This window comes from Carassius auratus, chromosome 45 (genome assembly GCF_003368295.1).
Source record: "Carassius auratus strain Wakin chromosome 45, ASM336829v1, whole genome shotgun sequence".
NCBI lineage: Eukaryota > Metazoa > Chordata > Actinopteri > Cypriniformes > Cyprinidae > Carassius > Carassius auratus.
Window position 1 is genome coordinate 19,615,955 of NC_039287.1, and position 61,017 is coordinate 19,676,971.

At 36.7% G+C, this 61,017-nt stretch overlaps 3 protein-coding genes across 5 annotated transcripts; 1 reads left to right on the top strand and 2 right to left on the bottom strand.

The window, feature by feature from the left end:
- The first annotated feature begins 219 nt into the window (after positions 1-219).
- On the top strand, positions 220-19,812 carry LOC113063509 (dermatan-sulfate epimerase-like). Of its 3 annotated transcripts, XM_026233962.1 has the most exons (7): positions 220-347; positions 2,132-2,590; positions 6,788-7,041; positions 13,351-13,590; positions 16,344-16,551; positions 17,527-19,052; positions 19,241-19,812. In XM_026233962.1, exons 2-7 carry the CDS (start codon positions 2,178-2,180, stop codon positions 19,264-19,266), a joined length of 2,667 nt encoding a protein of 888 aa, XP_026089747.1. In that variant the 5' UTR covers positions 220-347; positions 2,132-2,177; the 3' UTR covers positions 19,267-19,812. The 3 variants fall into 3 exon arrangements, with proteins under 3 accessions (XP_026089747.1, XP_026089745.1, XP_026089746.1); XM_026233960.1 differs by having other exon boundaries at positions 17,527-19,812; XM_026233961.1 differs by having other exon boundaries at positions 220-330; positions 17,527-19,812.
- A 21,347-nt stretch (positions 19,813-41,159) lies between these two features.
- LOC113063510 (probable G-protein coupled receptor 63) lies at positions 41,160-51,913 on the bottom strand. The gene is made up of 2 exons (XM_026233963.1): positions 51,127-51,913; positions 41,160-43,016 (listed from the first exon to the last, which is right to left on the bottom strand). The coding sequence occupies exon 2, from the start codon at positions 42,930-42,932 to the stop codon at positions 41,697-41,699; it is 1,236 nt and encodes a 411-aa protein (XP_026089748.1). The 5' UTR covers positions 42,933-43,016; positions 51,127-51,913; the 3' UTR covers positions 41,160-41,696.
- A 314-nt stretch (positions 51,914-52,227) lies between these two features.
- LOC113063511 (NADH dehydrogenase [ubiquinone] 1 alpha subcomplex assembly factor 4-like) lies at positions 52,228-57,426 on the bottom strand. The gene is made up of 3 exons (XM_026233964.1): positions 57,210-57,426; positions 55,597-55,691; positions 52,228-52,882 (listed from the first exon to the last, which is right to left on the bottom strand). The coding sequence occupies exons 1-3, from the start codon at positions 57,370-57,372 to the stop codon at positions 52,559-52,561; spliced, it is 582 nt and encodes a 193-aa protein (XP_026089749.1). The 5' UTR covers positions 57,373-57,426; the 3' UTR covers positions 52,228-52,558.
- Positions 57,427-61,017: the final 3,591 nt, after the last annotated feature.

Here is a 61,017-nt window from a genome sequence, read left to right on the forward strand (position 1 = left end):
GTAAGTAGCCAACTGCAACGATACCTGTTTATATTTATGGCAAACCAATGCCATAAATATAAATAAAGTTTATAAATAAAGTTGAATAAAGTTTTATAAGTACTTATTATACGTTACAGGTCACACTGAAAGTGTCACTGAAGAGACAGAAAAGACCCACGAGGGGTTTCTCCACCCTCTCCTTCAGACCGCTCCTCCTCCAGCAGATGTGACGTTGGTTTAGTGACTTTCTGCACATCTCTTGACGACATACACTTTCAGGCTCACGGATGCTACTGCAGATGACTTCCATCAGGCATGAAACCCGTGATTTCGCCTTTAATTGGGAAGGTCAGTGGATCTGAGAGGTAACAGAACTCATTGTAACTTCTCACGATCGATAGAACTTTTGATGTCTTGAACTTGAACTTCAAAGAGTGTTTTGAAATCTTGATTCTGAGAGTCAGTGAATCCTAACGTGAAGTTAAAAAAGTGCTTTGTGTTTGTTTTCCTTGTTAGCTATTATACTATATACATTTGATATATAGCTTTTTTAATCATGTTTAGTTTTTTTATGTTTTCGTAGATCTTTCACATGGAATATTTGTGATCCGTGACATTTGAAATTTTATTATTTTTTATAAAAAACAGACACACACAAACACACATACTGTAGATATCTATATGATCTATATAATTTATTTTATCAAAATAGAAAAAAACTTAGAATTGAAGTGATCTAAAGAACATAGGCTAATTAGATATCTCCCTGACAGTATGTGCTTTTTTCTATATCATAGATTTAAAGAAGGGCATTAGAAATTACACACAAAGTATCTTTCTTTGTTAAGAGACAAACTGGTTTAAAGCAAGTCTGTTCTCTACATCTTTGAGTGTGTGTGCTCATATCCTTCACACACAGCTAATGCAAGCATTAGTTGTTTGACCATGTGTTTCATAGCTGGAATGCCGAGGTTGAGGGGTCAAGGGCCACTGCTGTGACTTGACCTCTTTGGTTTCACCTTCCATAAAGAGCTATGTGGAATCCAGTGAGTGCAGTACTAACTGGAAGGAAATGATGAATTAAAGATACAGTTTAAGTTGTGATTAGATCTCTCTTATATTAAGCAAAAGGAAGGGAGGATCATATTTGAAGTAAAGGCTGGTGTGTTTACATGTTTGTCTATCCTGGTGGGGGGACCTAAAGTGACTTGCATCACCTTGGGGACCTAAATTGAGGTCCCTATGGGGAAACAAGCTTATAAATCATACAGGAGTTTTTTTTTTTTTTTTTTTTTTTTTAGAATGTAAAAATGCAGCAAGTTTTCTTTGAGGGGTATGTTTAGGTGTGGGGTTGGTGGAGGGGTGATGGAATATATTGTTTGCACAATTTAAAAACCATTACACCTATGAAAAGTCCCCACAAGGATAGTGTGTGTGTTTTAAGTCAGGGGTAATAGATACTGGCTGCACTGGACACGTCTAGACACCCCATAAATCTGGACCAGCTAATTTTCCATTTGACCAGCGGCGTGTTAGTCAGTCTGGAGGAGGAGCAGAGAGCTCACATTCCTGCTCTTGGAAAGACATGTGGTTTACTGAATATTAGCAAGTTCTGGCTGTTCTCAGACACAACAGGCTTAAATGCAGCTGATCAAAACAAATCAAATAGTAAGCATCCTCTGTGTCTGGACAGCTGATCACTTATTCAAGGTGAATGTTTACTTTTACCATTCTTAGCTTGTATGGCAGATATAAGCAAGCTATACATAGGTTGACCTCCTGAAAACTGGGGCTTTGTTTGTTCAAACCAAGGAGGTCTGTGATTCCTGGAGAAAGCTATAGCCTACATATACATCTCAATGCTAATTTCTAGGCTAATGAATGACCCCATTGGATATGTTATGGCATGTGACTCATTATTTTTTGAACAACAGGAAAATGTTATGATATATATACATATAGTTTCAGGCATGAGGTGTATCCTGTGAACCTGATGAAGAAAAGTGGCATAATTAACTTTTGTCTCCATTTCATATACGTATAAAAACCCAGCGAGATCAGCCCTACAGCTGGCTCTAATTAATGCAGGCATTCGAACCTAGTAGTGTAACGCAAGGAAAATAACGTCTCTCTCTTTCTGTCTCCTCAGCTGGGAGGGAGCAAGGTGATGTAGTCTCTCCCTCTCTGATGCCAGAATGAGAACTTACACCCGTGGGTCACCAACAGTGTTCTTTATAGGTGCACTAGTGACCCTAGCTCTGGCTGAAGTGGACCCCAGCGGAGGCATTCCATTCCTCGGAGGGAACTACGAGGGAACTCACCCCATGTTGTACTTCGGCCAGGCAGAGGTTGAGGAGCTGCAGCGGGTGGCAGTGGGGACACACAAGGCTTTGGCCCGACAGATCCGCGAGGCCGGTGAGGCCATACTGGAGCGGCCGGAGGAGTATCTGCCCCCTTGGAACCCTGCTGAGTTTAGTGCCCGCTGGAACGAAGTCTATGGGAACAACTTAGGCCTGCTCTCTATGTTCTGCCTGCTGTACCCGCACCGCGCTGGTGCACTGGAAGTAGCCAAGGAATACATGGAGCGCATGGCTGTGCAGCCCGACTGGTAAAGTAGTGTCTTTGTTTGTTTCTGAGCTCATGTATTTGATGTGCTACTTAGCCGTGAAAGAAGTTATGCCTGCCTGCATCATCTTATAAGAGCTGTACATGTAAATAACTGATGGTAGTGGTTGCAGTCTTTAGCGTTCCTGTGCAAGTTGACCCACTCAGAACAGTGTGAGTAGGACCAGTTACACTGGTGCCATGACCTGGATTAGTGTGGTTTAGGCAGGGGAGTATTGTGGAGGCCGGCTTGTAAGAGCTGTGCAGGTGAACCTCAAGAGTCACACTTGAAATTAGCGCTAATGGTTGCAATCTGAAGCATTCTTTTTTTGTGTGCCCACGTTCCACATTCCTTCTAATTTTACTCTGACCAGTGTGAGTAGGACCAGTTACACCTGCAAGGTGATTTGTTAGAAAAGTGTCCTGTTATTGAGCAATAACATTCATTAGACCTTTGTAATATAGGCTAAGTAGTAAAATGATCCTAGACAACAACTGATGGTTTTGTAAGCTTTGTCCTCTCATTGGCATCTACAAAACAACCCTTTACATAAAATGAGTTTGCTGAAATTTCGCTATTGTAACTGCACAGTTCCAATTAGTTATCACATAAATTTTGTGTTTCTAAGCTGGAATAATTCTCTTTTCAGAAACATGTGGTTTGAGTTTACATGAAAATATTTTTAAAAATTTGCACACAGGTTTTATGCACTTTTTATGTACTTTAATGTTCAGTCACTTGAATTTTAACAGTCTACAGCTTGATCATTTTGATAATACTTTTTGCAGAAACCTGCTTTTTCAGTCATATTGCTTCCTGTTCAATATCTCTAAAATCTTAACACAGCCAAACCTGCCTCTGACACTACAACCACAAAAGCCTCCAATGCAGTGAGTGACAGTTAGTCTCACCTCTGATATGTCTAAACTTCTATCTGATGCCTGATCCCTTGTCTCTATTGCTTTCTCTGTGTTACTGCTAAAGTTTATGAAGACCAGTCTGTTACTATGTGGTTGCCACAAATTAACTGCATATTTTGACCAGTACAAAAATGTGGAAAAGAAAAATATCTGAAATGCTTTTAAAAGGACAGTTCACCCCAAAATTACCTAATGAGTTTCTCTGTTGTTAAACATTAAAGAAGACATTTGTGACCCTGGACCACAAAACCAGTCCTAAGTGTAAATTATTCAAAATTGAGATTTATACATCACATGAAATCTGAATAAATAATATTTCCATTGATGTATGGTTTGTTAGGATCAGACAATATTTGACTAAGATATTTGAATATCTGGATTCTGAGGGTGCAAAACAATTTAAATATTGAGAAAATCACCTTTGAAGCGGTTCAAATGAATTCTTAGCAATGCATATTACTAAACAAAAATTAAGATTTGATTTATTTACAGTATGAAATCTACAAAATATCTTCATGGAACATGATCTTTACTTAATATGCTAATGATTTTTGGCATAAAAAAAAAAAATCAATAATTTTGACCCATACAATATTTTTTTGGCTATTGCTAAAAAATATACCCCAGCGACTTTCATACAGTTGCTGATCCCCATAGACTTCCGAAGTATGGGGGGGGGGGGGGGTACTCCAGGAACAGTTTGATTAGCCACATTCTTTAAACTGTCCTTTTAAAGACAGTTCTAAGTTTTGACTTAAAAGTGAAATAAATTAAAATGCTTGGCCTCAGGGCCTTAGAAGTTTTTGAAGCCCTTGAGATGATAACCCTCTAAAAGCTTAGACGTGTAGCCCATCAAAATTATCAAAGACTTAATTGCTGTCTCCAAAATATCTGGTTTCCATGTCTTCAGTTATCAAAACAAACATTTAGCTGATGGATTTATCTTGTTCACTGAACCGTGAATCACTTTGACCTAGATTCCACTGTCATCATTTCATTACGACATATTGGTTCTTATTCGGAAAGAGTGTGAACTGAATTTTAAGATGACTTAAAAGGGTTAGTTCACCCAAAAAGTGAAGTAAGTAAAACTGTTTTAACCACCCCTGAGGCAGTATGTGTATATGACTTTCTTCTTTCAGATGAATCGTGTCAGAGTTATACTAAATTTGTATATCTTTGTTCTTTCAAGCTGTTTAATGCTACTCAGCAGGATGCATGCATCAGTTCAAAAGAAGTGAAATAAGCACCCATTCATAAAAAAAAAGTGTCTCACGTGGCCCCGGGATGTGAACAAAGGTCTCCTGTAGCGAATTGATGCATATTTGTAAGAAAAATATCCATATTCAAAACGTAATAATCACTTTAATGTAGCTTACTCTCACTGTTGTAAACAAAGCAGTTCCAGGGGAATGACGTATGAGGTCAGCTTTGCACGTGCGCCACTCAGAAGTGATGCACATGGAAACTAATTGGAAGTACAAAACAGGGATTTGTAAAGAAGAATGAGAGAATTTCGCCAAGAGGAGACTGGTTTTCCTTTGCTAAAGTAAGGAAACTTTGCTTCCTTTGATCTTGTACACAAATGTTGGTTTCCATGAGACTCACAGGAGCATGCTTAACGCTTACCTCATATGTCATCCTCCCGGAGCTGCTTCCATGTGCAACTGTTGGTGCAAGCTACATTCAAGTGATTATTATGTTTTGAATATGGATATTTTTCTTACAAAAATGCATCGATTTGCTACAGGAAGCCTTTATTCACCCCCGGAGCCATGGGTGGAATGGGAGCTTTTTATTTAAGTTCTTTTGGACTGATGCATGCAACCACTGAGTGGCATTAAACAGTTTAAAAGATCAAAAACAACTTTTAATATAAGTCATATACACCTAGGATGCCTCTGGGGTGAGTAAAACAGCCTCATTTTCATGTTTGGGTAACTAACCCTTTAAGATGCATCTTCAGCTGTCTTATACACTTGTGAACAGTAGTGGATGGCATTTATTCTTCATTATTCAAGTTAGTTCCTGTCCTTGAATAGGTGGGGGCAAGTTACTTAGACTCATGGCAATTATTTTATCATTCATTCGTCTGATTTATTCAGAAACATAAGTATTTGTGTCTGTTAATTGGGATGATGCTGTGGAATGATTAACTTTTGGGCAGATTCGCTGTTTCTGGAATATTTGAAGTTTGTTTTCAGAAATGTAGACTTATATGTGTGCATAGCTCTTAAAACTATTTTTAAGTCCTAAATATATTCATAGTGCAAGTTTTTCCTTACCTACTCCTGTGTGTTCAGATGTGACCCTCATGCTGTGCCTCAGAATGAGCGCGGAGTTTCTCTTTAATATATATGGATGGTTGGTTTAACTGCTGTGGTTCTGCACTCTCATTTACACTGCCGCCAGCATGTAGCGGCCAACCAAGACTAGCCTAACGCAAACCTCCAACTTCTGGGACTCATAACATTGTTGTCATCATTCCTCACACTCCAGATTGTACAGTAGGTATAGCTGTGGGACTGATTCAGCTCTACAGAATCTATGACTTAAATATGAGCATTTATATTACAGCAATTTTACAAGCATTCACTTTCTTCCCAAGTTAACTTACAAATAGTAGTTTGCAAATTGCTTTGATGTAAACACATGAAACTTGCAGGTTCTGCAAGCTTTTAATAACAGTATATACTTTTTTCTTAATTTCTCTCTGAGATACTGAAGCTGTCCAATGAATTGCACTTCACTTGTCTCTTAAATCCTTAGTTGAATGCATGTAGAAACGTACTGTAGTGAGGACATTCATTTTTATGGGCATTGTATATCTATCAATTCATCTGAATAAGCTCTCTCTAAAATCATTAGAGGATTTTATAAGTTATTGCAATGCTAATGATAAAAAAAAAAAAAAAACCTATATAATTTTTTTGTTTTGTTTATAACATTACTTAATATTACTTATAATTACTTGTCAATTATACATTGCTAAAATTTGATAACTGATATTTACTAATAGATATCAAGATCTTTTTATGGGTCACCTCACATGACAAGAATGTGGCCATCTCTATAAAAACCTCTACTGTCAATACAAATATCTGTTTAGATTGCAGACTACAGCAGCTTTCCTTTCAAAAGTCATCATATTTTTTTCAAAAGGCTCACATATAGTAGCTCTTCAACTGCTGTTTTTTCTAATCTCTCTCTCAGACAAACACTGCTTGGTTGCTGTGCGAGTATGTGGTTCAGAGATTTAAAGGTGGCTGTTTTGTTTCAGGATGGTAAAAGACGCTCCGTGGGATGAGGTTCCCATAGCTCACTCTCTGGTTGGCTTTGCTACAGCCTATGACTTCCTGTATGAATACCTCAGTAAAGTTCAGCAGGAGCGTTTCCTGCAGGTGATTGGGAATGCTTCACGCTACATGTATGAGAAGTCATACCACCGCGGCTGGGGATTCCAGTACCTCCACAACCACCAACCCACCAACTGTGTTGCTCTTCTGACTGGCAGCCTCGTGGTCATGAACCAAGGTGAGGCTAACATGTCTTTAGAGTGTTATAAAATATATTCAGACAGTATGAAAGCATCTGTATGTGTGACACTCCATCAAGGTGCTTTCAAAGCACGTCACATCACATCATACACATCTCCACAAACTCCTATCTACTGACTGGGCAAGGACTGTTTGTCAAAATTACATTTCAAATAAAAAATAATCAGTCTGATAGCAGTAGTATCATGACTTCTGCTGAAGTCTTGTTAAAAACTATATTTTCCGGGCTGGTCCAGTTATTGCACATGCAATGTTTATAGTAAATGATTATTATAGTAAAAGTGTTTGACTTTCAGAGCTGAAAGATTCGATTTCTGTTCTTATAAGCACTATGTTTAATTTAACCTATGATTGGTACCCTTTATATAACCTCTGGCTCTATGGACAAGCTGTTTAAAGCAATGCACTTGGAGTTGGAATTCTATTGGGCAAAAACATTTAAGTCTTAAAACAGAAGTTGCAACAGACTTTATTACCATATTGTGACATATCTCAGACTAAAATGGCTATCGAAAAAACACAAGGTGTTGATTGGATTGTGAAAAATGAGCTTTGTATTCAGGAATGGACACACATCTAATTGCCTTGCATGCATAATGGACATCAAGTGGGTCATTTCAAAGGAAGATATTTCTGACATTTTAATTAAAGATTAAAAGGAAGTTTAAAAAAATATATATAAAAGAATACTCATTCACAAACAGAACAGTAACTACAAAACTAATGTGATAAATCACTTTCCAATCTTTTCTGTGCACAAGTCCAACAAAATATGAACTCGTAACATTGTCATAAAACTGGAAAACCTATAAATTTTCACACATCGTATACAGAATGAGTGAAAAAGGACAAAACTTAATCTGTAAAGTATATAAGGAGTAAACTCTGCCCACAGGACTTTCATCTGTTTAGCACAACCAGAAGTTTAAAATAACTTGAAATCGCATTTTAAATGTAGCAAAAAAAAAAAAAGATTTTGAATTTCTAATCATGATTACAATTACAGATGCCACAATTATGCAATCGTTCAAAAGAGCAATTACAATAAAAGTCCACTTACATTATTCACGTGCTTAAGATGTGTGTTTATTTTCTTTCTACAGGTTATCTTGAGGGTTTTCTTTCCCCCATTGTTTTAATAATAGTTTTAGAATAATATTATAATGGCATGCATATTTTTACTTTTTACTTTTTTTTATTATTTAATGAAGAAACCAAACCAATGTGTACATGACATTTTAGGGCTTTAAGTTATCATGAAGAGTGTTTTGAGTGTTCATATAAAATATGGCATGCAGTTGTTTCAAACAATGGTATAAAGCTGTTCAAAACATTTAATGTAAACTGTGATAATCGTTATTAACTATGGCAATTACAATTTCATGGAAATAAACAACAATTATGATTTTTGTCATAATTGTGCAGCCCTACTCTAAAACATATTTTATTAATAAACTTTTTTTCTTTTTCTTTTTTGTAAGCATTGGTAACATGATTTAAATGACCTTTTATTAAACCCAGAAAATACTTAGAACAGCATGTCTTTAATCAGATTATTTTGTTTTAATTCCATAGAAACTGAAATTCTCAGTTTCAGAACTATTCCTCTCTGAATCTGTGGACAATCTGTTATTCCCACTTAAACTGACATATGTTTTTTGGAGAAAGTTCAGTGTACTGGCACACACACACACGTTTTGAAAGATGAAGGGTCTGCCCCCTCGCTCAGCATTCCTGCCTGGAATTTAAGGCTGCTCAGGGTCAATCTGCAGTGCTGAACTTAAGCCTCCATAATTATTTCTCCACTCTACTTCAGTATTTCAGAACAGAGATTCTCGTCTCTCTCTCTCTCTCTCTCTCCCTCTCTATCTGTCTCTCTCTCTCTCTCTCTTTTGTGTTTCTCTCTGTCTGTATTCCTCCCCTGCAGCTATTCATAACACAAGCTGTAGTTTTTGGCACTGAAAGTATGTCCTGCTGCTCTTTTTGCTTTTTTGTCGTCTTCTCTCGTATCTGTCCAAATATCTTGGAGGATCTTTTTACCACTCTTCCCAGCATTCCCAGCTCAGTTTCATAGCAGATGATTCTGTTGAAAATAACACTGATATAGAGTAAACACCGTGGGTTTGAGGAGATCAGCCTGGATGAAGGAAACCCCACTAAAAATTAAAATTCTATCATCTTTCACTCACCCTCATGTTGTTCCAAACCCATACGACTTCCTTTCATTAATTGAAAGTCAATGCAACCAAAACTTTGACGCATCAAAAAGCACAAGCAGACATTGTTGCAGTGGTGGCCTTTCAGAAAATGGAGGGGAAGGCTAGGGTATGGCGACTTTACAATACCGGGCATACAGAAGTGACGTCCCTGCATTGGTTTAAAAGAAAAACATGGATTACTTTTACCAATGTCTTTTTGTATTTTTTGATGCATCAAAGTTTTGGTTGGAATGATTTTCATTGGATAGACAAAAATAATGTGAGAATGTTTAAAATGTCTTTATATGTTTTCTGATGATGTGTTTCAAAAAACATGAGGGTGAATAAATGTTTACAGAATTTTCATTTTTTGGTGAACTAACCCTTTGAGCACAACCTTGTGAAAGCTCTTAGTAATCCCAACTAACCCATCAGTTCTACATCTTGCCAGTCGTGACAGTCAGGAACTTGTGGGGAGTTTTTTATTTGCCAGTTAAACTTCACTTGGCACTTTTTGATGACTGCCTGGTTTTGCAGTTTCACATGTTATGTGGCACGTCTGATCTTCAGTCACCAAATGGCAGACTACATCACATTGTTTTGGTCTCAATTCACTTCATCTGTAGCTGCCCACATCATTTACATTTGCATTTATTCATTTAGCAGACGCTTTTATCGAAACCGACTTACAAATGAGGACAGTGGAAGCAATCAAAAACAACAAAAATATTAGAAAGGTAGTTAGAATAATTTTTTTTTTAAAGAATAGAATTAGAATAGTGAGTGAAGTAAGAGGGTCAAATAAAGATGGAAGAGATGGGTTTTCAGCCATATCAAACTCAAGGCTCTGATTTTGGCCAGAGGAACTACTGCTAGAACAACACTCCACTACTTAACCACACTCTTTAAATATCTATATTCTATCACCGTCTGGTGGTCCATCAAAACAGAGGAACAAAGTCGCTTTCCAGAATGCTCTCACAGTTTTGAACAAGCTTTGAGACTTGACTTTTGAAAATGAGATTATTTGAATAATTGTTGATTAGAACTTTAACTGTAGTGTGTTATTCAATATTATATTTAATATTTCAATTTCAATAGAAATTACATTTTGACTGCATTTTTTCAAAAGGGCAGGAAACAGCAACAACACTTGCAACAAGTTTTATTCAGCCTTGGAACACATGAAGTGTTTACTTTGGAAAGATGGCTTATTACAGAAATAGATTACAATTCTGTCCCAGACCCAGACGTCAAGTCAAGGATATTGAGCTTTATGGCCCAGCTGTGTACTCTGGTTGTATACTGTACACTTATTTAAATGTACACAGCACACAAACAGCAAAAATGGCATAAGTGGTGTGGTGGTACAACTCTCCAAATATAACGTTCTCAACCATGCCTTAATTGAGCTAAAATAGTAATTTATACATAGTAATTCTGGAACATACTATCTATACTTTGTTGTGAAATGTAACAGAAAAAGACAGTTGAAAAAACTACTGTTATTCGTGGTTTTATATATCTACAGTATGTGTATATATATATATATATATATATATATATATATATATATATATATATATATATATATATATATATATATATATATATATATATATATATATATGATATTAATGATATTTAAAGAATATTTGCAATAACAATATTTATGACAATATATAAAAAAAAAAAAAAAAACAACATGGAACAACGTTTTATTGATGATTGCAGTTGGCAGGCAGCAGCATGTATTAGTGAAAACAAAATGAAGTGCATATTTATGCTTTTCCAATGAGGTACTGTCATCGATGACAGACTGCCGAATTTGAAATGTAAATCTATTGTCATAAGGTGGCAGCAGCAGCTGTGTGTTCGACTTGAAGCAGACCAATCAGTGTACAGGGTCGTAGCTGAGGTTTGTGGGGCTCCGGTGCTGGTTTTACCAGTGGTCCCTGTTTGAAATTGTGTAAATGGCACAAATAAACAAATACACTAATTAAACAACATTTAAGTTTTTTCCAAGTTTGTAGGTGTCCAGGTACAGAAACGGAATAGTCAAATGCAAATAGCATTGCATAGTCTTTACTGTATAAATTAAATATAGATTATTTCTTGTTAAAACTACAAAGTATTTCAGTAAAGATCAGTGAGTGGTTTTCTCCCATTTTATTTCTTGGATTAACAACTGGCGAGGTGTATTAGTTTGTTCAGGCACGGGAGGAAGTGAAGAAGAGCTTGGTTTGGTGTTTGCGCGGCTCTCCGTGTGCACACTGATTTGTACATTTTAACATGTACAAATTTATATCAATATTATCATTGACCGTATGATATGGCACACTCCTAGTGTTTTCTAATGTGGACTTTTCCATAATAGGGTAAATCCTGTTTGATAATATATGCATGTGTGTGTGCATGTCTGTGTGTACAGAATAACTTGCATGTTTGTGGGTGGACATACAGTATAGTGTGTTCCAGGAAATTTGTAGTGTGACAGGGTTGCTCAATAAACTGATGAGCTGTGGTCTAAATATTTATGTGGTTCTTCTCATACTCGTACAGGCAGGGGAGGTGGGAGTACATTTAAAACATTTCCCTGAAATTAAGTCTTGCCATGCATGTGAAAGGTGGTGTTATACTAAGAGTTTTGCTCAAATTAGTACAGGAATTTGCAAAGGTCAATTTACAAAAGCAGTTTATGAGCTTTGCAAAGAGTCTTAGTGTCTGTGTTCCTTCTGCTCCCCTAGAGTCATAATTATAACTGTACAATTCAGCATTATACCATCAAACGTAGCTTGATGAGGATAAAGGGATGCGGTTTCTGTCTGATCTCTCTATGCTGAAATGAGCTGGATGCAATGGATAAGAGCTGCTTTTTGCTGACACAGACCCATTTACATGCACATATGAAAACAACTTCTTCCTGGGTTATTGCACAAAGCAATACTCTGAAAAATTCTGTAAACATGAGCACTATTTTCCTCAGACCATTTAAGAAATTAAATTGTTTTTGAATTGTTGTTCTTGTTACATGAATAAACAACTAAATTATGGACTTTTTGGGTCCTTTTTACCTCTCGAGTCTAAGGCAGCTTTCTTGCATTCAATGTACAAATGGTAATGCTGAAGTTCAAGATCAAGAAAAAATATTTTTTGAAATGTTTCATTGCAACTTGCTGTATATTCAAGGTTGAAATGGAAAAACAGTCTAAACAGTCTTTTTTTTTTTTTTCAGAAATTGCTGATTGTCAACTTTAGTATCACAACCATCTTGTCTTCGTTTCCTGTTTTGGTTTTCTTTAGTTCCGCAATTCAATCATTTGTTTCCATATAGTTGTCTATTACTTCCTTGTGTGTTTCCTTGGTTTCTGAATAGTTTTACATGTGTCCTGTAATTCTACAGTTTTCTGTGTTTCTTTAAAGAAACTACTGCTAGCAATGTATTATTTGCTGTGACATGCAGGAGATTAAAGTAAATGCTGCAAAATATGTATATTTAAAGTAAAATGCAGTTTGATTTTAAAGTAAATCCTGAACAAAAATGTGTGACGGTTTTCAAAAAAAAGTTGAGTAACAACTGTTTTCATCGTTTTGATCCTTGGTGGGGAAGTCGTGGCCTAATGGTTAGAAAGTTTGACCCCCTGAGGTTGTTGGTTCGAGTCTCGGGCTGGCAATACCACGACTTAGGTGCCCTTGAGCAAGGCACTGAACCCCCAGCTGCTATCTGGGTGCTGCAGCATAAACGGCTGCCCATTGCTCCGGGTGTGTGTTCACGATGTGTGTGTGTGTGTGCGTGTGTGTGTGTGTGTGTTTACTGCTGTGTGTGTGCACTTTGGATGGGTTAAATGCAGAGCATGTAATGAAAGAAGTACATTTTAAAGTGAAAGTGACAAGTGAAAGTTTACTGTTCTTTTGATCAAATAAATGCAGCCTTAGTGAACATAAGTGAGTGTTCAGTAGAGAATTCAGCGTTTTAAATGGTAGTGTATATTTTGTTTTTTGCTTCATTGAATTATGTTAACAGATAATGTCTTCTGATCACAAATAATTCTTCTCTGTGCTGCCATTTTTACTACTTTGTATTTCAGGATACCTCCAGGATGCGTACCTCTGGACAAAACAGGCTCTGGCCATCATGGAAAAGTCCATGGTGCTTCTCCGAGATGTGACTGATGGGTCTCTGTATGAGGGTGTTGCGTATGGAACTTACACCACTCGTTCACTCTTTCAGTACATGTATCTGGTACAGAGGCACTTTGGTATCGGCCACTTCAATCATCCCTGGCTCCACAAACACTTTGCATTTCTCTACAGGACAGTGTTGCCTGGTAAGGCTTTGCTCTGTCTAGTTCTGTGACTGTATATTACAAGCGCAGCTCTTGCAGGAATCATATTGCAAATGTTTTCATATTTTATCTCATTACCTGAGGTCCAATTAAAAGGCTTAAAATGTTCATTATTCACACCCTCTTTCTGATGCTTAGAAAAATATGGGACATTGTTGTTTCTGTTGTAACATCTACACTATGCTTGCTTTATGTGGGCTGCAGTTTTGCTGTTGGGTTCAGTTTATATTCTTACAATAACAGCCTCTTTGTAGAATCCTCTATTACAGTTTGACAGATTGACACATTTTATTTAAAAAAATTTTATCATCTTTATGCATCTTCAGTCTCAAAATTAACAATATGCTTCATTAGTAAGTTGAATGCTTGCTAGCTTGATGGTTTTTTTTTTCAGAATATGAACCCTTAAAAAATGGTGTTAATAAAGTGCTTTCCACATGACAGTCTAAGTACAGTAATAAACTACCTCTACAGATCAAGTTGCTTGGTCTCACCTTCAAACGATAAGACCATGTATTGTAACAGCAACAATAGCTCTCTATGCACATCATAGAACTAACAGCCATCAAGCTGTTTGTGTGTGTCTACAGATAAGTCAGGTTTGGACATTTTGCAGCCTCCTGCTAAAAGCTATTTTATTGTAGTGGAAACCAAAAATGTAGGAGTCAGAGAGGGTAAGCAGTCACAAAACACTCAGTCCCCTCTGGGAATGGACAGCGATGCAGTACTGTTAGGACTATATGGCCTGCTTTTAGACGTTTTTGTATTTCTATCAGTGTAACTAGAAAGTGTTTTGGTTCTCTGTGGAAACTAAAACAAACTGGTGAAAATACTAACATCAAACTCTTGTAACAACAATGAGTCTTACAGAATAATTAACTCAAATGATATATAGGGAATTTGAATAATTAATCAGGAATATGATTAATTTATATCTCAGATGACAGTTACATTAAATTTGATTGATTATGAAAAATAGCTCAATTGCCTATACCAATAAATAATCACAGGGCACTGTAACTTACTCATTAATATGTCAATATTCCATTCTTCATACCAATTATTGTGATATCTCTTACCGTAAATTACTGTAAATCAAACAGTGGTTTGTCCAGCAAACCACTGTTGACCTATCAATTTTCAATAAAGTTATCACGCCTTATAATTCAAGGAAAAATATTCTCTGGCCATGAAAACATTATCCTATCCTTATGATAAATTTAGTTTCTAAATTTAAAGCTTGTAGCTAAAGATCAGACATCTCAGTGACTCGTAATGTAAGTGGGGTGGAGTCCAAGCCAATCGTCAGTATATGGGTTTTTAATAAATCAACTAGTAATAAATACTAGTAAAACTAGTAAATATGCGTACGACAATACAAACAGTAAGCTTTATACAAGACATAACGGAATCCAAATAAAAGAGAGAGAGAGAGAGAGAGAGAGAGAGAAAATAGAATGAGATCACATAAGGAGCTCAGGTATGGAAATCATAGTCAGTAACTTTTGGAAGCCAACAACGATCAGATCATAGCAACAATTTAAAGCAGCATTTAAATCTCCATAGAAAACTGATACTTGCATGGCCCAGTGTGCGTGGCGTGAGATCGGCGTCGAGCGTGTGAGCTTTGCGCGCTGTTCCTTTTGAAAACAAGGATTTGCTTGATCTTGGCGTGAGCGTGTAGCACGTGGTCCTTTGTTCTGTCCTCGTGCGGTATTTGAAAGGTTCAACAAACAATGTTCCAGAATTCGTCTTCCTTGTGTGGAGAGGCGAATAGTTGAATAAACTTAGTAAAGAAAAGAAAAGAAACAACAAAAACGAAAGCTTCCAAAGGAGCCATTAAAATGGCTTTTTCTCTCAGCCCCTGTGCTGAGGGGGCTTGCGCTATGAGCGCGGCTGAAGCAACGTTGGTCGCACAGGAGAGCAGCGTGTCCGAGGACCAAGAACGAGAAGAAGAGAGGAAGAGAGGCGGACCTTGTTCGGTCGTTCTTATGGCTTGAGATGGTCCCCGCCTCTTTTCACGTGAACAGCCAATGAACGTCCGCGATCTGAAGCGGAGGGAAAAGTTCCTTTGTCTCTGTGGAGACTTCCCCCTGATGATTTAGGGCTTCTCCGAATTCATCGGGGAGTTCTAGCAACACTTTAATTCCAGATTAAATACATTTTTCATTACTTTGCTCTAGATAAATGGGTCGGTCAAAGCATGACGATCACAAAGATACTAAACATAATATATATAAGTGATCAAAACATGAAGTTACATTCAAATGCAGAATTACACATATTTAAAGATTTGATTAACACATGATAACACTGCAGATAGTCCCAATTTATATGGGAATATACATGGCTGGCGCCAGGCCAGGCACTTGGTCCAAAGATGTTTCATTTGTATGCTTGGACTTAACACATGAATCGATGACCCGCATATCTGTTACATTCTCGTTATTAAATGTTGCAGTCATTCTTTTACACAAAAGGGATTCATTCTGGTTAAATATTTTCTAGTGGCTACAAGGTTTAGCATCTCTTTTCACAGTAAACTTCTGTTCTTCCTTGAATCTTTACCGTACCTCCTTACTTAAAGCAAGTTAAGCAAGCTTCTACTCACTGACTGAAAATAAATGCTGATTGTGCAGTTTGTAGGAAGCAATTGGAACAGTTACATGTAAGTTGACCTAATCTCACATCCTGCATTTACTTTGAATGTTTCAATGTATTTTTTGCTCCTGCAGGTTTTCAGAGAACTGTTGCGATCGCAGATTCCAACTATAACTGGTTTTACGGGCCAGAGAGTCAGTTGGTCTTTCTGGATCGATATGTCATGCGAAATGGCAGTGGGAATTGGCTGGCTGAGATAATCAGACAGAATCGAGTTCTGGAGGGCCCAGGACAGGCAGGCAGGGGGCAGCGCTGGTGCACACTGCACACAGAGTTCCTCTGGTAAGATCGGTCATGTTCCTAAACATGTCTGTAAGAAGCCATTAGTCATTGGTCATCATATTTTGTTTCAGGATAAATGACAGTGTGGCAAAATTTCACCATTTAAGTTTTCAGGTAATTTGACTGTCTTTAGAAGCCTGGTAGAACACTATAATTTTAGTTAGATTACACTATTATATATTGTAGTCCCAATAATTTAGGTCAAACTTACCATTACACACGCACATATATATGTTTGTGTGTGATTAAAGTGAAAGTGACATACAGCCAAAGTATGGTGACCCATTCTCATAATTTGTGCTCTGCATTTAACCCATTCAAAGTGCACACACGCACACACCGTAAATCCACACCCAGAGCAGTGGGCAGCCATTTATGTTGCCGCCCCGAGACTCGAACCCACAACCCTAGGGTTAGGAGTCCAACTCTCTAACCACTAAGCCACGACTTCCCCAAAAGCAGATAATACATCATTATATATAAACACAAGCATGAACAGAGGATGATCAAGATAATTTGAGAAAAACAGTGCAAAAGTTTGCAATCATTAAAATATCAATGTCTCTGTTACAGTGTACTTACATTGAAAGTTCAAGTTTAGCTTCCAGGCTATGTCAGTAAGCAGGTGGAGTCTGTATAGAGATGTGCAGAGCTCTTGGATATCCAAAAGACCCTAATAAACCCACATACTGTACCATATAAACCCACTTGTTCTTTCATTTAAAGCTTGAGAAAAAAAAAAAAATATTTGTTTCGCAGCAAATGCACTTGTTTATTACTGTTATTACTTTTTATTCAAAGATAATTAAACATTCAGTTCTTGACTTGTTTTAGATTAAAATGAAATGCCATGAACATGCCACTTGCTGCGAAAAGGTCAAGCTGAAACCAAATATTTTCTGACTGTCCACAAATTAGAACTATCTGTATTGTGGCTTAACTTCAGAATTTCTATGTGCTTCTTCCACTGTATAGGTATGATGCCAGTCTGCAACCCACTCCACCTCCTGATTATGGTACATCACGCCTCCATTATTTCGAAGACTGGGGAGTGGTGACCTACGGAAGTGCTCTACCTGCTGGGAGAAACCGCACATTTCTGTCCTTTAAGTCGGGGAAGCTTGGTGGACGTGCTATATTTGACATCGTTCACAAAAACAAATACAAAAACTGGATAAAAGGGTGGCGGAACTTTAATGCGGGCCATGAGCACCCGGACCAGAACTCCTTTATCTTCTCTCCGAATGGAGTGCCGTTTATCACAGAGGCATTGTACGGTCCCAAATACACCTTTCTCAACAATGCCGTCATGTTCGGGCCTGCTGTGACTGAGAGCTGCTTTGCACCATGGGAAGGCCAAGTTACTGAGGCTTGTAACTCTAAATGGCTTAAGTACAAGCACGGTCAAGCAGCAGACTGCCAAGGTCAGGTGGAAGCGGCTCTGGAGCAGCAGGGCATGGTGTTTATTCGTGGGGAGGGTCAAGGAGCTTACAACCCTGAGTTGAAGATCAAGAGTTTTCAAAGGAACTTACTTCTGCTTCATCCTCAGTTGCTACTGATGGTAGACCACATTCAGCTGCATTTAGGCAGCCCAACACGAAGCATGAGCGCCTTCTTCCACAACACAGACATGCCGTTTCAGATAACCGAAGTTGATGGAGTTCATGGTGCTCTGATCAGACATGGAAATGAAACATCCAAGATGTTCTGGTTGGATGATACAGGCAGCAGTGAAAAGGCAATAGTGGGATACAGGAGCTATCCCCGTGGGTACCCCTATAATGGGTCAAACTATGTGAATGTGACTTTGCCACTGAGGTACCCTACCAACAGAGTGGCCTACATCTTCTTTGGATGCGGAGTGGATGTTAAGAGTTTCAGCGTGCATGGAGACTCAGAAACACTGGACATCTATCTGGCAACCGGGGATCACATCTACACCATCTATCTGTACACAGATGTGATTCCCACCAAGCCTATGGCCATGGTGTTGATGGACCAAAAGAAAGTAATGTTTGAAAGGACAGCAGGGACAAATGTGCAGCCCTTGGTGGAAGTAGAGGGATATGTTAATGTTGTGGAGGACAATCTGCAGCAGGTAAAACCAGTCTTCCAACAGCTGGAGAGGCAAATCCTTTCACGGGTTCTTAACTCGGACAGTTTCCACAAAACTGCTGAGCGCCTCCTAAAGTCCTTGGACAAGAAGAAGACACCAGGGACTATTGAGAAGATGTTTTCCCTTTCTAAGAAGCAGGGGAAGGGAGGCAAGAAGGCAAGCTTTTCCGATAGCCTCCCAGACATCTTTGCTCAATTAGAGGTGAGGGAGAAGAAGGAGAGGCAGAGGACGATGAAACGTGTCTATGAGGAGATTCCAGAGGAGGCAGATGGCAACTCAAGGGCATTCATCAATTACAGTGATTTCCAAAAGGACAGAAAAGTGGGATTTGTAAAGGGGCGGAAATTCAAAGAAGTACGAGTGGGAGCTACAGCAGAGAGTGACAGTATGTTTAATGCCGCCTCATACATTCGCCTTTTCCTGATTTTAAATATAGCCACTTTCTTTGTGCTGCTGGCTGTACTATTGGCGCGCTTCCAAAGGGCGCAGAGTTTGCATACGCAGCGTTACTTCTACTGCATCCTCCTCATAGACAGCTTCATTCTGCTCTGTCTGTATTCCTCCTGTTCGCAGACAAAGTGCTGACATCGTCGCTGTGAGACATTGAGACCGACGCAATATACCAGCACTTCGACCAAGTGTTGAAGCCTGCGGCAGAATATCCCTGTTTGCAGCAGCAGTGCATCCTAGTGAGGCAACATCAGTGTTGGAAAATGGTTCTTTCTCACAAGACAAGGGCACATAATTACTGTGAGACAGCTGGAAGTACTCCATGCTACTTATTCTGAGCCAGTGTTAGCAAACAGGTGTCTGGGAAAAGTCGACTACAAATAGGGATTAATCAATGTGGAAAAAATAGCCAGCACACCTCAAATCAAAAGCTATTTTGGAGCTTAAAAATTGTTTACATTAACTTTGCCTTGAAGTATAGCGCCCTGTACATGACATAAGGAGAAAAACAGAATAAAGGGTTTTTAGTTAAAGTAGTAATTTATTTCCCTTGTTTTAGTTCAATCATAGCCACAGTTTAATTGACATGAGGGAACAAATATGGCAAAAAAAAGAGGTTGTGAGAACAAATTCCAAATTTGCAAAATAAAATTTTTTGGTCAACGTCATTAGCAGGCCTCCGTATTAAAGTGGCATTCTCCATGGCTTCCCACTATCCAGATTCACTGCAGGCTATGCACATTTGGTAACATCACTGACTATTTTTCATCATAGAATGTGTAAAATGTATATATGTTGAAGCAAAATATATTTTTATGAATGTTGTTTTATACTCTTCTATTAAAAGGCAACTACAGAAATGTTTATTTTGATTTGTGGTGATTTCTTTATATTTATCTAAAAATATATTTTTAAGTAGACCTTTTATCAGATAATAAAAAAAAACATGATTTTCATACATAGCAGTAGAAATTACAATTTTGAAATGGCATTGACAATTCTGTAGCGAATATGTTGGGATATAAAATATTTCAAAGGCATTTATAGTGTTAATGTGTCTGAATATTTAGCCTCAAGAAGAAAAAAGGGGTGGGGGGGGGTTAGACAAACTTAGTACATTTTATTTAAGAAATTTTATCTTACAGACGAAAGTAAATATTTTTATAAATAACATTTTTAAGAAATGTATAAGACATTTTATTTCTCCACTGTGCTGCATCTCTATACCAGTCAGAACAGCTAAGATGTAAATCAGTTGGAAGATATTTTTCCACATGAATAAAATGAAGAATTTAGCAACACAATACTGTTCTGTGTGGCTCTTTGTATAAATTGTAATACACATTTTAGTCTGATGTTACAGTTTATGATGTGCTTTGATTTTTAAAAGAAACAACCAAAACACAGACCACCTTGTAGTAATATTCAAAATGATTTTTCAATGTGCAACACAGATATACCCAGCTAACAGAATTTTGTTACAAAAACGTTCTCCAAATATTCAGTGTTAGTTCTAGGAATATATATATTTAAAAAAAATGTCCAGTTTTCTTGATGTTAGAGGAAGGTTTTTAAAAGGAATGATGTTCCTCAAACGTTCTGTGAACTTAATTTTGATTTAAATTTCAGTATTCTAGGAACGTTGATTGACATCATCTCTGACATTTCCTTAATGTTAGTAGAATGTTATTTAAAGGTTACGATGATGTTCCTGAAACATTCTTCAATCTTTCAAACGCCTACCTTGAATAAGTACTGAAAGTAAGATAAATAAGAACACAAACTACAACTTTCTTCAGTCAAATCCTTAGATGAACTGAAGATAAAATACATTAAATCTCTCAAGATCTGATTAAACAAATCCTTAAACAGCATCACCATCTTAAGTGGTTGCTATCCAGATTGACTTTATTTCTATTAAAAGTCTAGATAAGTTCTTATTGAGAATTAACAGAGGCTTAAAGGGATATAGTTCACCCAAAAATCATAATTATGTCATTAATGACTGACCCTCATGTCGTTCCAAACCAGTCAGACCTCTATTTTTCTTGGAAACACAGTTTAAGATATCTTAGATTTAGTCTGACAGCTCTCAGTCCCTCCATTGAAGCTGTGTGTATGGTATCCTGTCCATGTCCAGAAAGATAAGAAAAACATCATCAAAGTAGTCCATGTGACATCACAGGGTCAGTTAGAATTTTTTGAAGCATCGAAAATACATTTTGCTCCAAAAATAGCAAAAACTATGACTTTATTCAGCATTGTCTTCTCTTCCGGTCTGTTGTGAGAGAGTTCAAATAAAAGCAGTTTTTCATGTCTGGTTTGCGAACAATAAGCATTAATCCACAAATTACTTGAGCTGTTACCTTATTAAATTTGGCTGACACTCCCTCTGAGTTAAAACCAACCAATATCCCAGAGTAATTCATGTACTCAAACAATAAAATGACCGAACTGAAGTGAAGAGAGAGATGAACACCAAGCTGTGCCAGATTATGACTAATGACTGGTTTGGAACGTTTTTAATAACATAATAATGATTTTTGGTTGAACTATCCCTTTAAATGTTGATCCTGTTTAAAGTCACCATCATGGAGACCAGAGTTTGCTTTATTTTGGCTCTTGACCCTCGAACTTATACTACATTGCTTTTTATTTTTTTGCAGCAATTTGCATTTCTGTTGATAAAGCATATCAACATGCCTGTTTTAAAACTACTGCTATACAGTAGTCTAAACAACTGCCTTGTATGTTATTTTGCTTATTTTTTATTGAAATGTTACCTGAGAAGGAAATGATAAACACAAATGTGAAATTTTTACACACTTTATGGTTTCTGTAAGATTGCCCAAAACTATTTAGAATTTAATACATCACATTTAGACATCATCACTCATCATACAAACCTCACCAATGGTGACAAAAAAAAATGTATTTCAGCAATTCATGCTGGGAGCCATAAATGTGTTTTTTGTGATGGCATGAAGTATGTTACCATTGTTGTGTTTTATTTGCCGAATGTTGATGTCTGTGAGTGTATTAATGACACAATACATGTTTACAACAAAAAATTTACAATGACAGAATTTATTCACTCCCAGACATTAACATTCAGCATCTGAAGCACAACAATGGTGTTACAAATTATTTCTTTCACATTGATTTGGTTATTTAAACCACTAAATTAAAACAGAGATGTTGAACTGTTTTATCAATGCAGAAATGCTTTCTGAAAATATTTACAAGTGCTGCAAAAGAAACTACTCAAAAGTTAAAGGTCAAGAGCCCAACTAAAAATACTGATCTCCATGATGGTGACATCAAACTAAACATTTTCAATAAGACTAAACCGCTGTCAATTCTCAATAAGAAAACTCGTGTTGATGTGTGACAGAAATAAAGTCAATCTGCTTAGTAATACTGTAAGTGAAGCTGGTAATGCTGTTTGTGTAGTTCAGATCAGATCTTGAGATATTTAAAGTATTTTGTCTTCAGTTCATCTAAGGCTGTGGCTGAAAAAAAAAAAAAGTTGTAGTTTTTGTTATTATTTCCTCAGTTCTTGTTCACAGTATACTGTCTAGATGAAGTGACCCCAACTAAGCAAGCCAGAGGCGACAGCGGCAAGGAACCGAAACTCCATCGGTGACAGAATGGAGAAAAAAACCTTGGGAGAAACCAGGCTCAGTTGGGGGGCCAGTTCTCCTCTGACCAGACGAAACCATTAGTTCAATTCCAGACTGCAGCAAAGTCAGATTGTGTAGAAGAATCATCTGTTTCCTGTGGTCTTGTACTGGTGCTCCTCTGAGACAAGGTCTTTACAGGGGATCTGTATCTGGGTCTTTAGTTGTCCTGGTCTCCGCTGTCTTTCAGGGCAGTAGAGGTCCTTTCTAGGTGCTGATCCACCATCTGGTCTGGATACGTACTGGATCCGGGCGACTGCAGTGACCCTCTGATCTGGATACAGACTGGATCTGGTGGCTATGGTGACCTCGGAATAAGAGAGAAGCAGACAAATATGACTGTAGATGCCATTCTTCTAATGATGTAGCAAGTACATAGGGTGTTATGGGAAGTGTTTCCGGTTCCGGTTTACCTAATTAATGCAGCCTAAAAATCCTTTAACGGATTTGGATATTAAAAGCATATTAGTGTTATGTGTAAGCCAGGTTAAAGAGATGGGTCTTTTATCTAGATTTAAACTGCAAGAGTGTGTCTGTCTCCCGAACAATGTTAGAATGTTAGGTTATTCCAGAATTTAGGCGCCAAATAGGAAAAGGATCTGCCGCCCCCAGTTGATTTTGATATTCTAGGTATTATCAAATTGCCTGAGTTTTGAGAACATAGCGGACGTAGAGGATTATAATGCAAAAGGAGCTCATTCAAATACTGAGGTGCTAAACCATTCAGGGCTTTAAAAGTAATAAGCAATATTTTAAAATCTATACGATGTTTGATAGGGAGCCAGTGCAGCGTTGACAGGACCGGGCTAATATGGTCATACTTCCTGGTTCTAGTAAGAACTCTTGCTGCTGCATTTTGGACTAGCTGTAGTTTGTTTACTAAGCGTGCAGAACAACCACCCAATAAAGCATTACAATAATCTAAGATTGAGGTCATAAATGCATGGATTAACATTTCTGCATTTGACATTGAGAGCATAGGCCATAATTTAGATATATTTTTGAGATGGAAAAATGCTGTTTTACAAATGCTAGAAACTTGGCTTTCTAAGGAAAGATTGCGATCAAATAGCACACCTAGGTTCCTAACTGATGACGAATAATTGACAGAGCATCCATCAAGTCTTAGATAGTTTTCTAGGTTATTACAAGCTGAGTTTTTAGGTCCTATAATTAACACCTCTGTTTTTTTCAGAATTTAGCAGTAAGAAATTACTCGTCATCCAGTTTTTTATATCGACTATGCATTCCATTCGTTTTTCAAATTGGTGTGTTTCACCGGGCCGCGAAGAAATATAGAGCTGAGTATCATCAGCATAACAGTGAAAGCTAACACCATGTTTCCTGATGATATCTCCCAAGGGTAACATATAAAGCGTGAAGAGTAGCAGCCCTAGTACTGAGCCTTGAGGTACTCCATACTGCACTTGTGATCGATATGATACATCTTCATTCACTGCTACGAACTGATGGCAGTCATATAAGTATGATTTAAACCATGCTAATGCACTTCCACTGATGCCAACAAAATGTTCAAGTCTATGCAAAAGAATGTTGTGGTCAGCTGTGTCAAACGCAGAACTAAGATCCAATAAAACTAATAGAGAGATAGACCCACGATCCGATGATAAGAGCAGATAATTTGTAACTCCAAGGAGAGCAGCCTCAGTACTATGATACGGTCTAAATCCTGACTGGAAATCCTCACATATACCATTTTTACCTTGTAGTACCTTCTAGTATCTTGGACAGAAAAGGGAGATTCGAGATTGCTCTATAATTAACTAGTTCTTTGGGGTCAAGTTGTGTTTTTTTGATGAGAGGCTTAATAACAGCCAGTTTGAAGGTTTTGGGGACATATCCTAATGACAATGAGGAATTAATAATAGTCAGAAGAGGATCTATGACTTCTGGAAGCACCTCTTTTAGGAGCTTAGATGGTATAGGGTCTAACATACATGTTGTTGGTTTAGATGATTTAACAAGTTTATACAGTTCTTCCTCTCCTATAGTAGAGAATGAGTGGAACTGTTCCTCAGGGGGTCTATAGTGCACTGTCCGATGTGATACTGTAGCTGACAGCTGAATGGTTGCAATTTTATCTATAATAGTATCAATTTTAGAAGTAAAGTAGTTCATAAAGTCATTACTGCTGTGGTGTTGGGAAATGTCAACACTTGTTGAGGCTTTATTTTTCGTTAATTTAGCCACTGTATTGAATAAATACCTGGGGTTATGTTTGTTTTCTTCTAAAAGAGAAGAAAAGTAATTGGATCTAGCAGTTTTTAATGCTTTTCTGTAGGATAGGTTACTTTCCCGCCAAGCAATACAAAATACCTCTAGTTTTGTTTTCCTTCAGCTGTGCTCCATTTTTTTAGCTGCTCTCTTTAGGGTGCGAGTATGCTCATTATACCATGGTGTCGAGCTGTTTTCCTTAACTTTACTTAAGTGTAAAGGAGCAACTTTATTTAAAGTGCTAGAAAAGAGAGAGTCCATAGTTTCTGTTACATCATCAAGTTATTCTGAGGTTTTGGATATGCTAAGGAATTTGGATACATCAGGAAGATAACTTAAAAAGCAGTCTTTTGTGGTAGAAGTGATGGTTCTTCCATACTTGTAACAAGAAGTAGAATTTACAATTTTGGCTATATGAAGTTTGCACAGAACAGATGATCTGAAAAAATGATCTGAGATATTATCACTTGGCGGAATAATTTCAACACTATCAACATCAATTCCATGTGACAGTATTAAATCTAGAGTATGAATTTGACAATGAGTAGGTCCTGAAACGTGTTGTCTAACACCAGTAGAGTTCAGAATGTCTATAAATGCTGATCCCAATTCATCTTTTTCATTATCAACATGGATATTAAACTGTAACTTATTATTTAGCATTTTGTCGGGTCATACGTTTGTTTGACTTGTAGTGGTATCTTACAGTGATAATTTTAGTAATGATCATACAGAGCTACAGTATGTCTTACACCAATAAGTTTATTTAATTGTACAGCGGTTAAAATAAACAGATACAAGTATACATACGTCAATAAAAATGCAAAAACATACTTTAACAATCCTCTATATTTTAAAATACTAATTGTCCTTATGTTATATATAGTTCAGTTTTGAGATTAAGCTGTTTTGAGAAACGTGTCACAGTCATGTCACGAGATACAGCTGAATAAACTAGTCATTTTGAGACACCTTAAAGGCAAACAGGGACAAGACAGTGTTATGCTATGAAATGCAAAGTTAAAGGAGATTATATTATAATTATAATAGTAATTATTATTATGAAGTAACAACCATATTGTTTCCCCTTTTGTATCATTTTGGTCAACTGATATGTTTTTAATGTAAAATCAACATTTAAAATCAAAATCGCAGTATGTTACAGCAAATTATTTTGGAACGGTTCAATGCTGGTTACATATTCTCTATATAACTGTGTACATGACAAATTAAAAACTTGAATCTTGTTAATTGAACAGGACACATTTTGTCTTGAGATCCTATGTAAAATAACTTTTTTTTTTTCATGCGTGAACATTTTTTTTCCTAAACATCCAGAAATGATTTCAAGAACATGTTCGAAGCTAGCAGTGTGAAATAATGAACAGAACACAAGTTAAAGAAATGCCCTGTTATTAAAACAGTAGTGTTCAGAAGGGATTCGGTGACCTCTAGGAGTGCCCAGAGGTACTGCAGTGGTTTCACAAAATATTGTGGGATATCAAACTACTTTTTCTTAACATTTAAAACATTTGAAACATATAGAAGTTGGCCTATATGGCACTACTGTGCAATAATAGTTACTTAAATGCTCTTGCCATTTTAAAATAATAACAAAGTGAAATACAACCCATTGCCCTGGAAAAAAAAAAGGCCCAAACCCCGCAGTGCTGGAAGTGGAATAAGAATGCTGACAGGAGTCTCCATTTTTTTCAGGTATGCTTTAAGTTCTGCATATGGACACTGATATGTTGCTGCTTAGACTACATGCCTCACAAACCTGTCAGCAGTAATAAATAACATGTATTCATTCTTTATTAATTTACAGTAGGACTTAGTAATAAATGTTTAGTTTTGTGACCAAAGCTCTGTAGTTAGAATTATTTAATAATACAATACAATGATGTCTGACAGAAGTACAAATAAACATCCCTCAAAAAGCCTGGTGTTTTGTATATTATGCATAGACTAGACTATATTATGCATATTAACATGAATTTTCTGTGTGTGTGTGTGTGTGTGTGTGTGTGTGTGTGTGTGTGTGTGTATACAGTACAGACCAAAAGTTTGGACACACCTTCTCATTTAAAGAGTTTTCTTTATTTTCATGACTATGAAAATTGTAGAGTTACACTGAAGGCATCAAGAGCTATTTGACCAAGAAGGAGAGTGATGGGGTGCTGCGCCAGATGACCTGGCCTCCACAGTCACCGGACCTGAACCCAATCCAGATGGTTTAGGGGAGAGCTGGACCGCAGACAGAAGGCAAAAGGGCCAACAAGTGCTAAGCATCTCTCGGGGATCTCCTTCAAGACTGTTAGAAGACCATTTCAGGTGACTACCTCTTGAAGCTCATCAAGAGAAAGCCAAGAGTGTGCAAAGCAGTAATCAAAGCAAAAGGTGGCTACTTTGAAGAACCTAGAATATGACATATTTTCAGTTGTTTCACACTTTTTTGCTATGTATATAATTACATATATAATTCCACATGTGTTAATTCAATTTCATAGTTTTGATGCCTTCAGTGTGAATCTACAATTTTCATAGTCATGAAAATACAGAAAACACTTTGAATGAGAAGGTGTGCCCAAACTTTTGGTCTGTACTATATATATATATATATATATATATATATATATATATATATATATATATATATATATATATATATACATACATACATAAAAATAGTAAAGTATGGGTAATACAGAAACCTATTTGCAAAGACATATGTAATATGACCTGAAGGTGTCATTTTTCAGAAGGGTACTAATAAGTGTGCAGTATGTCACTTTAAATAACAGAGTCTACTAAACAACTACTTGAATCTAACATTTTGCTTTACATTTTAAGGCAAGGATTAATGTTGTGGATCTCCAAAAGGTTGATTCAAATAGGTAACATAACATCAACATTTTATAGTTTTTATTTGCATCTTATGAATGAGGGTAGATAATATGCATGAATACATTTTTTTGAAGAATAATTCACAACAAAATATTTTATTTTAGAAAATGTAGTCACCCTCAGCCCATCCAAGATGTAGATAAGTTTGTTTCTTCCTTAGAAAATATTAAGCATCACATCATTTGCTCACCAATGGATCCTCTGCAGTGAATGGGTGCCATCAAAATGAGAGTCCAAGCATGATAAAAACCCCACAATAATCCACAAGTAATCTACACCTCTCCAGTCCATAAATAAATGTCTAATAAAACAAAGAGCTGTGTGTTTGTAAGAAACAAATTCATAATTAAGGTGTTTTAACTTTAACCCATTGCTTCTGGCCAAAATGTGAGTCCATAATCCATATTAATACTTCCTTCAGTGAAAAAATCCATCCCCTTTTGTTCTCACACATCAAAATCCACCAACATATTGTTGCTTGTAAATGGTGCTTGATTTTCTCTGAAGAAATCAATATTATGGCTAGAGGACACACATTTAAGTCTGAAGCAACAATTTGAAATGTCTTAATAGTGAGTTTATTAATGACTATCATGCAGCTTTTTTTTTTTACTTCATTAGATTTACTGATGTAGATTAACTGATGGACTGGAGTGCTGTGGATTATTTGTGGGTTACTATGGTGTTTTATCAGCTGTTTGGACTCACATTCTGATTGCACCATTCGCTGCCGAAGATCCATTGGTGAGAACCGTGAAATTTCTTTAAAATGTATAAATCGGTGAAGACACATCAACATCTTGGAATGCATAAGAGTGAATACATTTTCAGGAAGTTTTTAAATTTGGGTGTACTGTTCCTTTAACTATTGTTTAATATTTCTCACAGATCATCAATGTCGATTTGGTGCATGTGGAGAGCAGAACAAGTGAAATCGCCAAATCAGACAAAGGCACACAACTCATCCTGAATGAATGTTCTTATGGTGGTACTTGTAGAATTAAAGGAAAATGATTCAAAATGCTCTTCTGTTCTGTCAATGTGAGAAACTTAATAAACTTTGTAGGTGTCATGCAGTTTCTCTTACATTTCTCTGTTAATACTTGTTCTCCTGTAAAGAACATACTTAGATCGGCTTAGAGGTGAATGATAAACTTCAAGAGGCTGGACAGGTGAACATCGCAGATGATATGATCTACCTGGAGATTTTAGTCCAGTCTGCGTGAAAAATTGTGACTTGTTAAAATGCATCTTTATGAGTAACAATCAATCAGTATTATAACAGTATATATATATATATATATATATATATATATATATATATATATATATATATATATATATATATATATATATATATATATATATATATATATATATATATATATATATATATTTAAACAGATATATATATTGAAACCGTTCCCAAGATCATCTTGTGGGGTTCAATAGAAGCAAGAAAATTTGACTTTTTGTACAAAGTAGTCAATTTAGTAAATATTGGTTTGATCATTAATTTTATGATACCATAACATTTATTTGTTTTTACATTTTTTAAATACTAGAACTTTATGTGAGCAGCACACATATGAGATCATTAATCATTGTCTTTTGAATGTCTTCTGTAACAGTTTAACATGTTCTCTCTGCTAGGAGCTGAACTTGAGGCTGGACCGAGTGATCCACGGTCAGATTGATCAGTACAACAGGGCAGTGATCTTCACTCCAGCTTTCCTCTCCAGACACAGAGCTTGCATATGTGGTCTGTTTAGTGCCATATCAGGGTAGGCAACTCCACCCTCCGCATCATGGGATAGCTAATGGAAATATATATAATAAAAGGTGTACTGTGATTTACTATTACCAAGTTAGAAAATATTGTGCTGTTGTCAGCCTTTTGATTAAATGGTTACTTCAACCAAAAGTATATATATTTATCTCTACCGTATAAGCCTATTGCTCTATTCTAGATTATAAAAAATACAAACATTGATCCTTGCCTTAATTGACTTAATTTTGTACTGTGCTTTCCGTTTGTAATGAACACACCTGGGATGTGTCAAAAGGTGTTGGTAAATATCAATATATCTCATGTTTTGATCAGTTTAATAACATTTAGCTTTGCCAACAGCATTTATTGTATAATTTAATAAAACAATTTGAAAAAAGCCTGTTTCTGCTACTAAATAATAAATAAAACAAGGTAATTGCGACTTTTTATCTCACACTTCTGACTTTAAAACTTGCAGTTGTGAGATAAAAAGCAGTTAGCGCAGTTACCTTGTTTTATTTTTTTATTCAGTAATAGAAACGAGGGCGAGTAATAGAAAGGCGACAAGAAAAGAGAAAGGTTGAACCACTTCCATTCTCTAATACTGCCTCTTCATTAATCACTAAAGTTTCTGTTCTTTAGTATCAAATGTAGGAAATAAGGAGTCATTTGCACTGCATTGACTACTTTTATGTATTTCATTTGAATAATTATAATATATTCTTATGGTTAAATCATTATTGTTTGTTTTCTAATGAAGTTTAACACTCTAAGTGGAAAGTTTTTGTTCACATTATTTATTTTAAAAACAAACAGCATTTGAACACACCAGTTGTGATTAATGTCTGATAAATGCAAAGAGATGGTTTAAATAAACCACAGGAATAAAAATTACAATCACGGGAGACCATGTATCACACGCTCAAATTTGTTGTCATTAAAATGTGATTGAAGTTGCAGTCAAAATCAGCAAATGTTAAAGTAGCAATGTAATGGAATTAGCATCTTTTATTGCATAAGTTTGTAACAGATTATCAAAAAATACATACAGTGTGGGTTCTACGCATTGACAAAGTGGAGCAAGATGACTGAAGAAGTCCTGCATTTTCACCAGAAAGTCCTGTAACCAAGGTCAAAACATTAAATAAAGAAAGAAACGTATGAATTGATTCACAGATGAATTGTTCACAATAAAACATATGACTTGCATTTAGAAAATAGATCAGGTGAATATTCATTGCATGGCGACATAATATAATGCATTTGATGATGATTGTGTTTATATAATTCATTTGGTTACTTTTTTTTGTGATAACTATAGCTATTTAGAAGCAAATGCAGTCATTGTCTAACAACGTGTACATTGTTTTGTGTGTGTGTGTGTGTGTGTGGGCAGGAGCTGTTGAGGGACACAAAACACCCTGCTCTTGTGCTTCATCTGACCAGCGTCTTGCTCTTCACACACTGCATGTTGCATTCACCTGGACACTGTGTGCCACATATCATCGGCTTCCTGCAAAGCAAGATTCCTAAGGTAAACGTGTGTCCCCTAAACCCACAGTAAAATACAGCTGTGCAAAAAAACACAAACCTTAAATAATACAGACAAGTATTAGACAGAGTCATTGTCCACGGTCCGTTAAATGGTAGTTCTCAACTGGCCTTTTTGTGATGGACAACAGGGTAAAACAATGCTAAATATACATACTAAGATGAGGTGAACCATATGCTTGTGCATAGTTAGTTAGCAGTCCTGTTTTCTTTTTCCTTTTTTTTTGAAAATGCAATTTCTAATTAAACAAAACCCTACAGTATACCACATCCTAACAGAATGAATCTACAGAGGCTTTATATTTGTCTGTGTGTGTTTTAGGAGCAGCACCAGCTGTTGTCTCAGTACCAGAGTCTGGTGGTCAAGCAGCTAGTAGAACAGAGTCACGGCCAGGAGAAGAAGAGCAGTCTGGGGGAAGGAGCTGAAGACGGCCCTGTTGTTTCTGACGACATGGAAGACCTTCAGAAAGAGCTCCACAATCTCACCAGAGACATTAAAGACATCCTCCTTTTTCAGAGAAAAACATCTGTCGCTGAGTAACGCAAACAACCCCAGCTGTTAATGTATTTTATTACATTATGTATTAGAGATCTAATTTTAAATGTTTGAACTGAATTCAACCCTGCATATTCCTGTTATGAGAAGCAGCGAAAGTGGAATTTTTGGATTGTTTTGACAATTACAGTGCTTTACTGACAGACGTGTTTTTCCCCCCAAAGCCCATCACCCCAGGATGAGAATGATAAACATTTTGGAAATATTTCTAAATTTTGCATACATTTGAATTGCAGCTTGTCTATGATCCATAAATAAAGTAAATTAACATCTGTTATCAATGTGCCTCTACAGCTCAGGTGGAGTTAGCAACACTTCTGATTGTAAGGATTTGCAGGACAAAAAAAGATGACCAAAATAAATAAATGTACAACATTTAAACTATAATGTTTCAGTTCTTGTTTATGTGACATTCACAGGTAAGTTCTACATATCCAAACATACTTTTTTAGCAGCTAAATGTCAAAATTTGAGATCAGTAGCGCTATGAACAGTTACATAGGACACATTAAAGCTTAAAAATGGTACAATCATCTCCATATTGCTTACCATTGCTAATTATTTATTTGCTAAAAAAAAATTCTGTCAATACTAGCATGACTCTCATTGCCAATTCATAATCTAATACAATGTTTTGCAAAAAAATTTGATGGTAGTAAAATGAGAAGATCGTCGTCATTTTAGCCAGAGAACATTAAGCACCGCTGTTATTATTAATATTTCACTAGAGGTCCAATGACCAACCACAAGGGGAATCACAGTTACAGATTGTTTTTTAAGCAAATTTAACACCTTGGTAGAGGGAACAAATGGTGATCTATAACATCAAAAAAGAAAGAAATATAAGTCTGTTTCAGTACACTAAGACAAAGACATTGCATCACGATTACATTTTTTTTATTTATTATTAAACTGTCATTGAGAATAAATGGGGGAAATTACGAATCAGAATTCAGCCCATAAATAAAATTAACAAAATGTGAACGTTAACTGCATTTTTAGACTAGACAGCATTGTTTTTTCAAATGTAGTGGTCTTTTTAATTAAAGAAATCAAAGGTTTTAAAATGAATGAAGCAGAAGAAATACAGTAGTAAAGCGCTTTAATCTATTACAAAGCAATGCATTTTGAACCTTTTTTTTTTTTTTTTTTTGCACATTGACTTAATGGGATGCCTAATATGCCTAAATAACTCTGTTAAACTTTCTCGTCTCTCACATTCAATTAGAATATGACTAATATTATATGACTTACACACTGAACAGGCACAACATTCAAAAAACCATCCTAGTATCATGTAGGTCCCCTCATGACGCCAAAACAGCTCTAATGTGTGAAGCATGTACTCCACAAGACCTCTGAACATGGTATCCGGCACCAGGGCATAAGCAGCAGATCCTATAGATCCTACAAAGTGTGAGGTTTGGTCTCCATAGATCAGATTTGTTGATCCAGCTCATCCCACAGATGCTCAGTTGGATTGAGATCTGGGGAATTTGGAGGCCAAAGCAACACCTTGAACTCTTTATCATGTTCTTCAAACAATTCCTTCGAACAATTTCTGCAGTGTGTCAAGGTGCCTACAGCTGAAAGAGGGCACTGCCATCAGAGGACCCCATTGCCATGAAGGGGTGTATGGGGTGTATGGGATACTTCTCAGCCTGTCTTCTTCTTGTGGTGCATCTTGCTGCCATCTCTTCCACAGGTAAATAGCACACTTGCACCCAGCCATCCACCTGATCTAAAAAAACAATTCATCAGAGCATGCAACCTTCTTCCATTGCTCCATGGTCCAGTTTTGACACTCACATTAATGTGCAGCATTGTACTGTGATCAAGGGCACACTCATGGTCTAAGACCATGCAGCCACAAATGCAAACTGTGATGCATTCGGAAACCTTTCCTTCATGGCAACGATTAAGTTTTTCAGTAATTATAACAATGCTAGCACTACCAGGTAATTGGACTGCATAGACCAGACTTCACACCACACATGCATCAACCAGCTTTGGGTCACCAGTTGTCCTTCCTTGCACCCCTTTTTTTAGGTACCCTAGAAGGGTTCCTGTTTGGAAATGCTCTGACCCAGTCGTCTAACCTTTGGTCATAGTCACTCAGATCCTTTTTTTTTCTCGGTTCCATCACATGAAACTGACTGTTCACTTGCTGGTTAATATTATCCCACACCTTGACAAGTGCTACTGTAACTTTTATTAATAATAATAATAATAATAATAATAAAAACAATACCACCAAACACTGAGAACATTGCCTCATTTTTCAGACCATCACACGCCTGGTTTTTGCATCACCTTACCATCACAGAGAGTTGGGCATTCTGTCTAACAAACATGCACCTGGTGGTGTTCAGCGATCCTGTGTAGAATGTGCTCATCTCAAAAGAGCCTTTTATCACTATGTCAAGTGAAAATCAGGTACAAACAAATTGGTCATTAAAAATGTAAGATTTAAAGCCACTTCTAGTTCTGCTTTATGTAAAATAATGAATGCTGGGACAGATTCCAGCACTCCCTGTGACAGAACAGTACAGAAAATGAACTGATAGATAGACAAATGAAATATCCACAGGAGGACTCATGAATTCAGAAAACAAACAAGAAGCCACATAATTATGGTTTCACACCCGCCCACATTCCTGCAACCTGATTAAAATGTGCTGTCGGCTAAATGGATATTTTCTCACAAAAGGAATTAACTCCACACATGTAATGGGCATAAATTATAAATATCCACTGATTATTCTAAAAGCATGTCAAGGAGGTTAAAATGAAATATATTTGACTAGGTTTTGAAAATGTAATTGTTTACCCGATAAGTGTATTGTAATCCTGTAATTAATGTTGCTGCATGAATTATAGAGCAACCTCTGGATGGAATAAAAAAGTTATCCTGACCATATCCATTGTCATTAAGTAGTAGTCGGCTATGCTGTCCCCCCAATGAAAAGTTTAAAAAAATTCTTGAATCGTGAGTTGATTCTTTCAGATGCGCAATGATGTTTGAAAGCTCTAAAATTAGGTGTGCAGACACCCTGAACATTGATAGAACACCAGTTCTTATGGTTCTTGTACTCCTCAGCATCAGGAGTTGATGGACACTTGATGTGAACATGACGTCCATATATAATATTCATAGAATTGTATTTTATAGTTGGCTTGGCCAGCAGCATCAGGAAACTTTATATAACTTGGAGAGTACTGGGTAAAGGCCTTCCTCTAAGATACCGACAGGAAAGAATATAGCTCAAGCTAAGATTTTATTGCCAATTCATTTTCTTTGTACATACAAAAGTGGTTTGAAAGGCTGCGTCATCAAAGTAATTTAAAGGATTACTCCTATCCACAAGTCCTCTGGCTGGCCTCTGTTTTGAATGTTTGTCTTCATTTAGATATTCCAAATAGTCCATGCTCCCTCACAAACACTAATTCAGTTTAGTCCTAGCTTTGTTTAATCCAGAACTAAATTCATGATTATTTTAAGATATGTCTGTGCATGTGGCTTTGAGTTAAGACAGCTCAAGTGGGCAGTTTAGTTTGAGCCCTTTCTGTGATACCGGGCCATAAGATTTGAAAGAATTCTGTAATATTTTGAAAAGCGTGTTTGAATATGTGATGAATCAAGGTCAATGTTTTGTATGAAGTGGTAGTTTCGGTTTTATTTAAAAAACCATTGAAAGCCCATTTGAAAAGTCTGTGCAATAGGGAGCATTAGCACCTGTTTGAGGTTTGATAATTATAGATATGTGGAGAGGATTTTGTAAATGCCAAGTTAGCTCCAGGGTCTGAAAATGTATGCAGCACCTTTGTAGGTTGCAGTGTCTGTTTTACATGGTTGTAACAGATGCCTATTGTACAAGCACAAAATTGCTCCCCTTTATATTTTTCATTTTTTCTTGTGTTCAGGGACAGGTTTCATGACTTGGACACTTTTTCTTCTTGTTGCCATGGGAACAGCAGGGAGATGATGAGTAAATAATTTTTAGGTCAAACAACAAAAGTTGAGAGTGTGAAAACAGTAATATACCTCATAAGAAAAAATTTAAATGATCATCTCCCAATAAACATAAATACGCTTCTACAAATGTAAGAAAACACTTTAAAGTCGTCAAGTCACCTTTATTTGTATAGCACTTTAAACAATACTGATTGTGTCAAAGCAGCTTTACAGTGTCAAACAGGAAAATAGTGCATCAAGAATGTAAGAAGACAATAAAAAAAAAGAGTAATTTGTGAGCTAAAGTCAGATCATTGATGATTCAGTGATGTCTAGAGGTGGGACTTTCAAGTCACAAGCAAATCTTCAAGGTTTGCTTTAGGTAGTCTCTTGACCGTTATACTAATTCAAAGGAATTTGATACAAAACAACTGCACAATTGTTTTCGCTACATTGCTACGCTACATTTCAATACATTGCTGAATCAAACCTCATAATAACAGATGATTTTATGCTTTTTTTATGCTCATGATTACTGAAATTCAAAAATAATCTTTATCTTTGGTGATTAACGGTGTCAAAAGCAGCAGACAGGTCCAGTAAGATGAGTACAGAGGATTTTGAAGCTGCTCTTGTTAGTCGCAGGGCTTCAGTAACCGAGAGCAGAGCAGTCTCAGCTGAGTGGCAACTTTTGAAGCCAGATTGGTTGCTGTCCAGGAGGTTGTTCTCTACAAGGAACATAGAAAGCTGGTTGAACACAGCTCGCTCAAGTGTCTTTGCAATGAATGGAAGAAGGGGTCTGTAATTTTTTAAAGAAGTGCTGGATTTTGCTGAACTGAAGGGTTGATTATGCAAAACTCAAATAAAACAACTTATAATTTTACTGTAATCACACCAGATCACAATTACTAGCTTATCGCATACAGACAGTTAATATCTTCTGTCTGCTTTACAGCACCACATGCAATGCCACAGAAAAAGATCTAACACAACAGTCAAGGGTCAAGAGCACAACTAAATCAAACTCTGATCTCCACGATGGTTGCATCATTTTAACCAATAGAACATCAATATCTGAGCCTCTGTAGTTCTTGAGTTAAATTATAGAAATGTGATGTATGTGTATGCCAGGTTAACCCTCTGGAGTCTAAGGCTATTTTGGGGGCCAGGAAAAGTTTTGTCATGCCCTGACATTTGTGCTTTTTTCAGTTTCTTATAAATATCTAAATGGGTAATCTCTAAAGTCTAATATCACTGTAATCAGCACAAACTGGGCTATAATAATATGTGAAATGCATGTATGTACATGATTGTATTTATTGAGAAAAAAAAAATGTTATGCGTGGTTAGTGAAAAACTAAAATAAATTAAATCACTTGAATAAGGCAAAAAACACATAAAGAACATTGGTTCCCGGGACTTTTGAGACCTGGAGCTTGTAGCCTAGAATTTGTCTTTCTAAATTATGTGAAAATCATCTTGTTTACTCACAGAAAACAATATATTAATTTACATTTTCTAAGACACTTTTTGTTGGTAAAAGTCATATGCGAGTAGGCATCAACTATCATGAATATCATTGTGATTTACACCTGAGAAGACAAAGGGCCACATAATGAGCTGCATAATGAGCCTTTAAGTCAGCTGTGACACTGAGAGGGAAGAGTTACAAGAAAGAATGTGAGAACAAAATGAATGTATATAATTTTATGTTTGTAGTTTATTTAGAATATATTTAATTATCCCACAACATAATTTAATATCCACTTGATAATAAATTGATAAATTGAAAGAACAGCATTGTTTGTTACATTTGTTACAGTTACATTTATTTGTTACATTTATATTATTTACATCAAGTTTTTGAATGGTATAGTATTGTATATTGTTAATCGACTCCAGAGGGTTAAAGAGATGGGTTTAATCAAGATTTTAACTGACAAAGTGTGTTTGCCTTCTGAACAGTGTTAGGTTAGGTAGATTGTTCCAGAGTTTGGGCGCTAAATAATAAAAGGATCTGCCGCCTGTAGTTGATTTTGATATTCTAGGTATTATCAAATGGCCAGTTTTGAGATTGCAGTGGATGTGAAGGACTATAATGTGATATGCGCTCGCTCAACTATTGAGGAGAAAAAAACATTCAGGGCTTTATAAGCAAAATTTTTAAATGTATTAGTTGTTCAATAGGGAACCAGTGCAGAGTTGACAGAAACTGGCTGTGCTTCCTGGTTCTAGTAGGAACTCTAGCTGCTGCATTTTGGACTAGCTGGAGTTTGTTTATTAAGCGCACAGAGCAACCACCCAATAAAGGATAACAATAATCTAAACTTCAGGTCATAAACGCATGAGTGAATGTTTCTGCATTTGACATTGAGAGCATAGGTCGTAATTGAAATATATTCTTAAGATTGATTTTTTTATTTATTTTTTTTTTATTTACAAATGCTAGAAACATTGTTTTCAAAAGAAAGATTGCTATCAAATAGTACACCAAAGTTCCTAACTGATGAAGAAGAATTAATAGAGCAGCCATCAATTGTTAGTCAGTGTTTTAGGGTATTACATGAAGAGGTTTTGGGGTCAATAATTATTAATAATTAATATATATATATATATTTTAAGAATTCGGCAGTAGGAAATTACTAGCCATCCAGATTTTATATCAACTATGCATTCTGTTATTTTTGCAAATTTGTATGTTTCATTGGGCTGCGATGGAATACAGAGCTGAGTATCATCATAACACCATGTTTGTTGATATCTCCCCAAGGGTGACTTGTAAAGTGTGAAAAGCAATGGTCCTAGTAAAGGACTTGTGGTACTCCATACTGTACTTTTGATCGATAAATCTTGTCATTCATTCCTACAAAATGATGATGGTCAGATATGTAAGATTTGAACCATGAAAACGCAATTCCACTAATGCAAACATCATTTTGTAGTCTACTCAAAAGAATCTTGTGGTCAAAAGAATATGATACGGTCTAAATCCTGACGGGAAATCCTCACAGATACCATTTCTTTCTAAGAAGGAACATAGCTTAGAGGATACTGCCTTTTGTAGTATTTTTTTTACAGAAAAGGGAGATTTGAGATCAGTCTGTAATTAATCAATTATCTAGGATCACGTTGTGTTTGTTTATTATTATTATTATTATTATTTATGAAAGGCTTAATAACAGCTAATTTGTAGGTTTTGGGTACATATCCTCATGATATTGATTAAAGGGGGGGGGGGGTGAAATGCTCGTTTTCACTCAATATCCTGTTAATCTTGAGTACCTATAGAGTAGTACTGCATCCTTCATAACTCCAAAAAGTCTTTAGTTTTATTATATTTATAAGAGAAAGATAGTCTGTACAGATTTTTCCCAGAAAAACACGTGTGGGTGGAGCTAAAGAATCACGAGCGCGAGTAGGCTTTTGTTGAGAGCATTTGGAAGCTGTGACACCGTGAGGACAAAACCAACAAAAACAAACCATGGCTAACAGTCAGATTCAGCGTATATTTATGATCCAGAATCAGATCCCGAGGCTGAAACTGAACGAGAGCAGCAGCAGCAACGACTCGCTCCGAGCGGGGCTCGAACCCGGGTCTCGGCATGGGAGGGGACGCACTAAGAAGGAGGCAGAGATATTTGAAGCAGTTTTACTCACCGCCTGTAGTTCCAACACACGATCGTGGCCCTTTTTCGTTGGGATTGCATCATCCTTAAGAAATAAACGATACGCAAATCCGTCGTCAAACTGTGCCTTGTTTGTAAAACAAGCATCTTCGAAATGCAAGGAACAAACACAAACACTTGCACAACTCCGTTGATGCTCTGTAAAAATAAACTCCATCCACTGGTCCCTTAATGCTGTTTTTTTTTTTTTTTGGTAATCTGTGCAGGGTTGTCTTGCCCTGGCAACTAAAAATACACTTCTTTTGTGACATTTCGAGATGCTCTCGCTCTGATCAGTGAATCGCTCTGATCAATGAAGTCTGTTGTGCTCTCAGTGCTCTGCTATACGGGAGCGCGCGCTCTTCCGGCAGACGTGCCCTAGGACCCATATAAGGAAATTCCGCTCCATCTAACGTCACACAGAGCCATACTCGAAAAAAAACTTTCTGAAACTTGTGACAAACCGGAAGGAGTATTTTTGGAACAGAAATACTCCTTCAAACGTACAACTTAATTTTTGAAACTTTGTCCATGTTTAGCATGGGAATCCAACTCTTTAACAGTGTAAAAAACTCAGTATGCATGAAATAGCATTTCACCCCCTTTAAGCTATTTGCACAAACAACAGGTGCATAGAATCTGATGAAGCATATTCATATTCATTCATTTTTAAAATGCATATAATTTTTAAGCTTGAATTACCCATGTACTCACACACAACTTTGTGCATTTAAACATTAAATAAAAACAACTCTCTCATTATAATTTTATTTTATGGAACATGTTGGTGGAGCATTTATATTCGCAGAACACTGTATTTTGGCTTAAACTCTTTAAAATGTTTAAAATCATGAAAACCCTAAAAACCTCTTTAAAAAGAAAACCTCATATCTGTTCATGACCATTTGGTTAAACCAAAAATAACCATTCTAGATTGGGTGCGATTTTAAACATCTAATTATTTTTAATGACATTACAAATTTACAAAAGCCATCTGAGAAAGCATGTTTTATGTCAATGCTATAGCGACATCTCCAAAAAACAAACACTCCCAGCAGAGAGTCTACCAAATCTGAATAATACAAGCTGGTTGCCAATACATACTGCTGCTAAGTAATAGAGTTCCACACTTTGGTTCTGATGAGCTTCTAAAGCCCACAGCATCCTCATTAGCAGTAGCTGGAGAAATAATGAACCCCACAAGAGACACCGGAAAAGGAAAATTACCTTTCGGATTCAAAAAGCTTTAGGGTTTACCTCCAGCCTGGGCAGCCTCATGAACAAATCATCATCAAAATTAAGGTGGCACAATACAAAGGTTCAGACAGATCTTGAACACCTCACTGTGGCCTTGACTGATTTTCCAGGCTAAAATTTTATTCCGAAATGCTTGCCATTTGGCAAAAATAAAAATATAAAAAAATTACAATAATAATTATATCCTTCAGCTAATTGGTTGGTCATTGTTACTTTCGTTTACTTTTAATGGAATGTCAGCAACAAGCAGTTGGTCAGTTGCTGTTCATATGGTATAACAACCTTGTACTCTACACAAATATTGACAGGTTTCCCCCACCTTTTGACCAGCTAACTTCTGAGACATTAAACATTTAAAAAAAAAAAAAAAAAAAATAATAATAATAATAATAATAATAATAATAATAATAATAATAATAATAATAATAATTTAGTATAAAACAGGAATTCCATGAATTGATTTGATCCATTTCCATGATTTTATTCAGTTCCAGGCATGGAGACCACAATTTTAAAATTCACATTAAAAATCAAGTATTTCCACAAAGTCAACTACTTATCAGTTTGGAACATGCTTATACCTGTTAAATGCCTTTCCCTTATTTCCACACAGAAATGAATTAAAACCAGAATAGCTGAACAATCAACAATAAAATTAAATAAAAAAATGTTGAAATGTGAAACAGTTCACAAAGCCAGGAAAAAACAAACACAGCACACAAAACCATATTACATTCATGGCATAAAACAGAAGATTACACATTTTCACCAAATATAGCAGCACCTGACTGATATGTACTGAACAAACTATTATTAAGATCTAAAAAAATTTAAATAAAAAACATTGTGCAATTTAATGTACAGGCTCTGTAAACTCATCTGTTTCATCTTTTACAGCTAAAACATCCTGCCGTTTGAAGAAAGACCAAACACATCACAGCTTGATAAGATTTTTCCATAAGAAATACAAAGAAATACAAGAGGCTTCAGAAATGTCCTCCACTACACCACAGAGCGATGCTCCCCGCACACATAAACAGCACTGGGGCGGACACGTCTCTTAGTGTGGCCAGGCAGCTGCGGCAGGAACTTGAAGTACTTGGGCATCAGGTCAAGGCAGGCATCACGGAACTTCTTGATTCTCCAGTAATAGATGAGAGGATTCAGGGCTGATTTGAGGTAGCAGATCCACAGCAGCCACGTGCTGATCTCAAAAAAGTTCTGCCGGTAGTAGAATGCACGACTGAAGGTGGACAGAAGGCTGTAGGTGGCAAACGGAGCCCAGCATGTGGTGAAGACTGAGAACAGAATGAGGATCGTGGTGAAGGCACGTGTTTTGAAGCTCATGTCAATGTTCATCTGAAAGGGCCTCTGCAGACTCATCAGACCCAGCTTGCTGGCTTGGCTGAGGCACACCGAGTCGGGGTGGGAGTGGATGCGCAGCGCGTTGTGGCGGAGAGTACTCAAGATGCCCATGAAAGTGTAGAGCATCACTAGGAATGGTACAAAGAAGAACATTAGCATAATGAGCATCACGTAAGCATGATAACCACGCTCCACCGTGTAGCTGAAAACACACTGTGGTGCTCTGGGGGTAATGTACAGAGCAGGATGGCCAATGGAAAGTGGGAAAGAAAAGCAGAAAGATAGAGACCATGAAACCCCAATTAACACTTTGGCCCTGCGTGGACTAAGTTTGTCCTGCTTTTGCACAATGATTAGGAAGCGGTCCACACTGATGATCATCAAAATAGCCACTCCCTCCATCAGGAACATCCAGAAGAACATGGCCGACACGCGGCAAAACACCTCTCCGAAGATCCAGCGTGTGGTCAATATGGTGACTAGTGCAAAGGGCATGTTGAGGACTGCTAGCATCATATCAGCAAAGGCGAGACTGGCCAGCAAGATGTTAATAGCAGAACGCATAGCGGCTCTCTGGTAAACCATGAGGCAGACCACCATGTTTCCGAGGAAGGCGAGCAGCAGCACGCAGATGATGACCAAGCAAAAGAACACCTGGAGGGGCAGGTTCAGGCCCTGATCAGGGTCCTGCCATACAGCTGAAGGCGTTATGTATTCCGATAGAGTCCGGAACTCTAGCGAGCTGTTGACTTTAGCGGAGGAATTCTCCATGGCTCTTGTACCCGCTGGCTGGGTTAGCACCTTGGGCGTGGGGTGCAGGGTGGTGCTAGGTTCCCCTGAAACCACAGGTGGACTAATGGAGGAATAAAGCATTTTTTTGTGTGCAGTTACATGGCAAAGAGCAAGCTCAGCCTATGGGACAGGTCACTAGCACACATCTCAGCATGGAGGCAGACCCTGTGGAAAGCAGGAAAAAGGAATTAGGAAATCAGTCATATGAGAACTCACAATGTCAGCCAATCTAATAAGATTCAGAGTAATAGTAAAGAGATGCGTCAGCTGGCTGCAGATTTAAAAGCTTAAAGCGTAGAGACACATTTCAGAAAGCCATTCCCAGATAGCTTTAAAAACAGATTTGTTTTTGCTGGAAATTGCCAGCTTGTAAATGATGTCCAGCTTTGTTTCAGCGAATTGCTGGCAGTGTGAACCCCACTTGACAGTGAATATTGACAAAGTTGAATGAGACTGAGTTTCTTAGGGTTCTCTGGGCAACAGTCTTTTAGTCTGTACTTGGCTTTTAGCGTTTTTTTTTTTACACTTAACATTTTTTATAGGCAGGCAAGTTTGCATGTAATCATGACATTACTAAACAGAGTTGGCTGGTGTTGATGCTGATAAGCCCGCACTTTTAGCTATTTTTAGTAACTTTTATCAAGAGCTATAGCAGGCAAACGTGATGATTCATGAGTGACATATTTTAGAGCAAAAAGGGATCAGATTTTGCTCTAATTATGTTGCTTATTCTGATCACTTATGCTGGGAAAATCTCCATCACCACAAAGTTTATAAGTCAAAAGCTGTGTCCTGAATCACCCCTACACATTAATAATAGTGCAGTAATTGAAGGCAAAATGAGTGAACGCTTTTGCTAAATTAATGTAGGAATTAGAAAGTTAGGAATTGGGTACAGGGAACAGCCAAACATATAAGTATGAGCATAAGGAGTTACACATTGAAGCACTTGCATTGATTGGTTGACCAACTACGCTAAGGCTGTCTAAAGGAAATTCAGTTGTATAAGACAACAACCAAAGTCTCCTCACATACTGAAAGCAATCATGAAGTTAAGTGGTTTACATGTATTTACATTAAAGTATACTTTGGTTTGTATCAGGAATACATACTGCGCACATGGTGTACATTTCATTTGTCTAACCACACATTAACTGTACGTTCAGTTTGCATATTTACCTAACATCTGTAGAAGATATAGGACCATAAAATGTTCCTCCAATCATATCCCTCAGTCCAAGGGCTAGCTCATCTTTGTGTTTCATTACAATATTGCAGTCCGGGCGAGAATGGAAGGAGTTGTAATATTATGCACTTTTGTACTGCAATGTTTCCTCATTGGTGAATGAGACATAAGGAAACTTGACATCATGGCAATCAACTCTCCACCATCGCTGTCTTGGTGTAGCTTTGGAAAGTGTTTTGCAGGGAGGGTGGGATGTTTTATAGGCTAGCTTGCTTTTCCAAGGGTCTGCCTTAACTGACCTCTACCCTACCTTTAATTTTATAACTGAAGTGTACAGCAGTAAACATACCAGAATGTTTACAGCTTACCCACGAAAACAATTGTATAATTTAAATAATTGAAATTATTCTTCCATTAATAATTATGAAATTGAGCTTTTAATCAAATTAGGAATGGGAGGGTAGAGGTCACAAAAGATCCGGCTGAGATTAATGCTACATTTGTATCATTTTATAAATCTCTATACCAAACTGAATTTCCTATAAGCACCTCCACTCAAAATTAATTTTTGGATGGGCTGGGTATTCCCTCTATATCTGAAGCGGACAAGCTTGAACTAGATAGGATGCTGGAGCTAGAAGAGTAAATTAAGTCAAGTAAATGAAAAAAATAAAATCAAGTAAATTAGATTAAAATGTCCATACCTTCACATACAGTCTGCAAATAAGGTTCTTCACATTAGGTTATACTAGTCTCTTATAACAAAGAAAGAGAATGAGTCTCTTAGTTACATTATTTGCTACTGTGGTGATTTACTCTCTGGTATTGAACTTCTTGATTATTCATGTAATATTTAGCTGTATACATGTTTCTCTCTTTTTTTCTTATGACAATTAGGAAAGATAGGACCCAGTTGTTGATTGAGATTAATAGGCCTGGATTAAAATGTACGTCTTCAACTACAGGACAAAGACATCATATTATCTTGCAACTAATAGTCGACTAAACAGCAGTTGACTAGAAGAGGCTTAGTCTGCTAAAATGTTTTTTTGTCAGTTAGTCATAGTCGCAACGGACAGATCGTTAACGGCTGCTTGCTCGCTCTCGCTCTAATGTTAACTTAGAAAAACTTGGGCTATCATGCACATATTCAAGTGCTTGTGTGGAGTGTGGAAGCTGTTAGCGCTCTACTGCATGACATTGAGGTGCCGGCACGATCACTGCAAGTTTTCCTAAATAACAGCGGAAACAAAATACAACATCGTTTGTGTCCCTGGGCCGCAAAACCAGTTTTATTTTTCGAAATAGAGATTCAAACATCATCTGAAATCTGAATAAATAAGTTTCCATTGATGTAAGGTTTGTTAGGATCGGACAATATTTGGCCGAGAGACAACTATTTGAAATGTGAAATCTGAGGGTGCAAAAAAACCTTAATATCGAGAAGAGGGCCTTTAAAGTTGTCCAAGTGAAGTCTTTAGCAATGCATATTACAATTCAAAAATTTATTTGTCATATATTTACGGTAGGAAATTGACTAAATATCTTCATTGAATATGATCTTTACATAATATCCTAATGATTTTTTTGGCATAAAAGAAAAATCTATAATTTTGACCCTATTGCTACAAATATCCTTAAGACTAGTTTTGTGGTCCAGGGTCACATTTTTGCCCATTTAGATAAGAGTAATACATCATCTGAGCCTGTAAAGGGTTATACTTTTATGTGTATTACACTTGCAATCAATAATATTTTTGTAAAATAAAGAACAGGGCACACTTTCTGCCATCTCGGCCTCCGTGAACTGGAGCACGTCACAAAAATCAATTGTGGCAAAACTCATAGGCACTTGCCATTGCCTACATACATGAGAAATATATGTACTGAAAGTTCAACTTGTCTACTTTGCAATGAACCGGTCTAAAACAAGATTACTCTGATTATGTAATCCGTGTTGCATTTCTCTCTGAAGGCACGTCACTGTACTGCAGAGATGGCGAGTCAAAATCCTCAACTTACCTTTGCAGCCGACACACTGACTGAGAAAACACTAGTTTATTAATAAATAATTAAAATATCTCCTTGCTATTCATCCCAAAACATAGTCATTACATTTGCCTGTGCTTTATAGCAAGCTTTATACATTGGCTATATGTAAAGGATCATTTTGTTCAGCTCCCCACCCTCAAGTATATATTTAATTAATGAAATTAATATAAGTTACTTTACTAATCATATGTTTAGTCAATTACTTAGGGCTGTGCGATATAACGATCTATATCAGATGGACAAAAAAAAAAAAAGTCTATTGTTTAATATCACGCTCTTAATATCCGATCATTTATTTCGTGGTATTGTTTACAGTCGCGACAGAACCAGGTGGAGAATGACCAGCCAGGACAAAACGAAGAGCTACATCTATAGCATTGACAGTGCTCAGTGGTTCATGTAGGTTGTCTACAAACCGGAAGGTTGGTGGTTCGATCCCTGGCTCCACCTGACCAAGTGTCAAGGTGTCCTTGAGCAAGACACCTAACCCCAGCTGCTCCCCACGAGCTGGATGGCGCCTTGCATGGCAGACACCGCCGTCGGTGAGTGAATGGGTGAATGTGAGGCAAATTGTAAAGCGCTTTGGATGGCCATGTGGTTTGTTGAAAGCGCTATATAAATGAAGTCCATTTACCATAGCATTGACAAGTTTATTTTTTCAGCACTGCAGTTTTAAAACACGATCTATTTTTTTTTTGCCACTTTATTGGCCTTGAACGATTACATAAAAGTACTTATACTGTATGCATCAGAATCCCCGTCTTTGTAAGTAGTATCATCATAAACATAGTGATTAAGGTCTGAAGAGAAAGTAAACTGTAAAAAAAAAAAGAAACACATATGTAGTATATTGCATCGGGACTTTGGTCTTAAAGGGGAAGCTGCCTAAAGTTCATCCTGTCTCCCATTCATATTAATCAAATAACAGTGGGAGAAAATTTCTTACTGCTCTTGACTAAATAACTTTTGTAATTTTAATAAGAAAAAAAAAGAAAATAATAATGATATATTTTTATATTTTATAATACACGTTAACAACAGTATATCTATCTTAGTGTGGTGGAGTGGGTCATAAGTGGTTATGAACGAATGAATGAAACACATTTGTCTCGGATCGCACTTGCGGAAAGCCCAAGTTTTTTTTGCTAGCTTCAGGCCGAAACAGTTTTGACATTGTGCACCATGTTGTTTAAATAGCAAATGCATCTGCCCCCATTTGAGCGCCCATGGGCCTGCTGCATTGCTGCCATGTTGCTATTTTGAGGCAACTGCAAAAGCTGTGCCATTGACCAACAAAAACCTGGTCTAAAGTCAATGGAGCAGTAGTTCTTTTGTTATTTAAAGAGCGCGTTAGTATAGGCAGGTCCACAGCACGCATACACACTGCTTATTACACACACAGGGATGCACAGCAGCACACAAACATGCCAAATATTACAAATTAAAGGACTGCAATGTGAAAGATTATTATTGTGTAAGCTACAAAAATATAAAAATGTCTGAATATCATAATGGATAGTCATTGCATGAATCAGAATTAGGCTACCTATTTGTTTGTGCACGAGCAACTCTGTTTAATCTCTGGAGACGTTTTCTGTCTTTGCACTTGCAAATTCCGTCGTGTAAAAAGTCTCAAAAGCACCACTGCCATATTACTGCTTCTTGTTAAGTAAGGTGCTCTAACCAAAGACATTGTTTAAACTATTTTTGTATTAATAATATTTAATGCTAAGCAGAAGTTGTTGAAAACAGTAGAAAATAGTTACAAAAAGGCACATAGAGGGATAGCTAAAATTACAATTCTGCCATTTAGTCCTACTTAAATTCCCTATTTTCGTTTTCAAAACTTTTTTTGGTTGGTCCGATCGATTGTGCAATCGATTTTCAAACAAAAAGTGACAGCCTCTAGAAGATATTTCAGAGAAAGCTTGTTACCAGTCAAATCTTAGGTCCCATTCACTTCCATACTGTAGTAGGAAGATTAAGAAACAATGGAAGTAAATGGGATCTAAGAATCGTTTTTTAATATTAACATTAATCCAAATATCCTTCTTTGTGTTCAGTAGAACAAACAAATTTATACAGGTTTAGAAAACTTCGAGGTTAAGTGAATGATAAAAAATTTACTTTTTGGGTGAATAAAGACAATAAAAATAAAAATAACACTGTACTGCGACTGGAACACCATTGTGCCATGAACAAAATACTTTTGTAATACTTTTTGTAAATAGGGGGTGGACAATTGATCAGTTTCTTCTGATCGTCTGATTGACTTCAGTGTTGTATTTTGCAGATGATGATCAAGGTGACCGTGAGACCACACAAATGGAGTCGTTACAGCTGTCCCTTCAGTACAGTGATGCCTGAAGTCCAGGCATTGACAGACAACACTTATGCCTCAGGAGATAATGTTAACAAAGGCAACACAGTTCCACAGAGAAGATACCATTCTCTGGAATGACACTAGCTCTTTATTGTACACTGGCTTCACTCTTAGTGTTTTTAAAGAACATGTTAAATATCTCCAGCAATTGTATACTTCCAGTTTTAATATACACATAATGCATCAAATTCTGATGACCATGAAGCTGAAGTTGAATTTACTTCAAGCAGATCTTGCTGAATGCTTTGTGTCACTGAGTGGATTGATACAGTGGAGAAGCAGATGACAGTCTACGTTCCATGGCATTTTATATGAAATATAGAATGGTTTAGTAACTAGATACATTGTGTAGTTGTTTGGAATTATTCAGTGTGACTATTAAATATACAGTTTTTACACAAACACACAATGAAAATGTTAAGGTGCAGTTAATTTAGACCCCCCCCCCCCCACACTGAAAATGATACAGTTTAACAATGCAAGGTAAATAAATATCAATTTGTCACTTTTATCTAAACTAAGTCATAAGTTATGGTAGACCACATTGTTATACACTGCGGGGGTGATAAATATTTACCATCACGTGTTTAATATATTGTTCTGTGTGTGTTCTCACCACATCGCTCCTTACCTACCGAAAGCGAAACTGAAGTTTAACACATTATAAAGAAGTACATCAACTTATTTACTTCTGCGTTGCAAAATAAGGTGGATAGGGAAGATCGGCTCTGGATAGATAGATATAACAAAGAGAAGACAAATTAATTTACAAAATATATGTATGTAGCGCTTCTTATTTTTTTGTCCTATTGCTTGCAATTAGTTTCCTATCCTTATTTCATCACTGACTTTTTTTTATCTTCAGGTAGCTTGAGTTTTTTTTTTTTTTTTAGGGTTGTATTAGTTCGATATTGACATTGGTAATAAGGATTATGAAAAGTCTATGGTATCAAAGATTTTAATATCATTAACTTGATAAAAGAAAAAAATAACTATATTGTGATATATATTGTCATCGAGATATACAATTATTCATACCGTGATATACAATTATTCATACCGTGATATAAGATTACTAGAAAAATCTTTAGTCGGACGCAGCCCTACTTTACCTGTCTAAAGGTTCCTCTACAAATGCGAGGCCTAAATGTTTTCCAAGGTGCCACTTAACCAAATGCGTCTAGGCAAAACAATGAGAGAATAAGGCAAATTTGTTTAGACAATTTCATGCTTTCAGAGATACTCACCCACACACATGCGAGCACTCATGCATACTCTCACACATAATTATCTTCACACACAAACACACACGTTGGCTTTTTATATTTTATGGCGCCTTTCCATAGGCAAAATGATTTTTATCTTGTACAAACGGTATATTCTATCCCATAACCCTGTCCTTACCCCTAAACTTAAAGCTCATAGAAAACATTTTTCTAACATTTAAAAAATAAATTATGATTTATACCCAGCTAGCACACGTACAGCTGCAAGATGTCCGTTAAAAAGATTGCTTCATCTGGAAAGCATCTGCTGTGTACACAATACACATATCTGAGAGACATCTTTAAGATGTTAGTTTTACATATATTCTAAATCAGAAACATCTTAAAGATGTACGTCCTATAGACGTACTGCAGGGAGCAAACACTTAAAAAAATATGTCTTGGAGAGGTAAATGCAGACATTAAATTAATGTCTCTGTGATGTACGCGTGCTATCAAGGTAAGCCGTTTATTATTCTTTTCTTTTTTTTATGGGGACCAAAAAATTTCTTCCCCAAAGTAAAGAAAAAACTGAGAAAAAAAAAACACGTTTTACCAAATGTCCCCACAACATTGGGTTTATCCAGACCACACATACAAAGTGAAATTGGATATTCACCACAAATTCTATATTAGGCTAATTCAAGGCTTTCCACATTGATCTACATTCTACATTCAAAAGTAACAAGAAAGAACATGTTTTCGTGAATAATACTAAAGAACCCGAGAAATAGAATATGAGATCACATGACTCAAGTGTGATAAAATTTTTGCACTGAAATCAAAAGGCTTGTGTAAAAGCACTAAGTCAAAGTCAAGAGGAAAGCACCTTACAGACTCAAGCAGAAACCACAATGACAGCAGAGATGTCCTCGTGAGTGAATGACAGTGATGTATAATGAATATTTGTGGATCCTAGCAACAGGAATAAAATGATTAAGTGTCTCTTCATCTATGCTTGGAGAATGCATCCATTAATTCTTAACCACAATCACTTCAAGAGGCCTCAACATTAGTCCAATACGTTCTGATGCTTCAAACTAAAACATTCCTTCATTTCTATAAAAAGATCGAAAAGGACCATAATAGAAGAAGATAACAAATGATAAAGTTCATTGAATCGCAGATACTTCTGGATCAAGACTGGATCAACTCAATTGACAATAGATCAGGGGGAATGATAAATTATTCTTGCAAGATCTTAGATTTGTTGCACTTATATTAGAATGAAAATCGGTCCTTGCAATTTCTTTAAATTTATGATTATCCCTTAAAACAGAACGAATCTAGAAGATTCACCAGCTGATTTAAAATGGATGAAAGAATAGTAAACATCACAATAATTATCTGCTTCCAATGCACAATCATTTGGATAAATTGATGTTTTACCTTGATTATCCTCTCCGGTTTATTTGAATAAAATGATGCGGCATCGGTCACATCATTATTCGCTCAGATTCAGACACATCCTTCTCTCGCCAGATGTTGAAGCTCCGACAGTCCACATTTTCACCTCAATATGCGTCCATCCGCTAACGTTAGACCTATTTTTTCAAGTGAAGGAGTAAACCCAGACAAACACGTTTTCGCTTGAAAAACACACAAAAAATATTTAAAAAACATCAGAGTCTGCCCGTTTTGGGGATGTAATTCAGTCTGAAAACTCCGGTGGAGATGTTCAATCTCATAATAATCGAGAAAGAAAGAAAAAAAAAACACTGAGAAAACGGACTTAACCGTCGCTGTGAAGCAAACGCTCATATTAAACGGAGAGGAACGCTTAATGCATTTAGTACCCGCTTCTCAATCTCTTTATGCATCGCGTCGCATTCACCGAGTACAGCGACACTGAAAAGATAACAAATACATCTCAGCGCCGGATTTGATTTACACAGCGTTAACCAATGAAAATGCAGGAGTCGCCAGCTGACGTTTTCAGCGGCCAATCAGCGATGTCGGTGCAGCTGGGTTTGGTTGCGGGATTAGTCTAACCAGAGCCAGTCTATTAGACATCTGGGTCTAACCCAAATGATTCGTTCGAACGATGTACACTGAGGACATCTGCTGGTTCAAGCGTGGTGTAATATCAGACTACAATCACTGCTGTACAATATCGTTCACACGGGCTTGGTAACGTTACATTGAGACGCGTTAAGCTATCCGGAACAGAGCTGACGTTCAATAATAATAATTAATTAATTGGCCCATGTCTTCCCTATTAAACTATATCCATGATACATCTGCAAGTAGAAATAATAATAAAAAGAGTTTTACGTAATGTTCATAATATAATACATAATAATAATAATAATAAATATAATACATAATAAACCGCAAGTATTCAAATAAATCACAATTATTTATTAACATTAATGATAACAACTGTAATTGAAAAAAAAGTACTAATATAAAATACTCAAGTGTAAAATGCCACAGAGCAACTTAATTCAACTTGTAAAACAATGTAATATTCGGTACACTGGATCAAAATGCATGGGCAACTGATTTATTGTCAGTGAATACAGATGCATTGCCAGAAGCAACAGTGTTCAAACAAATATAATGCAGCGTTTCTGAGTCCTGAGAACTATAATATGTACTGATGTTTTACACTAGAAATGGATCTGATTTGACATAAGATTTCCTCTCTAGTCCATTAATGTTTATATTACCTTATCTTGGTTAACGTCTCAATAAAATAACAAATTAATAAATAAGTTATGACAGGCCCTTCAAAAACAAATAATACAAACACACTACAATCAACATGTCAAAACATTGCATTCCGAAGCTGTGCGTGTTTCAGAGACGGCTCGGGTGTTCATATGTGCGAAGAATCCTGAATCTGCTTAGTCTTCTCTGTTTGGGGTGGAATGATTTTGACATCAAAAGGAAAAAAGAAATCGGTCAGCGCTTTGGCATCTTTTAGGTCCAAAGAGTACTCCTGTGCCAGCTTCTCTGGAGTCCATATTTTAGGCATGCGTTTGTGATTGTTCAGGGCAGTTAAAGCTTCCACAAGCGACAGTTTGCCTTTGGGAACATCAGTGACGTCGAGGAAACCATAGGAGTCTCCCGGCAGACTGTACTTTAGCTCCCTGCGTGGCATCTCCTGCTTGATCTTCTTAACCACCGGAACTGCTTCAGCCTGCAGCACACAGACACAGAGTCAGCAGAGGGCACTGCAAAACACCTTCTCTAAACTCTGCGGTTTAAAGATGTCAGCAAACCCAAACATGCAAAATGATTCATAGACAGTGTTGGGGAAAGTAATGCATTACGAGATTGCATTAATTGTCAAGTGTTATTTACTTTTTATGTAGTCTCAGTCTCAGACGTCATGCCCACGCACTGTTGGCTAAACGTCTGGTGCATATGGGGCACAAAAGTGGAAACACTTCAGGAGTGTCGAAGTCGTCATCGGATTGGTTGAATTCAACAAGATTTTGGTGAGATGTGTGTGTCGCGTTCTTTAAACGCCGGGAAACAAAGATATCGTCGCGTCAAACCCCCTCACAAAAGTAGAAAGACATCGAATTTTGAATTATGACGACTGCTTATCAGGATCAACTAAATGCTGGATTTTTTTAAATATGTGAAATATTTAAATTTTGCAGCATAGAATCTTTAAAATACGTCTGAAAGTTGTACACACTGGTCTGTTATTGTGGTGACATTTCCACACCTCGAAACATGACGATGAACAAAAAGAACTGTGATTGGTTGTTTGACATGTGGGTCAAGATTTCAAGAATCGGCTTAAAACCCATCTCTTCCATCTTTATTTGACACTCTAACTTTAACACTCACTATTCTAATTCTATTCTTTAAAAAATCGAACTACCTTTCTAATCTTTTTGTATTCTATTTTCTTTTCATTTATTATGCAATTGTATATGTATGTGTGTGTGTATGTGTAAAGACCTCTAACTAGCTTGCTCTATTCTTTTATTTTTTTTTATTCTATCTGTTTTCTTTTTATTTATTATATTAGTTAAAATCCCATGCTACGTGTATGTGTTAACCTAACTGAGACTTGTTATAGCACTTATATATCATTGCTCTTTTTGTTGTTTTTGATTGCTTCCACTGTCTTCATCTGTAAGTCGCTTTGGATAAAAGCGTCTGCTAAATGAATAAATGTAAATGTAATTTAAATGTAAGAAGGCTACCATGAACTCCAGACTTTCAGTCTCAAGGTTTGGCTATGCAAGACTACTTTTTAATGGAAAGTAATGCGTTATATTACTTTTGCATTACTTTTTCTTATCTGGGCATGGCTTTCTTGTTTGTTTTTAATATATAAAAAAAGTTATATTTCTGACAAATGTAAAACCCCTTTCACAAAGTGAAATGAATAAGTCTCAAGTAGACTTGTGTGGGTATTCGGTAAAACGATATATTGCGGTAATTAATATGCACAATATTGTTATCGTGGGCACTTCTAAATACCGTGAATAAATATACATTACAAATTATTCAGAATTTGGAATGCATTTTAAGAATAGTATTCCCATCAGCTGCTTAAAATGCACAACATCACTGTATGCTGCTTGAAAGAGCGCATGCGCTCTGATGTAAACAAGCACGCATGAGAAGCACATGGAGGAACAGTGAGATGCGCTGAATGAAAGCACATTCACTCTCTGACAGCAGATGGTGCTAATATGCAGCTCTTACCCTGTAAACACAGTAAATAAAGCAGCTGTTACTTACTTTCTGACTCCACATCACAGTGGAGTCAGCTGTCTTAACCGTCCCTGGCTTGTGTACTGCAAACACAAACTCATCACTGTGTCTGTTACGTGACTCTGTTCCTCTTTCAAGCTTGAACTGAAGGTAAAAACTAAGGACATTATTAACTGTCTTTACATTTATATTGAAAGATAAAGCTCACGATTATGGAAAGGGGCGTTACATTTCCGACGAGTGCTTGCACTGTTCAGCCAATCACAATGCCCTGGGTCATCTGGCCAATCAAAGCAGACTGTGCTTGTCAGAAGGAGGGACTTTGTAGAAAACGATGCGCTTGAGAGAGGCGGGGCATAGAGGACCTACAATAATGTACATTATTTGAAAAATAATGTGTTTTTTGAACATTAAAGCATGTCAACATATTCTGTTACACCAAATAATGATAATAAAAAAACATCATATGGCCCCTTTAAACATTGTGTTGTGACTTGGCCAGTGAATTTCTCAGTACAAAGCATTTAAAAAATGGCCACAGAGGAAACTGAAGCGGGAAAAGTGCACAAAAGTTATCTGAAGCTTGAGAGCACTTTCCATGAACCGCTTCAAAGAGGCTCATATGTATGTGGGTGGTGGCTGCATCAGGTCCTGACTCAGTGCTTGTGTTGTTTAATGCACTTGAGATGTGTGTGTATAACATCAATTACTGTTGTCTATTTTTTGTTAATGTTATGAATTGAAAAGTGTACATTTGCATTTTGCAAAAACAAGTCGGTTGCTGTTACTTCTAAGATGAACACCAGACAAAGCAGCAAAATAAATTGATAATATTTTCATTAAATATTTGTTGCTGGATGTACGTAAACAAATATACAGCAGTTGTCCGCACTAGTGGCCCCCTTCGTAAGCATGAGCAATTAAGTTTATCTTTTTGATCTTTCATTCAAAATATTCACCAAAATCCTTTTCATTAAAGTAACTATAGCATAATCATTAAAGAAACTATGCTGATAACCCAACTAAAGAAATACTGCTTTGCAATTGTTGGTAAAATATGACAATTTATTAAAAGGAAACTTAATATATCTGAATGAATGTGTCCTGTTGATATCACAGTAATAACTGCTTGCTTTAATTGTTCTGAAGATCAAAAGATCCTAAACTACAAACCTGAGAAACAGGATCTTTAGACTCCACATAAACGTCCTTGAGCATTGACAGCAGTGGATCATTCCTCTGGCAAATCTCTTCTGAAATGCTGGTGGCTGCCATAGAAATACATATGTCAGATCATGCAAAAAAAAAAAAAAAAAAAAAAAAGAAGAATATAAATCATTGGCAAAAGTATGTGGACAGGCTGTTTTATCAGGTCTGGCCTTGACACAGCCAGACCTATGGACACTTCTGGATCTATAAGCAACAGATACCAAGATAATGAGTGCACTGAAATTGTAACTGGCCCTGGTAATAATGTGCACATTTCACTTGTCATAAACATTATACTTCTAAGACAATGGCACCGTAATAGAAATTTATATTTTTAGTTCAAACTCTGCAGAAGAGCCCAGAATATTAAGTTTTACGTTGAGCATTTACCTCCTAGTGTAAAAAATAAAATAAAAATTACAAGTTAACGTGCAATTAAAGTGCTATTATTACCCATTCTTACCCTCGGATTTAGTTCTGCTGGTGTAACCTAATATATAATATTTATATAATATATAAAACTTATATACATATATATATATATATATATATATATATATATATATATATATATATATATATATATATCTTTTTGTAAATCAAATTAATTAACTTAGATGTTACCACATGAAGAAAACTTTTAGAATAGCATTACACTTAATGCACATTAATGCATTAACATGTTAAGAGACCAAATTATGTACAGTTACACCTAGATGATGCAAACTAGGTTTATTTTTACTGAAAGACATGAATTTTGCTTCTAGAATTTATTTTCTACAATTAGCAAGGCTTATGTTAAACTGACGCGTGTGCTGTCCGTTAGCCTACATGTTAAATAAATGATGTAGACGTACGTATAACAGATGTTTGTGTATTATTGGTGTTGAATGATCCTCCTGCTTTTGCTAAGATAATCAAATCGGAGCAGCGGCAATTATGCCTCCACGTTCATATTCCCTTACAAAACATGGTTACTATGATATTTAAACCATGGTAACCGCAGATTAACCATGGTTTAACAATGTAGTAAAACTGTGGTTATACAAAAGGTAAATAATATGTCAAAAAGGAACATGGTTACTACACTTTTATACTGTAGTAAAACCAAGGTTTATTTTCGTAAAGGTTTATTTCTGCAGAGATTTCAGTCTGACTAAAAAGCGATATAGCCTATATAACTTCAATAATTACGTCAAATGCATCAATACAATGACAATTCACCATTAATTCAGTAATGTATTTGGGGAAGATGGACTGTAGTATGCTGCAGCAGGTGCACAACACATTTTCACAGATTACGTCACTGCTGGTGGGCGGAGCCCCACCGAAACGCGGTACGCCACTGGGCATAACAAACTGTCACTGGCACAACTTAACATAAAATGTTAAGTTACACAACAAAATATTTTTGACTCCCTTATAGCGGTTATAATTTCCGTCACCATTGTGATAAATCACATTCACACAGGTTATATTCTAAAAGACATCGGGCATGCTCCTTCACCAATACAAACAGTTAACGTTATATGGAGTACAGTAACCCAGCAAGCTCTAAACCGCTTGACGTTACTCACCAGGAATGTCTTCTTGTGGAAAATTGCTCGATGACGGATGTCGTGGTGCAGCTTTAGGTTTTGCCTTGCTTATTTCCCGGAGAGCGCGATTTTCTACATTAAAGTTTCTGATCATGCGTGTAACTTTCGAGCCCATGTTTGAGATCTCCGCAGCAGAGGACATTCGTCTTCTTCTTTTAACTTTACTAAATGCATTGAGCGCTCATTACTGCCCCCGAGGGGCTGATTCTCCTCCCCGGTCAAGTTTTGTTTGTTTGTTTCGTTTCTTAAAGTATAATATTTTGTATCCCTATTTGATAAAACAACATAAGACACCAAATAAAAATATCAGCAAAAAGAAGCAGGTTGATTAATTCTGAATGAACTAGAGCCCACATATCACTCTGGCCTTTATATGCAATTCTTTATATGCAAATTGCTTGATGAAAAATGTAGATGATTTTTTTATAACCATTTTATATAACAGTTTTTATAACCATTTCTTACTATGTCAATGTTTATTAGCATGTGTGTTATTTTTAGGATTACTGATAAACTACTGTCGTTTAATTTGTATTATTTGTTTTGTTATTTATTTGAATTTTAGTTAAATTATGTCTGAATTTATTATGTCTATATAGGTCTTTTATTATGTCTGTATAGAGGGACCAGGTTGTCTTTATTAAGTTTTATTTTATTTCATTTGAGTTATTTCAATACTTTAACAAACTAAATTGAAATGCTAACTACAAAATGTATTTTAAAAGGGTAGGTAACAGTAACTGAATGAGATTCAAAGGAGCTGTTGATACCCAAAGATGGTAAAGGATTAAATTTCCAATCATTAGAGATGAGCAGACCAGTACCTCCACCTCTTCCAGTCAAACGGGGGGAGTGGGAAAATGAGAAATGATTGGACAGTGCTGCAGGTGTAGCAGTGTCCTCTGGTTTGATCCAGGTCTCTGTTAGGACCATGAGATGAAGCTTTGAATGACTAATAATAGAAGTAATGAAATCGTCTTTGTTTACAGCAGACTGGCAATTCCAGAGACCAATAGAAAAAGAAAGTAGTGTATTAGCAGACATAGGCAAAGTGTGCAGGTTGGTAAGATTGCGCTGTCTACATTGAGTGATGCATGGTTTACGAGTGGTAATGATAGTAGGGATCTGGAAATACATAGTGAGAATTGGTTATAAACAAAAAACTGAAACAGAAATTAAACAAGAAGAAGGAAAAAGAGATTAATCAAAACAATACTTATATCCCCTGTCTGTGTCCCTGCCCGGGGGAGTCGCATGGTAGAGTCGATTGTCTTTACACTCTTCAGTCTTCACACGAGGAGGGCTTAACTGGAGGGCTGCCGCGGTATAGATCTGCTTTTAACTCCTGCTGATTTAACTGCTTCTTACAAAGGGTATTTCTTTACACTCTCTTGGCTGGCGATTGAACGCACTTTACTGTTTTTCACAACAAAGGACTAAGCAAGTGCACAACACTGACAACGTATGCGATAGAGTACGAGACCAAACGCTTTTCCACTTAGTATTAAATGCTAAACGCTTGGACCACTGGGTAACTTTTTGGATGAATTAGATGTGTTGCTCTCAACCTTTTCTGAGGATAGTACTCCCCTAGTTATGCTTGGAGATTTCAACATCCATCTAGATAAACCTCTGTTTGCTGATTTCCACTCTCTGCTTGCCTCTTTTGATCTTAACCGAGTGTCAACTACTGCTACTCACAAATCAGGCAACCAACTGGACCTTTCTCGTCTTACTTGATCTTAGTGCTGCGATCGACACCATACATCATGACATACTCATAGATCGATTACAAAACTATACAGGTATTCAAGGGCAGGCTCTAAGATGGTTTAGATCCTACCTGTCCGATCGCTACCATTTTGTTTACTTAAATGGGGAGTCATCTCATTTATCATCAGTAAAATATGGAGTGCCACAAGGAGCCGTCCTAGGTCCCCTTCTATTTTCAATATATATGTTGCCCCTTGGTAATATTATTAGAAAATACGGAATTAGCTTCCACTGTTATGCTGATGATACTCAGCTATATATCTCAACGAGACCAGATGAAACTTCCCAATTATCTAAGCTAACAGAGTGTGTTAAAAATGTAAAAGATTGGATGACACACAATTTTCTCCAATTAAATTCGGATAAGACAGAGATACTAATTATTGGACCAAAAAACACTACACAGAATCTTGTAGATTACAATCTGCAACTAGACGGATGTACTGTTACTTCCTCTACAGTCAGAAATCTGGGTGTTATATTAGACAGCAATTTGTCTTTTGAAAATCATATTTCCAATGTTACAAAAACTGCATTCTTCCATCTTAGAAACATTGCCAAGCTACGAAACATGTTATCTGTTTCTGATGCAGAAAAGCTAGTTCATGCATTCATGACCTCTAGACTGGACTATTGTAATGCACTTCTAGGTGGTTGTCCTGCTTCGTCAATAAACAAGCCAAAAGTACCGTATTTTCCGGACTATAAGTCGCACTATTTTCATAGTTTGGCTGGTCCTGCAACTTATAGTCAGGTGCGACTTATTTATCAAAATTAATTTGACATGAACCGAGAGAAATTAACCAAGAGAAAACATTACCGTCTACAGCCGCGAGAGGGCGCTCTTGGTTCTAAATGAATGCAACTTATAGTCCAGTGCGACTTTTATATGTTTTTTTCCTCATCATGACGTATTTTTGGACTGATGCGACTTATACTCAGGTGCGACTTATAGTCCGAAAAATACGGTAGTCCAAAATGCAGCAGCTAGAGTCCTAACGAGGTCAAGAAAATATTATCATATTACCCCAATTTTACAGTCTCTGCACTGGCTACCTATTAAGTTCCGTATCAGTTACAAATTATCATTACTTACCTATAAGGCCCTAAATGGTTTAGCTCCAGCGTACCTAACTAGCCTTCTACCACGTTACAACCCATCATGCACCCTAAGGTCACAAAACGCTGGACTTTTGGTCGTTCCTAGGATAGCAAAGTCCACTAAAGGAGGTAGAGCTTTCTCACATTTGGCTCCCAAACTCTGGAATAGCCTTCCTGATAATGTTCGGGTTCAGACACACTCTTTCTGTTTAAATCTAGATTAAAAACACATCTCTTTCGCCAAGCATTCGAATAATGTATCTTTTAAATTGTGAGTGTAGTTGCATCTGATCAAAGGTGCATTTTTATTCATTAGCTTGGGTTAAACTAATTTTACTTTGTTGGATCAGCAGCTATGCTAATCATGTTTGTATTTTGTTTCTATGTTTCGCCACGGGATTTACATCCCGTGGTAACTAGGATTTACACAAGCTCCAATCTGGATCCAGAACACCTGAGAAGAGATGAAGCTGACCCTCAGAGGACCTCAGATGATGCTAACCCTGAATCAACAAACAGAACTAACAATTATTGCTAAATGTGTGACTGAATCATATAATAACTTAATTAATAATATTGATTGTTCATCGTCTAGCTGACTACGTCTTTTATTATTTTTATTTTTATTTTTTTCTAAAATCCTGTCAAATGTGCACAAACTACTAGCTACTACTAAATATTGTAGAAACATAATTTTCTGTAAAGTTGCTTTGTAACGATTTGTTTTGTAAAAAGCGCTATACAAATAAACTTGAATTGAATTGAACCTTATTTATACACGACACTGCTCTACTGATCATGTTCTGGTTACTCCACTGCACACGTCGCATCACTTCCTCCTCACTCTTAACCTCAACATGATCCCTGACACATCACTTACCCCTCCACATGTCATCTTTTGACATAACCTAAC

What these genes read in the sequence shown, in the direction of transcription:
- LOC113063509 (XM_026233960.1), top strand. Translation starts at nt 2,178, where the DNA reads ATGAGAACTTACACCCGTGGGTCACCAACAGTGTTCTTTATAGGTGCA. An exon ending in CTACAGGACAGTGTTGCCTG is followed by an intron (nt 13,591 to 16,343) that starts GTAAGGCTTTGC and finishes TTGCTCCTGCAG; the next exon opens with GTTTTCAGAGAACTGTTGCG. An exon ending in CTGCACACAGAGTTCCTCTG is followed by an intron (nt 16,552 to 17,526) that starts GTAAGATCGGTC and finishes TCCACTGTATAG; the next exon opens with GTATGATGCCAGTCTGCAAC.
- LOC113063510 (XM_026233963.1), bottom strand. Translation starts at nt 42,932, where the DNA reads ATGCTTTATTCCTCCATTAGTCCACCTGTGGTTTCAGGGGAACCTAGC.
- LOC113063511 (XM_026233964.1), bottom strand. Translation starts at nt 57,372, where the DNA reads ATGTCCTCTGCTGCGGAGATCTCAAACATGGGCTCGAAAGTTACACGC. An exon ending in TCCACAAGAAGACATTCCTG is followed by an intron (nt 55,692 to 57,209) that starts GTGAGTAACGTC and finishes TTTCTATGGCAG; the next exon opens with CCACCAGCATTTCAGAAGAG. An exon ending in CTAAAGATCCTGTTTCTCAG is followed by an intron (nt 52,883 to 55,596) that starts GTTTGTAGTTTA and finishes TGTGTGCTGCAG; the next exon opens with GCTGAAGCAGTTCCGGTGGT.